Source organism: Tursiops truncatus, chromosome 14 (assembly GCF_011762595.2).
Source record: "Tursiops truncatus isolate mTurTru1 chromosome 14, mTurTru1.mat.Y, whole genome shotgun sequence".
NCBI classification, from domain to species: domain Eukaryota; kingdom Metazoa; phylum Chordata; class Mammalia; order Artiodactyla; family Delphinidae; genus Tursiops; species Tursiops truncatus.
This window is the reverse complement of record NC_047047.1, coordinates 58,917,671-58,989,759: the sequence shown is the minus strand read 5'-3', so window position 1 is coordinate 58,989,759 and position 72,089 is coordinate 58,917,671. Positions and strand designations below refer to the sequence as shown.

The window sequence follows — 72,089 nt, the reverse complement described above, 5'->3', positions numbered from 1 at the left end:
CTATTTTAAACCACATGAATAGAATGGAGGAAGGGATTATCTCCCAAAGATAAGAAATGCTATTCGTAAAAGAAGTGCAGAAATGAGCTGTGTAGATTCCAAATAAATGATACTATAAATGGTTATGGGAATCACACATAAATGATGGTAAAGCAGGTTATTTATGCATTACATGTATTCTTGAAATATAGTTTTCCAAAAAATTTTGATTTGTAGCATCTAAAATTCCCACTGTTTTATATTACTGAAATAGAAATATGAATGAACAGAAAATTTTTATTTTAAATACATAATAAAGCTACACTTAAAGAATTTTGATTCACACATTTTAAAGACTGACAGTTTTCAGATGGCAAATAACTCTATAAAAGAACTTTTGAAAAATGATAGTAATGAGGAAGAACTCAAGTAATGAAATATTTATTCACCTATCATTTTTCCTTAAGTATATACAGTGTAACTGTAAAATAAGGAAACAAACAAAAAGTGACAGGCACACTAGAACCTTAAGCCAATAGGTTTAAAATGTAGTCATTTTGTTGGTATAATAACAACTAATATTTACTGAATGTTTATTAAGTGTTGGTAACTATTAAAAAACTTTTATTGGCATTATCTGAATTAATGCTCAAAACAAGTAGTTGCTACACTAATGCCTGTGGCCAAATCCAACCTACCATCTGTTTTTGTAGAGAGTTTTATTGGAACACAGCAGCACCCATTCATTTATGCATTGTCTATGGCTACTTTCACACTATAGAACTGAGTAGTTGCAGCAGACTGTATGGGCTGCCTGAAGAATCTATCAACTGATCTTTTATAGAAAAAGTTGGTGGATTCTTGAAAAACAATCCTAAAAAGTATTCAATACTATTATCCCCACTTGATGCCAAGGTCACATACTGGTATTGTCAGAGTGGTGACTCAGCCTCAGTTCTGTCTGAATATAAAGTCTATAATCTTTTTAGATATTTTCACAGCAGAGAACACAGGTCCTAGAGTCAGACTGTTCGGGTTCAAATCATACTCCACCACTTAGTAGCTGCATGTTGGACATTTTGCTTAATGTCCCTGTGTCTCAGATTTCTCCACAGCTCTTCCAGCTGGTAACAGATGTTGCTGGTCATCCTTGACATCAGCAGAGCCCTTGGACCCCAGTGTCTCTCTGCTTTGAAATAATCTCCTCAACATTTTCAAAGTTCCCCTCAGATACCCGGGAACAACTTGTGTAGCAGTGTTATCTGGGCAGGGTGCTGGGACCAATATCCTTCTGGACCCTGGTCCCTATTTCTCCTCTTTGGGGTGTTTCTTGATCTCTCCACCCACCATGTTGTGTCGACCAGATGCCCCAAAGAACTCCAGGCCTCATATCTATGGGATCATTTTTGGGCCCCTGTCCTGGCCCTGATTTTAGGAGGGTGACCTGAAAAGCAATTGCTCCTCAGGATAGCTCTGTCTTCTCTAGTAAGATTTTGTGGGACTGAGACACCATACAAGTGCAGACACACTGATTTTTTTTTTTAAAGATTTATTTATTATTTATTTTATTTATTTTTGGCTGCATCGGGTCTTAGTTGGCTCACCCAGGATCTTTGTTGAGGCACGCGGGATCTTTCGTTGTAGTGCCCGGGCTCTTTGTTGTGGTGTGGGGACTTCTCTCTAGTTGTGGCATGCAGGTTTTTTCTCTTCTCTAGTTGTGGTGCGTGGGCTCTTTAGTTGTGGCGCACAGTTCCAGAGTGCATGGGCTCTGTAGTTTGTGGCATGTAGCCTCTCTAGTTGAGGCACGTGGGATCTTAGTTCCCTGATCGAACTGATGTACCCTGCATTGTAAAGCAGATTCTTTACCACTGGACCACCAGGAAGTCCTGACACACTGATTTTGATGACTCCCACGTAGGAGACACAAGTTCATGGCTCTGGGGTATCCATGGCCCACTGCCAACCCTTGGGCTGCCACGTGTTGGGTTCATTTGTCAGCTCTCACCCCTCCATGTTCCGATATATGGCAATCTCTGGTCTGTGTCCCCCCCGCCGCCTCCCCCACCATCCCCCCAGGGCAGCAATGGTGGAATCATACTTCCTTTACTTTCTGCACCTCCAATCACTGGCACCAGGATGGCCAAACCCCCTCCCTGCCCAGTCCTCCAGAGGTCTTTGACATTCTCTTCAGAGAGCTTTCGAGCTGTTGGCCTGCAATTCCTGTAGACCCTTCTGCCTGATGCCCTCATTAGGCTTCAAGTATTTGTTAACATTTGAACTCCATGTTTAAGCCGTGTTGATGAAAGATGGACATTCCTTGCACAAATAGGAACACTCATCTTTGTCTGCTCCCAGCGTCTTCCCCTCTCTTCCCACTGATGGTGGTCTGTGGAAGGCAGAGGTGCTATCAACATTGGAAGAAATCACATTCTAGGAATTCAGTGATTCCCCAAAGGAGTTCAAGAGAAGATATGGTCCAAAAATGTGCTCTTCTACGTTTATTCTAGAAAATTTCAAACAGTGAATTTAACATGATCAGAAAGCAAATTAACATTCACATTTTCCTTTATATTCTGGGTAAGGCTTGCCTTTGTGGTCACCATCCACAAAGCCAGTAACAGCCCTTGAGAGAGTCATTGGAAGTTGGGATACATGGGTGGCAGGATAGGTGACATAATCAGCATTAAATACGTAAATAGTATCAGGGAAATGCAGAGGCAAGCAGATCTATGTTGTCTCAGTCCAAACATGTTCTGAAGAGCCATGCTGTTGTGAGTAATAACAGCATTGTTAGCCTCTTCTCCCCGGGGAAAGGTGAAATTAGCACATCTAACAATAAAGAACACAAAAAGATAGTTCTGGCACTTGTACAGGAAGCGATGGTGCCTAGACACCATGAATAATCTTCACTCACACTACTTGGACAGTAAGCAAATGTGAAAATACCTCTTCTCTACCCAATGTTCTGTATTTCCATAAATAAATCATTATGCTCATGCAGGACCATGAATTTTGTAAAACATTTAAAAAATCAAATTGCAGGGACCCTGCAAAAAATACTTGCTAGGACACACACCCTAGGGACAGTCTGCCTGGGGGTCACCTTATTTTCATTCCTATTGAGGCACTCTTGCTTTTATTTGTAATTTCTCCTGTCTTTTTTTTTAAAAACATCTTTATTGGAGTATAATTGTTTTACAATGGTGTGTTAGTTTCTGCTGTATAACAAAGTGAGTCAGCTATACATATACATACATCCCCATATCTCCCCCTCTTGCGTCTCCCTCCCACCCTCCCTATCCCACCCGTCTAGGTGAACACAAAGCACCGAGCTGATCTCCCTGTGCTATGCGGCTGCTTCCGACTACTTATCTGTTTTACATTTGGTAGTGTATATATGTCCATGCCACTCTCTCACTTCATCCCAGCTTACCCTTCCCCCTCCCAATGTCCTCAAGTCCATTCTCTATGTCCCATGTCCTCAAGTCCATTCTCTATGTCTTTGTCTTTATTTCTGTTCTGCCCCTAGGTTCTTCAGAACTTTTTCCTTTTTTAGGTTGCATATATATATTAGCATATGGTATTTGTTTTTCTCTTTCTGACTTACTTCACTCTGTATGATAGTCTCTAGGTCCATCCACCTTGCTACAAATAACTCAATTTCATTTCTTTTTATGGCTGAATAATATTCCATTGTATATATGTGCCACATTTTCTTTATCCATTCATCTGTCCACGGAACCTAAGTTGCTTCCATGTCCTGGCTATTGTAAGTAGAGCTGCAATGAATATCGTGTTACATGACTCTTTCTGAATTATGGTTTTCTCAGGATGTATACCCAGTAGTGGGATTGCTGGGTCATATGGTAGTTCTATTTTTAGTTTTCTAAGGAACCTCCTTAGTGGCGGTATCAATGTACATTCCCACCAACAGTGCAAGAGTGTTCCCTTTTCTCCACACCCTCTCCAGCATTTATTGTTCGTAGATTTTTTTTTGAGTTGTAATTTTTTTTAACATCTTTATTGGAGTATAATTGCTTTACAATGGTGTGTTAGCTTCTGCTTTATTATTGTTTGTAGATTTTTTGATGATGGCCATTCTGACTGGTGTGAGATGATATCTCATTGTAGTTTTGATTTGCATTTCTCTAATGATCAATGATGTTGAGTATTCTTTCATGTGTTTGTTGGCAGTCTGTATATCTTCTTTGGAGAAATGTCTATTTAGGTCTTCTGCCCATTTTTGGATTGGGTTGTTTGTTTTTTTGTTATTGAGCTGCATGAGCTGCTTCTAAATTTTGGAGATTAATCCTTTGTCAGTTGCTTCATTTGCAAATATTTTCTCCCGTTCTGAGGGTTGTCTTTTGGTCTTGTTTATGGTTTCCTTTGCTATGCAAAAGCTTTGAAGTTTCATTAGGTCCCATTTGTTTATTTTTGTTTTTATTTCCATTTCTCTAGGAGGTGGGTCAGAAAGGATCTTGCTGTGATGTATGTCATAGAGTGTTCTGCCTATGTTTTCCTCTAAGAGTCTGATAGTTTAGGTCTTTAATCCATTTTGAGCTTATTTTTGTGTATGGTGTTAGGGAGTGATCTAATCTCATACTTTTACATGTAGCTGTCCAGTTTTCCCAGCACCACTTATTGAAGAGGCTGTCCTTTCTCCACTGTACATTGCTGCCTCCTTTATCAAAGATAAGGTGTCCATATGTGTGTGGGTTTATCTCTGGGCTTTGTATCCTGTTCCATTGATCTTTCTGTTTTGGTGCCAGTACCATACTGTCTTGATTACTGTAGCTTTGTAGTATAGTCTGAAGTCAGGGAGCCTGATTGCTCCAGCTCCGTTTTTCGTTCTCAAGATTGATTTGGCTATTCGGGGTCTTTTGTGTTTCCATACAAAATGTGAAATTTTTTGTTCTAGTTCTGTGAAAAATTCCAGTTGTTTGATAGGGATTGCGTTGAATCTGTAGATTGCTTTGGGTAGTAGAGTCATTTTCACAATGTTGATTCTTCCAATCCAAGAACATGGTATACCTCTCCATCTATTTGTATCATCTTTAATTTCTTTCATCAGTGTCTTATAAATTTCTGCCTACAGGTCTTTTGTTTCCTTAGGTAGGTTTATTCCTAGATATTTTATTCTTTTTGCTGCAATGGTAAATGGGAGTGTTTTCTTGATTTCACTTTCAGATTTTTCATCATTAGTGTATAAGAATGTCAGATATTTCTGTGCATTAATTTTGTATCCTGGTACTTTACCAAATTCATTGATTAGCTCTAGTAGTTTTCTGGTAGCATCTTTAGGATTCTCTATGTATAGTATCATGTCATCTGCAAACAGTGACAGCTTTACTACTTCTTTTCTGATTTGGATTCCTTTTATTTCCTTTTCTTCTCTGATTGCTGTGGCTAAAACTTCCAAAACTATGTTGAATAAGAGTGGTGAGAGAGGGCAACCTTGTCTTGTGCCTGATCTTAGTGGAAATGCTTTCAGTTTTTCACCATTGAGGATGATGTTGGCTGTGGGCTTGTCATATATGGCCTTTATTATGTTGAGGAAAGTTCCCTCTATGCCTACTTTCTGCAGGGTTTTTATCATAAATGGGTGTTGAATTTTGTCAAAAGCTTTCTCTGCATCTATTGAGATGATCATATGGTTTTTCTCCTTCAATTTGTTAATATGGTTTATCACATTGATAGATTTGCGTATATTGAAGAATCCTTGCATTCCTGGAATAAACCCCACTTGATCATGGTGTATGATTCTTTTAATGTGCTGTTGGATTCTGTTTGCTAGTATTTTGTTGAAGATTTTTGCATCTATGTTCATCAGTGATATTGGCCTGTAGTTTTCTTTCTTTGTGACATCCTTGTCTGGTTTTGGTATCAAGGTGATGGTGACCTCGTAGAAGGAATTTGGGAGTGTTCCTCCCTCTGCTATATTTTGGAAGAGTTTGAGAAGGATAGGTGTTAGCTCTTCTCTAAATGTTTGATAGAATTTGCCTGTGAAGCCATCTGGTCCTGGGCTTTTGTTTGTTGGAAGATTTTTAATCAGAGTTTCAATTTCAGTGCTTGTGATTGGTCTGTTCATATTTTCTATTTCTTCCTGATTCAGTCTTGGCAGTTTGTGCATTTCTAAGAATTTGTCCATTTCTTCCAGGTTGTCATTTTATTGGCATAGAGTTGCTTGTAGTAATCTCTCATGATCTTTTGTATTTCTGCAGTGTCAGTTGTTACTTCTCCTTTTTCATTTCTAATTCTATTGATTTGAGTCTTCTCCCTTTTTTTTCTTGATGAGTCTGGCTAATGGTTTATCTATTTTGTTTATCTTCTCAAAGAACCAGCTTTTAGTTTTATTGATCTTTGCTATTGTTTCCCTCATTTATTTTTCATTTATTTCTGATCTGATCTTTATGACTTCTTTTCTTCTGCTAACTTTGGGGTTTTTTTGTTCTTTCTCTAATTGCTTTAGGTGTAAGGTTAGGTTGTTTATTTGAGGTTTTTCTTGTTTCTTGAGGTGGGATTGTATTGCTATATACATCCCTCTTAGAACTGCTTTTGCTGCATCCCATAGGTTTGGGTCATCGTGTCTTCATTGTCGTTTGTTTCTAGGTACTTTTTGGTTTCCTCCTTGATTTCTTTTTTTTTTTTTTTTTCCAGTACGTGGGCCTCTCACTGCTGTGGCCTTTCCCGTTGCGGAGTACAGGCTCCGGACGCGCAGACTCAGTAGTCATGGCTCACGGGCCCAGCTGCTCCACGGCACGTGGGATCTTTCTGGACCAGTTCACAAACCCGTGTCCCCTGCATCGGCAGGCGGACTCTCAACCACTGTGCCACCAGGGAAGCCCTCCTCCTTGATTTCTTCAGTGATCTCTTGGTTATTTAGTAGTGTATTGTTTAGCCTCCATGAGTTTGTATTTTTTTACAGGTTTTTCCCTGTAATTGATATCTAGTCTCATAGCATTGTGGTTGGAAAAGATTCTTGATACAACTTCAATTTTCTTAAATTTACCAAGGCTTGATTTGTGACACAAGATATCATCTATCCTGGAGAATATTCCATGAGCCCTTGAGAAGAAAGTGTGTTCTGTTGTGTTTGGATGCAATGTCCTATAAATATCAGTTAAGTCCATCTTGTTTAATGTATCATTTCTGTGGTAGTTATTTCCACTATTTTATCTTCCAGGTCACTTATCTGTTCTTCTGCCTTAGTTATTCTGCTATTGATTCCATCTAGAGAATTTTTATTTTTATTTATTGTTTTGTTCATCATTGCTTTTTGCTCTTTAATTCTTCTAGCTCCTCTTAAAGCGTTTCTCCATTCTATTTCCAAGATTTTGAATCATCTTTATTATCATTTCTCTGAATTCTTTTTCAGGTAGACTGCCTATTTCCTCTTCATTTGTTTGGTCTGGTGGGTTTTCACCTTGCTTTGTCATCTTCCATGTATTTCTCTGTCTTCTCATTTTGGTTGACTTACTGTGTTTGGGGTCTCTGTTTCACAGGCTGCAAGTTCATAGTTCCCGTTCTTTTTGGTCTCTGTCCCCAGTGGCTAAGGTTGTTTCAGTGGGTTGTGTAGGCTTCTTGGTGAAGGGGACTTGTGGGTGTGTTCTGGTGGCTGGGGCTGGATCTTGTCTCTCTGGTGGGCAGGACCATGTCTGGTGGTGTGTTTTTGGGTGTCTGTGAACTTTTTATGACTTTAGGCAGCCTCTCTGCTAATGGGTGCGTTTGTGTTCCTCTCTTGCTAGTTGTTTGGCATAGGGTGTCCAGCACTGTAGCTTGCTGGTGGTTGAGTGGAGCTGTGTCTTAGTGTTGAGATGGAGATCTCTGGGAGAGCTTTCACTGTTTTATATTACGTGGGGCCGGGAGCTCTCTGGTGGACCAATGTCCTGAACTCTGGTTTCCCACCTCAGAGGCTCAGGCCTGATACCCGGCCAGAGCACCAAGATCCTGTCAGCCACACGGCTCTGAAGAAAAGGGAGAGAAAGAAAGAGAGAGAGAGAGAGAGAGAGGGAGAGAGGGAGGGAGGGAGGGAGGAAGAAAGAAAGAAAGAAAGAAAGGAAAAACAGAGAGAGGGAGAGAGAGAGAGGAATGAAGGAAGGAAGGATAAAATAAAGTTATTAAAATAGAAAAATATTATTAAAAATAAAAAAATAATAAAAAAAGAAAGAGAGAAAGAAAGAAGAGAGCAACCAAACCAAGAAACAAATTCTCCAGTGATAACAAATGCTAAAAACTGTACTAAAAGAACCCCCAAAACAAAAACGGACAGTCAGAACCCTAGGACAAATGGCAAAAGCAAAGTTATACAGGCAAACTCACACAAAGAAGCATACATGTACACACTCACAAAAAGAGAAAAAGGGAAAAGATATATATATAAAAATTAAAAAAGGAAGAGAGCAACCAAATCAATGAACAAATCTACCAATGGTAATAAGATTTAAATACTAAACTAAGGTAAACATAAAACCAGAAACAAATTAGATGCAGAAAGCAGACCCCAAGTCTACAGTTGCAACCAAAGTCCACTGCCTCAATTTTGGGATGATTCGTTGTCTATTCAGGTCTTCCACCGTTGCAGGGTACATCAAGTTGACTGTGGCAATCTAATCCGCTGCTCCTGAGGCTGCAGAGTTATTTCCCTTTCTCTTCTTTGTTCGCACAGCTCCTGGGCTTCAGCTTTGGATTTGGCCCCGCCTCTGCCTGTAGGTCACCTGAGGGCATCTGTTCCACACCCAGACAAGGCGGGTTGAAAGGAGTGGCTGATTAGGGGGCTCTGGCTCACTCAGGCCAGGGGGAGGGATGGGTATGGAATGCGGGGCAAGCCTGTGGCGGCAGAGTCCAGCGTGACGTTGCAACAGCCTGAGGTGCGCCGTGTGTTCTCCTGGGGAAGTTGTCCCTGGATCACAGGACCTTGGCAGTGGCGGGCTGCACAGGCTCCCGGGGGGGAGGTGTGGATAGTGACCTGTGCTTGCACACAGGCTTCTTGGTGGCAGCAGCAGCAGCCTTAGTGTTTCATGCGCGTGTCTGGGGTCCGTGTTGATAGCCGTGGCTCACGCCTGTCTCTGGAGCTCATTTAGGTGGTGCTCTGAATCCCCTCTCCTCACGCACCCTGAAACAATGGCCTTTTGCTTCTTAGGCAGGTCCGGAGTTTTTCCCGGACTCCCTCCCGGCTAGCTGTGGCTCACTAGCCCCCGTCAGGCTGTGTTCGCACAGCCAACCCCAGTCCTCTCTCTGGTATCTGACCTCTGAAGCCAGAGCCTCAGCTCCCAGCCCCCTCCCGCCCTGGCAGGTGAACACACAAGCCTCTCGAGCTGGTGAGTGCTGGTCGGCACCGATCCTCTGTGCGGGAATCTCTCCGCTTTGCACTCTACGCCCCTATTGCTGCGCTCTCCTCCGTGGCTCCAAAGCTTTCCTGCCACCACCCCTGTCTCCGCCAGTGAAGGGGCTTCCTAGTGTGTGGAAACTTTTCCTCCTTCACAGCTCCTTCCCAGTGGTGCAGGTCCCATCCCTATTCTTTTGTCTCTGTTTTTCCTTTTTTCTTTTGTCCTACCCAGGTACGTGGGGAGTTTCTTGCCTTTTGGGAAGTCTGAGGTCTTCTGCCAGCATTCAGTAGGTGTTCTGTAGGAGTTGTTCCACATGTAGATGAAGTTTTGATGTATTTGTGGGGAGGAAGGGGATCTCCACATCTCACTCCTCTGCCATCTTGAAGGCACCCCTCTCCTATCTCTTTTAAGGGTTGTGCTTTCCTGTATGTTTTCTTCTTATTTAGGTTGCTCTTTCTTGTCTCCTTTTCAAAAATCAACTTACGCTTCATAGTACTGTGTACCCCCCAACTTCTTTTCAAGCAGATAAATATTGCCACCCTTTCTCTTTGTCTCTTTGATCATCTGCCTGTCTTAGTCTGTCATTCTCTTTCTTTCTGTGTCACACACACACACACACACACACACACTCTCTCTTTCTCTTTTTCTCCACATATATACCACACGACAAATACGCACATACAACTGATGAACATATTGTTTTAATGTATAGGCAGTATGTTTACATAGAATTTGTCCCTTGCTTTAGGAACTTCGAAACTCACGAAACAAAGAGCCCCATATTTGATACAGGAAAGAGAGTCCAGGATTACTTACCCTCATTCTCAGATCTGGCATCCGGACAATCAGGTCATCGTATGCTGAGAATGCCAAGATGCCCAGGACAGCACAAGTGGGAATTCTTTTAGATGCCCTGTTGTGTACTCCTGTCTGTGGTTAGAACTTAGCTCTTTCAATCATTACTTGCCTGTGGATCAAGTGTCCTGTGACTTGTGACAGCTGTGGTGTTGGATGAGATGAGGCATTATGTGTAATAATTCAATGGCTGTGTGTCTACATTTTCAATATAGAAAGCTACTAAACTAAAGTCACCTTTTCTATCATTTAAAAATATTTGGATAGCCTAAGATTCACATTTTGCTTTCTACCAGGAGACAATACAGTCAATTTTTACATGTTGTTCTTCTTGGTTATTATGAATAATTTATGTCTTTATTCCTGACACTATTTGGCTGTTCTAGAAATAACCAGTGCCACCAGTTAGGACACAAAATCAGTCACTGCTGACTTCCTGTCCTTTCTGTGTTCCTGTCCTGCATGTGTTCATGCAGCAGCAGGGTAGGGCATTTGAAATGCATTTGCTTGAGCACATTTAGATAATGTATGGTAAAGGTGACAGGATTCTTTTTGTGTGTGTGCCAATTTATACATTAGCGTCTCTTAAGTGTCAGCTTAAAAATTTCATAAAGCAGTAACACTGATTCAAAATGTTTGTTTAGGGGCTTCGCAGTGGTTGAGAGTCCACCTGCTGATGCAGGGAACACGGGTTTGTGCCCCGGTCCGGGAAGATCCCACATGCTGCAGAGCGGGTAGGCCCGTGAACCATGGCCGCTGAGCCTGTGCGTCCGGAGCCTGTGCTCCGCAACGGGAGAGGCCACAACAGTGAGAGGCCTGCGTACCACAAAAAAAAAAAAAAAAAAGTTTGTTTAGGCTTGTTCAGGACTCTGAGTGCTTACAGCCCCAAATCACATTCTTGTCCTTCTTTAAACCGACAACATTTAAAAGTTTGCTGTAATAGCTCTATCTTATTGTAGTAAACAATAATAAATTTCTTTAGGGCTATATTCTTCTATAAGGCAAATAATGAAAATGTGTAAATATGTAAAAGAATCCAGATCCATGGAAACATTTGCAAGTATACATATTTTAAAAATGTTTCAATCGTATTAGTTTCTACATCCTTTGAACATGTTGGAGACATGCATTGTACCTTGTTTTCTTTTCCTCCAAAATGCTTTTTCAGAATTTATGGCATTTTTCTCATCCAGCTGAGGCTCCTGAGAAGTCTTAATTTCTTGTGGAATTTATATCTTACGGACTAATAAAAAGAATTCTTCTGGTGAGCTTTAATTTTACTGTCTACTCTTAATGCATTTATTCATTCTTTCATCTAATAGGATTGAAGCCTTTTAAAAAATCCACCACCAACAAAATGAAACAAAATACATTGGCAGTGGTCATACTGAAGACAGGGAAATCGTTAGGAATCTGTTTCTGTAATAGAAGCGAGGAATGACGAGGATCTGAAAGTTAGCGGCAGTAGGAATGGAGAAAAGAGGTTGGATATGAGGAATATTAAGGGGGTAGAAGCAAAGGTTTGTGGGGTCGGGGAGCAGAGTCAATTCCCAGGTTTTCATCTGAGGCAGCTGGCTGTGGTGTCATTCACTAGGAGAGGAGAAGGGGGATGGAAGCGTATTTATTGGTGATGGTGAGCTCTGTTTGGAATATGGCGAATTGGAGGTTCCTGCAGGACAAACAAGTAGAGAGGTGCAGTCCTTGGTTACACATTCAGGTATGACGCCCAGGAGTTGAGTTTGGGCAGGAAACACAGATCTGGGAGTCATCAGTAAGTAGCTGGTAGTTAAAGCTATGCAACCAAACTCAGGGACAAAGAGAAGGACAGGAATGACCCCACGTGCTCAGTAGTGATGGGGCACATAGAAGAAGAGAAACCAGGAGGGATCCAGAGTGGGGTGGTCAGAGGGGGAGGAGGGTGTGAGAGAACAAGCAGTGTCCAGTGGAGTCAAAGCCTGCAGAAAAGGAAGGGAGGTGGCATAGGAGATGTCTGTGACTTTAGGAACAGAGTTTATTGGTGACTCTGTTGAGGGCAGATGGTGGAAGCCAGCGGCTCAGTGAATGTGAGGTGGGGGTCTGGGGACCCGGCTTCCAACTAACCTCTGAAGGTCATGAGATGGGTCAACAGGTTTGAGATGGGCTGTTTAGTTTCCAGTGGGAGAGACTTGAGTACATTCTCTGCCCCATGTTCTCCAGGAGTCTATGATGCTGACAGACCGTTTTGGCCACGGTTGCTCAGAAGCAGTCTCAGTTCTGCTCCTCTTGTCGGGTGGAAGGCTTTGCTGTTTAGGTCTCTTTCCCAACTCACCAGATGGCTCCCGGCCCTCCCAGCCTCCCTGTCTTGGATGTGCTTCCTGTCCACTGTCACAGGCAAGGGGCTCACTGTGCCCCTGCTGCTGCTGCCCCTGCCACCTGGCAGTCAGGCCTCACCTGTGCCACATTCAGTATCCCCTCTAGAACCATATTTTCTCCTCACCCACTTGTGCCCACGTGGGTCTCAGGACTCTGAGTCCCAGGAAGAGCCCAGCATGGTCCCATAAGTAGCCAGGTGGCCAGTATGACGACAGGTACTATGGGGTGGGACTTCCCACAACCCAACTGCTGGGCGTCAGGTGCATTACAAGGGCGCTGAGGCATTGACTATGTAGCAGCTGGGGCAGGTGTGGGGAGGTGCTGCCTCAGCCTAGCAGCCCTCTCATTTCCCCAGGGTGTCCCTCAAACCTCTCCATTTCCTTTGTGAGCTGGGCTGTGGGAAGCACTGCCCTGCAGGGCTCCACCTTCAGCACACTGGTTGTCTTTTTGCCAGTCGGCTTCCTGAAGGGTATTTACAACACCTGTCACGACACTCGGGTCTCAGTGATGCCTCTGGCTTCTTTGATTTGCCCTGGCATACTGGGAAGGCCTATTTAACCTTGCCTGGCTTTTGTGTGGGAAGGAACCCTTCTGAGGAAACAGCTACTGAAGAATATCTTCCTAGCCATAACTCAGAGCCCCTCTGCTGTCTTCTCTGCTTCCCTTTTGTTGTTATCTGGATGACAGGGATAATCTGGCCCCTGCCCACATCAAATGCTATCTGGGGCTGGGAACAAGCCTCAAAACATGTTTTAAATCCTTTCTTTCCCTTCATCTCCCCCAAGTCTGCCCACTGTGCACACACTTGACTTGTTTTACACCAGCAGCAATCAATTGTGAGTGACAGTGACCCTCCTGAAGGTAGCTGACTCTGCCCCCACGGGCCAAGACATCACACCTGTGTCTGATTAGACTTCGCATTACCCCGTGTAAACATGCGGTGCGTGAAAGCAGCCTTCTCTTGTGCACTTGCAGGGGAAGCTTTCCAGAACTCTTAATGCGGGGCTCGACTTTGCTCCTGCTGATCTCCTGCCTGGGATGTTTCCCCCTTCCTTGCCACCACTGACTCAGTATAAATCTTGTCTTACAGGGGAGACAGACATCCAGGGAGGGGAGGTCATCCTGGCTTTATTTCCTTGAAGAACCTAACTGTTAAAGGGAGTCTTCTTTGTTAACTGCTTGAGCTGCCATTACAAAGTACCACACACTGTATGGCTTAAACCACAGAGATTTATTTTCTCACAGTTGTGAGGGTGCCAGTGAGGCTGGTTTTTCCTGAGGCCTCTCTCCTTGGCTTGCAGATGCCACCTTCTTGCTGTGTCCCCACATGGCCTTTTCTGTGCGTGGAGTGACACAGGTATGGGGAGGGAGGGAGAGAGTTTTCTTTCCCCTCTTATAAGTCCACAAATCCTACTGGATTAAGGTCTACTTTACGACCTCCTTTAACCTTAATTACCTCTTTAAATGTTGCCATCTCCAAATACAGTCACATTGGGGATTAGGGCTTCAGCATACGAATCTTAGGGGAACACAATTCAGTTCATAACATTCTATCTTTAACACACTCTGTTTTTCTGCATTCTCTCTAGTACTTGGGTATTGCATTAATTTCCTATGACTGCTTTAACAAATTACTACAAACCTGGTGGCTTAAAACAACAGTAATTTATTCTCTCACAGATCAAGAGGCCAGAAGTCCAGAATCAGTATCATTGGGTTGAAATCAAGCTGTCAGCGGGACCTCACACCCTCTGAAAGCTCTCAACTCTAAGGCAGAATCTGTTCCTTGTCTCTTCCAGCTTTTGGTGCCTAATAGCATTCCTTGACTTGTGCCCGCATCACACCAGTCTCTGCCCCTGTAGTCGCTTTGTTTCCTCCTCTTCTGTGTATCAGATTTTCCTTTTCCTTTCTCTTATGAGGACAACTGAGATTGCATTTAGGGACAACCTGGATAATCAAGGATAACACCCCATCTCAAGATCATTAATTTACTCATATCTGTAAAGATCCTTATTCCAAATAAGGTAACATTTTCAGGTTCCAGGGACTAGGACCTGATATCTTTGGGGGCCGTTATTCAGCCTACCACAGGTATATTGTTCATATACTATCATTTCATATTTTGGTAGTGGAGTCAACCTGTGTAGGGAAGTCTTGTTGGAAGGGCAGGAGACTTAGGGATGTCTTTCTTGGGCATGTCCAAGCAGTCTCAACCCCCAAACCATCCTCCAGGCAGCTGGTTCTGTCCTTTCCCATGGCCTTCTCCTAGGACCTGAAGGGTGGTCTGGAGGCTGGGAAGCTGAGGAGTCTCCCTGGAGAGAAAATGCTTGGATGATTAGGGGTGGGAAGAAAGAAGAGCATCTTCTATGCATTCCTACTTCATGGCTGGTTAGAGGGGTGGGCACCTCACTCCTGGAAGCCATTTCATTTGCAATACTTTTACTTCTAGTTAGAGCAATCTCCAGGCTGGGGTCTTGGGTAGTAAGCCCCTGCTTCCCCTCCTCTTACACAACAGGGTCTGCCCCTCTTCTGTGTTCCCCTGTCATGACATATTTTTTTCCTCTGGATTACTTAAAGCACCTGATCAATTTTCAATGTGCTTATGAAGTCCAGAGAGGCAACTGTTTTGAAAATTAGCAATTTTAATCAACAGTGAAAGCACAACTTTGCTTTTTTTTAAAAAAAAAAGGAGGAGGGTTACTGCAGAGTGAATTTTCAAAAACAGTGCTTTATTTGGTCACAGGACCCATGGTCCACTACGAGGATGGGAGAACTTTATTGGATGCTAATCTAACATCTAAGATAGTATTCATCTGCTCTTGTTTCTTGCCATTTATGGTGAAAAATCTGAAGCCAGAGCAGCACAAATGTTTTGTCTCTAGTCCCATCCCAATTTCATTTTCTTGCAATGAGAGGAGGGATTAGAAGATAATTAGCAATGTTCTTCCCTGATATGTCCGAACGTTACTGCTTACTCTGAAAAATTCAATATGTAATGTGAATGTTGTTTCAGGCTTTTCAAAGTTTCATGTGTTTCTGGGGGCATTGCTAATGGTTTACCTTAGAATGCAGGAAAACTGTTATAAAGGAGACTTCAGAATAAAAGCATAATACCCTCTAGGAAACCACGTCACTAAAATGCCATTGCTAAGGGGTGGCAAGGGAGAGGCAGAGGGAAGCTTAGACAGTGATTTAGAAATATCAACATTTGGCGTTAAGGCATTAATGCCTCTATGCCTGGTGGCCTGTAGGGCGAATGGAACCATGTCAATCACTGAGAGCTTTATATTAATGTTCTCTTGCACTATCTAATTTACGTTGATTCAAAATTAGATTTAATTACAATGTTTGCATTTACTCCTCCGGCACCAAGGACATCAGCCAACTATAACCTATATTATCACCTCCAGTGAAGGCCGCATTGGTGACAGGTAAATCTTTTAGAAAAACCTGTTTCCTCACCCCCTCTTTTTTGGGGTCCTGGGCAAAATAATGCATTACATGACCTCACTCTTCATGCTTTTCCTGGTCTTGCTTAATTCTCCTTTGTCTCCCTTGCCCCAGTCCAGTTGCTAGAGGCTTGTGCTCCTAGAATAGACATCTGATAAGTGAGTTCATATCCTGTTGTTGATGGCTTTAGGATGCCGATAGCCCTGGGAGTGTTTTAAGGGGACTCCATGCCTAGCATAATGCTTTATCCAAAGGAACCAATCTCCAATGGTAGATATTCTGGCTCTGGGGCAGCTACATAGAGGAGAAATTTTTTTGAGCAGTTTTGTCTTTCCAGGGTCACTCAGATTCTGCCCATTTCGCTTACAAACAAGGCTGCTCATGGGTATGGGGACAACATCCTTTGGAGATTTTAATACACATTTCTGGTGACTCCTATTAAAGATGGAATTTTCCATGGAAGCAGTACCTCAAGGGTCTCTGTTCAAGACCCAAATGTAATGGAAGGATCTTTCCACTTCTCACTGTGGGCATTTGTGGTGTAAATGCTGGGGACTTCCCGCTGTGCTGAGATGACCATTTTTCTGATGTATCTCGTAGGGTTAAGGGCTTGTGCTAGGAGAGAATTTGGTCTTTCCTGAGGGGTACATGGCCCAGAAGTCACCCCTGGGAAGATGCACGTTCTGAGACAGGAAACCAGGGTTTGGAAGTCCGGACTTCCGTCTCTCTGGGCTTCAGTTTTGTGAATTTGGACTTCAAGGAGCTGGAGAGCACTTCAGGGGCTGTTTGCTTCTACTCCATTTAGTTGGTTTTTCTACTCAGCCCAACTCTTCAGTGACATTTGGACTTTTCCTTGCTGTTTTCCAAGGCACTTTCTCCCCTAATCTTGGGGCTGCTCAGTCAGAAATTACAACCCAGCCTGCAAAAAGATGAGTTGAGAGGGAGAGTGAGGAAACTCCCCAGAGGAACTGCTGGTGGGATAGCTGCCCAAGTGTGTTCAGTCCAGGGGCCGGAATATGAACTTGTTTCACCTGGTGCTGTTTCAGGAGAAACTTTGCCCCCTTACTTTTTTTTTTTTTTGTCTACGGCATGGGGGATCCTAGTTCCCCGACCAGGGATCAAACCTGTGCCCCCTGCAGTGAAAGCGTGGAGTCTTAACCACTGGACTGCCAGGGAAGTCCTACCCCTCTCACTTCTTTCATCATAAATGACTTTCCCTGACATCCAACAGCCTCAGTGTCTGCCTTCAGGTTATAGTGCAGGCACTGACTGGCGTGAGCTTTCACAAGTTGGTGGCTTACTGGATACAAATTTCTAACCCTGGGAACCACCTGTTCAGCAGTCTTAGATTCCAGTCTTTTCTTAGTCCATGGGGAGAGACTTCTCAGGCATGGACCCAATCCTTTCAAGCACGGAACTGAGCATTTTCTGTTTCAGTCCCTGTTTCTGAACCATTTTGAGTAGAAACCCTGCTAGGATGTAGTGTAGTCTTTTGTTTGCTCAAAACCTTCTTCATCTTGAGTGTGCCCCTCCCCCTAAAAAAGAAAAAAATCTCACCAGTCCCTCGAGGCCCCATTTGGGTCCTGCTCTTCCATGGAGCCATCCCAGGTCCTTCCTCCCCAGAACTCAAAGTTCTGTTTTCCCAGTGATTTGGCAACAAATCACACACATGCCTGATGACTTACTCCAATAATCATTTAATGGTGAGCATGATACCCACTTCACGTATTCAGCCTCATTAATTTTGATGTCTGGCAGACATCTCTGTCTTCACGATGAGTCTCTGAAAATATTAACTCTATTCTGCTTAGTGGCTTTGATTTGGGCAGGTTTCTAAAATCTATCACCTGTGGCAATCTGCTTCCCATGAAGGAAATTTGGCTGACCTTCAAAGGATGAAGATTATTGACCTCCCTTAGAAGCCAATGGAAGTGGATTCACTGTCAGAGTTTTTAAAGTAAAAATGGAAGATAATTAAATGCAGCACAGTAGTTGTAAAACAGATCTCATTGTGTTGTATATCACTTCATAAAATAAGCATATTTCCCATTCTTCAACATGACTTTCTTTGCACCATTTACCACAGAATAATGATTCCCTGACAACTCAAGTAAGAAATTTTTAGGCCTACTTTTTAATAAGCACTTGCTCTAAGGTGAAAATTAAACATTCTCAGACAGAAGCCTGGCTGGATGAAATGGTGTGCCATCAGAATAAAGCATGTGACGTTCCAGGTATCGTCAGGTGAAACAAACGTGTCTTAAAAATCTACAAGGGAGACCATCTTCTTTAGAAAATAAATGTATTGCTTAGCCAGAACCAACACATTGAATATGTGTGAGTATAGTTTTGAGTATTTGTGACGTTCTTGAGTCCCATACAGTCAAACAAACCAGAAGCCTACCCGTCTGGGTCAATGGTAGCTTATCACTTGGCATCTGTAAACTTCTTTTATTTTGCTGGATCTGACCCAAAAGTATGGGTGGAGACACAGGGCAGCACCCAATAACCCTATTTATATGGCTTACTGACTTGTGTAAGAAAGAGTTCATTCATTCATATTGTCTGGTGGACTCATTCTAAAGTCTGAGAATTCTCTTTATTAGACCTGCTAAATTTGGGAGTAGGTTGGGAACATAATTTCCAAAGGAGAAACTCTTATTGGAGAGAAACCATCATGTTGACTTGTTCTATTGTGTTGACATATTTCACAGTAAAATTGAGTCTCATCAGGCTCCACATTAAGAGGATCAGAACCATCGCCTAATGTATAACTTTCTTTCCTCTGTTTTACAATATTTATCAAGTTAATTCATGGACTCATGAACTTCCTCCATGCCATGACTTCAAGTGTTTTTGTGAGGACACTTGAGAAAAAATGGTAACTTTCAGTGACATAAAAAAGGAATAGACCGTGACTCTGGAAACCTGAGTTCTCTTATGTTCAGCCAGTTTAGTCATTTGTTTGTGACTCTGAGTCACTGAAATGTGATAACTAATGGCGTTACACTTATGAAGAGCTGAGTACCTTGATATTTTGATCTTTTTCAGTAGGTGATTTTAGGTAGAAATTATCTATCTTATCCTTTGTTAGGACTCACTGCAAAGGGAAAAGACTACCCACAAGAACCTTGACTGCTACACCAAGGGTCTCTACTTATATAAATTGCATGGTCTCTTTTCTGGTTGTTGGGTCACAGGTGGCTCGCATTCTGAATTTGCAAGTAAAGTGCCATCTCGGTAAATTAGGTTAAAAGTGGCAGAACGGTCACAGGCTGAGAACATCAATTCAGCTCTCAGCAGGTGCAAGCTGGAAGAGCCTTTTTGCAGGAGAAAGCTTCCACCAGCTCTGCACCTGCTCCCTAGAGAAGGAACCAAGTATTAGAAGGGCTGCCACAGGAGAAATGACTCAACAATATCGTTCATAAGCCGGATGTGGCTGTGTCCTTTCTAACAGGGGCATGTTTGTTGCCATCTCAATGATATCTAACCTAATGGGAGGGACTGTTTGTGAAAGGGCTCAGAGGAAGTCTAATGGGTAATACCTAAAAGGATGCATTATTGCTTAGATTCTATCAAACAAACCTGATACTGGCAGAGCTGTTCTCCCTATTCACAGAGGGAGCAGAGGAAATGCACAGATGTTCCTCATCATTTCACCTAACAGTTTAATCTTTTCCTTGAGGTCATGCTGCAGATGAAGAGTAAAATGATAATATGATCAACAAAAGTTAAGATGGGGAATGTGTTGAAAGAGTCTGATTTAAAATGATGAGATACATCAGACTCTTCTTCATTCTCAAGATTTAGAAGAGGCTATTTGGAACTGTGAACTGTAAGTGGGTGTCTCGCAGAAAAAGAACACTGGAAAATTGTGGGACAGAAATACAACCGGGGAATTAAGGCAGGAACTCAGTGCTCTAAGGGAGCTTGTTGCCTCTTTCTACTTCAAGTCATCCTAACTGCGTTTCATCCACAGCTCAGATTATTTCAGCTAACCAGATGATGGAATTGCAGCATCTCCAGACATGGTGAGAATATCACTGAAACGTTTGGATGAGGCAGTCATTTCAGGGATACATTCTTTTTTTTAATATAAATTAATACATTTATTTTTGGCTGCGTTGGGTCTTCATTGCTGCGCACGGGCTTTCTCTAGTTGCGGCAAGCGGGGGCTACTCTTCGTTGTGGTGCATGGGCTTCTCATTGCGGTGGCTTCTCGTTGCAGAGCACGGGCTCTAGGCACATGGGCTTCAGTAGTTGTGGCAGGCGGGCTCAGTAGTTGTGGCTCACGGGCTCTAGAGCGCAGGCTCAGTAGTTGTGGCGCACAGGCTTAGTTGCTCCGCAGCATGTGGGATGTTCCTGGACCAGGACTCGAACCCGTGTCCCCTGCATTGGCAGGTGGATTCTTAACCACTGCACCACCAGGGAAGTCCCAGGGATATATTTCAAGGAGAAATGAAAGTTTTTGCGTGCAAGTGTTTGTCTTTGAGGGGGAAGGGGTGTTGACAACAGGATCAGAATCGGTGTGTTCATTTCCTGTTCCTGTTTCCTTAACCAACATCCTCAGGGCATCTCTGTCTTCTTGGGGGCAAGGTGCTCTGCTGCCCTCCTTTTTGGCCTCCTTAATCTTGTCTGTATGGCACCTGCTGCATGGAAGCATCTATCCTGTAGGGACAGGGCTGGGGTTGCACGAGTTTGCCGTGTTAAAGTAAGGGAGGAGATTCACAGAAATGAGTTTTTGAGAAGTTGGCATCAGTGCTGACTTAAAAAAGAAAAATTCTCATCTCACATGTTCATTTTTACTAAAATTGAGGGGCCTTATTTTTAGAATCTCAAACCTTTGGGCAATAATCAAAATTACTGAGTGGGTGGAAATCACCTCTTACCTTATTTTAAAGGCTCATGTACACTTTACAGAAGCAATTTTTCTAGCCCTGGACTTGAAGAAAATATAATTACTGTCTTATGTTTTTGTTTATTACTATAACCAAGCAAGTTGATTTTAACATTTACTCTTTATTGTGTTGTATGAAGTACCTATGTAATGCAAGTATGTACTGTACTAAAATACCCATATTTCCAAATAACATTATGTGGTGTAGCCCACAGTCTCTGCAGAAGCATTGTGAGTAACCTGTGCCTTTACACTTTACAATCCATTGTTGGCTGATGTGAAAAGTATGATAACAGATGAAGAAAAAAAAAATAAAGCTAAGTATGAATACATTTTTCCAAACATACACATACACAGCTTAGAATGGAATCCCAATGGAAAGTCAAATGACCATATTTGATGTAGTACCTATAAGATGTAGACTCTGCAATAAAGAGCCAAAGGCACATAAAAATATATTTTAACTTTAAAAATAACTTAGTTACAGTAATACTTTGCTTGTGTCTTACCAACATGTAGCTGACAGTCAAAATTTCGCAATATAGATATAATATATAGAGATATATAAGAGCTACAAGCAAATCCCCAAAACCCATAAAGTTGTTCAAATGTGAAAACAGAGAAAAGTTTTAACACTGAAGAATTTGCTATGGTGAGCCCAAACGATATAATATAGAAAAGAGTCTAGAAAAAAGGCGTGGGTGTTAAATAAATTTTGACTTCCTCTCGCTCAGAAAATGCCAGAGTACTGTAAAGGTCCTTAATGTGACTGGCACGGCCCTTCATAAGTAGTGCCAGCCCTGGCCAAGCCAGATTTCTTATGTGTCTGAAAACAAAAAATGTGAGCTGTACATCAGCAATGCCCGCCGAAAATGGGTTCTGACTCACTTCCTCTCTTTGCCAGGATAGGTTTGTTTTTTTTCCACTGTTTTTGCAAACAGGGTATACCAGGTAAAAAAATATTTTGTAGGAAAGTTATTTTAGAAAACCCATCACATGACAGCAAGTATAGCCAGCGAAGCTCTTCTCTTTGTGGTTAGTTTTGTTTTGTTCTGTTTTTTGATACCTTTTACCCCAAATGAAAAGAGCCGGCGGTGTCCTGTTACTTATTTTTATCCATGACATTCAGCACCTCATCTAGAAATGAGGGCCCAAGATCGAGCTGCAGGGAGAGGAGGGAACCCGTGAGATCAGAGAGGGACTCCTCTGATTTAGTCTTTTCCTTGACGAGCTCGCACGGGGCGGAATGGTCAAACATGTCCTCGGCCGCCCAGTCGGGATACTGTTCGGAGAGGCTGGAGGAGTGGCTGCCCCTGCCCTGGCTGGACTGGGATGCGGACCCGCTGGACCCCCACGAGACGTCCCCCTGGTGGACCGTCCCGTTCTCCAACAGGCTGCTTTCCTCCGGAGCCTTCTCCTCCATGACCGGCTCACAGCTAAGCCGGGGCAGCTTTCCCGGCCCTAAGGACTCCTGTTTGGAACTGAATGTCACCGGTGACAACAAGGGCAACATGAGTGCCTGGGACCCTCCGATGGTTGGGAGGGAGATGGCATTTTTGAGCACCGGAGAGGGCGTTTCTGTGAACATGGAGTCGGAGGTGCTGTTGGCCCGGAAGAACTCGTTATGCCCAGGGAACTGGCCCATGCGCGCTTTCTCCTGGTTTCCAGGTAGAAGCTCATAGTTGCCTTGAAGAAAGGAAATGTCTCCAAAGACATCGTGCTGGCCCTCTTTGCCAATGTGAATGGTGTGGCGGAAGTCTCCAAGGGGAGGGCTGATCATATCTGGAGACAAGATGTCCCTCAGTTTAAATTTCTTTCCTTTCTTGTTATTGGCAGCTTTCAGGTAAATTGGGGTCTTGGCTGGCATTTTGGAGTTTGAGGATGTCGATTTTGCAAAAGGGGAAAAGGGCGACTTTCTTCACAGATGTTATATGTTTCCCAATATCCTTTTTGATAGGAACTGTCACATCATTTTTCTCAAGTAGCTCAGAAGTGGCTCTGAAATGAGATGGAGGTCTAAGAGGCCTTCCTGGACTTACAGCCAAGCAGGGCTTTCTGGAGAGCCGGTTACATCCGCCAGTCCCTTCCACAGCATGGAGAAACCTGGAAGAGAAACCAAAGCAGGTTATAATTAGCTGACCCTTCAGGGATCACTTGGGCTTGACTTTTTCACTTTTTCAAGAGCCTGTAAATAATGGCAGGACCAGTTCCCATCTGAAGCCAAACTTTATTTTGTTTCTCTCCATTAAGCAGGATAAAAACTTTGATCTTAACAAGGGTCCACTAATCTTAGTCTTACTTCAGGGGAAAAAAGAAAAAAGGGAGATAAAGAGAGATTAAAAAACCCAAACATATGACATCAGCACTTTTTAAACATGGTCATGGACACAATTTTCTGGATACGTCTGAGATTTTAGTCCTTTTCCTCTGTTATAAGAACTGCTCTCAGCACATGAGCAGAGTGATTTCAGCTCCTTAGACACAACTGAATTTGTTTTAAAATATATATTCTCTCTTGCATTGGCGTTCACACTAGCAAGACGAAGAATATTTTGTTGTTGATTGACTTCTTTATATAAATAAAAATGCAATACAATGAAGTCCTATAAGGAAAGGAACTGGAAATATCATTTACTAAGTGACAGTGAAGCTAGTATCCAACAAAATCTCAGTGAAAATGCATTCTTACAGTTGAGACAACTGAGATTCGGAAGTCAAAAAAAAGGAACACTCTTTCTCAGTAACATAAAGCCATTATGGAAGTTGGAGCTGGAATCAAGTTGTGGCAGAGAGAACGGGGCTGTCAAAAATTTCAGGATTTTAACCTAAATGGGAAAAGAATTTGAAGAAGAATAGATACATATATATGTATAACTGAATCACTTTGCTGTACACCTGAAACTAACACAACATTGTTTATCAACTATACTCCAATATAAAATAAAATAAAAAGATTGTGAAAAGCAAAAAATAAATTCAGGATTTGGCGACATTCTGAAATGGAAGGAAAAGAACAAAACTGCTTCTTTTTCAAAGAGAAAAGTGTGATCATACATAATAGGTTGGGTCTTCACTTGAGAATACTTTAGAAACATTTGCTGATAAGCTTGTATCCTTTCCCTGTGGTAGGCAGGGTTCCAAGTAAGTGGCCGCCTGGTGTTAATGCCTTTGTGGGTAGAACCTGCGAGTTGCTTCTAAACAAGGTGATGAGATGTCACAGCCCTGATTAGGTTACATTATAAAAGATTCCATCTTAGCAGACTGGAGGGAGGCTCCCTTTACTGGTTTTGAAAAAGTAAGCCATTGAGAGAGGGCATATGGAAATGAATTCTGCCAGCAACCTGGGGGAACCTGGAAGTGGATCTTTTCCCAGTTGAGCCTCCGATGAGACCATAACTCCGACCCCTAGTTTACAGCCTGATGAGACTATGCATCTAAGCCCTGCCTGGACCTCTGACCTGCAGACACTGTGAGACAGAACACAGGTAGGGCTGTAAGCCACTATGTTTGTAATTTGTTACCCACGTAGAAAGTTAACACACTCTCCCTGCACATGCTATATGACACAATTAGAAGTGATGGGCTACAAGAAGGTTTGGGGCTCTCGTTTTACAGATGAGAACCTCTTCATCTCTTGAAAATAATCCTCCAACTCTTCAGTCACATCAGCTGACATGGAGAAGCTAAACCCTTCGCCACTGTGGGAATTCCTAAAATGGCTCTGCTGTGACCTCTCCCATTGGGCTGTCCTCCCCCTGGCCGCAGAGCAAATAAATAAGTAAATACTCCGAGGGCTGGGTTAGATGGTGGCTTGAGAGCCACATTTGCTTTGTAGCAGCTGGAGGCCGTCTATATCTGCCCCATATTTTTTTCCTTTCAGCAACAGTTTTAAATTCATTTGCCTGTGGCAGATGGTGAGGACTCTGCTCCAGCCAGGTAACAAGTAGCTCTGTTTGGGAAGTGGCAGGCACCCAGGCCTAAGGAGGCAGAGAAGGATGAGCTGGAGAGACCACCCCTACCCTGGCTCTGGGAATGGGGAGGAGGCCAAGGTGGCATGAGGGTTTGCACCCAGTGCAGGCTACCCTGGAAGTTGCCAGATACGACCACACACTCCCCGGAGGTGCCTGGTGGGTTGGCCTTCCCACTTCAGATTAGGAAGGCACAGAGATACCATGTTACTAAAAGAGATGCTTGATACCAAGTGAGTAGATGGGGAACCCTAGCATGGGAAGACATGCTTGTGAGTCTGACATTCTCATAGTTTTAACTCTAATTTGGGTCTTGTAATAGTAACAGAAGTGGAAGCCCTGGGTCTTCGTGCTAAAACATCAATGTCCTTCCCCTCTAAGTGCACAACAGCCCAGGGCCCCTGCCACCCAGGGTGCCTGGTGTCGCCTCCCTGCCCCTCTAGGCACAGTATGATGACCACCTGCAGAAGCAGCTAGGGCGCTGGGCCTGCAGAAGGTGGGGGGCAGCCCCGAAGAACAGCTGCCCACTGGAGCTGTGTCCTCAGTGCACAAGGCCAGGAGGGCAGCTGCCATGGAAAGATACAGTGTGTCCACTGCAACTCCAAGGCATGTGAGGGCTGCATGTGGTCAGCTGGTGGAGCCAGGGTTATGCAAGGCCAGAACCAAGGCATGGCATTCATTTCAGATTCTTTAGAAAAACAAAAATAGCACGAAGATGCAGCTAGAGTGCTTCTCTGCTCCTCTGACTGGATCACTCACATTCACCCTTTACCTGTACAGCAACTGGGGATATTGGGGAGCAGAAGTGAGGAGAAAAGGTAGAGGGTATGCCTGCTACACTTGGAAGGCCCAGTCCTCAGTCCCTGCCTGGCCACAGCCATGGCCATGGGCCCTGCAGGCCCCTCAGCAGAGGCTTGCTCGACCTGGTAGAAGCTGGGTTTTATGTCAGTGGAGTGGATGCAAAGGTGGAAGACAAGCAACAAAAAAACAAAGAAAAAAGTAAGAAAAGGGTTGGTGAGCAGAGGCTAGATAAGCTGCAGGCAGTAGATTATCAGGAGTGGGAAAAGAAAGGAGATACCTTAAAAGGCATTTTTCTTTCTTTCTACAAATATTTACATAGTATTTACTGCATGACAGGGATGGAGGCTTCTAGGACTTTGGAAACAGTAATTTGTATTGAATTTCTATTGTGTGCCAGGGCTAGGAGCCCTCCAATTCATTGGAAGTTAAGGGAATTTGGTGCAAAAATGTCAGTTTTACAACTTTAGACAAGTTGATGTTTGTGACATGGTGCTGGGAAAATATCTGAGAGCTCTGACCCATCCATCTATCTTATCTGTTATCTTTCCTCCTCCAGCTCAGGGGCAACCATGCTTGATCCTGGGAGAGACAATCCAATACCCTGACTGCTTCCTCCCCTCCTTTCTGCTTTCTGAATGTTCTGGGCTCCTTGGCTTATCAGTCAGTGGACAGCCATGCCCCAGGCTGACTGCTCAACAACTTCTATGCTGTTGCTAAAGCAGGAAACTGCAGGGTGGTTTCTTCACTGGGAACAAAGTGCCTGGTCCTGGAGAGGGTATGTGTGCATCTCATGGGAACCACCAACGTGTCATATGACAAGAAATGTTTATTGAGAACGCCTCTATGTGCTAGGCACTGTTCCAACCTTTGGTGTGTTCTAGCTCACTCACAAGAACACATGTTAACACCCCCATTTTACTGACGAAGCATCAAGGCACAGGCTTTGCCAAGGCCGCACAGCTACTGGGCACTAAGCCAAGTGGCTGGGCATGGGCTCCAGACATGAGGGTCTTGCCATTTAAGGAGCACACTCCCTGGGAAGTCAGTCAGCTCCCAAATGATGAAGGGGGTTCCTTCCAAAGCCTCTTTAAGATACAAATATGTGATAACACGATGGGCTGATAAGAGTAGGGAAGCATGCACAGGTCTAACCTCAGTGGAATGCAGTATCTATGAAAACTACAAATCACATTCCTTAGGCCCTGGAATTCCACTTACAGAGATTTATCCAATTTACGTATACGGGAAATAAGGAAATAATACATATACAGTGTTGTCGGTCCAGCATAGTTTATAACAGCCAAGAGTTGGAAACAACTGAGAATTCCCTGGTAGTCCAGTGGTTAGGACATGGAGCTTTCACTGCTAGGGGCCCGGGTTCAATCCCTGGTCGGGGAACTAAGATTCCACAAGCTATGCGGTGCGGCCAAAAAAAAAAAAAAAAAAAAAAAAAAATTGGAAACAACCTAATTGTCCACCTTTAGTGGACTGTTTATACAAATTAAGGTGCATCTGTACAAATGAATATTACACAGGCCTAGAAAAGGATGAAGCAGCTCTTTATATGCTGATATAGAAAGAACTTCAAAGACCTATATCTTCAAAGGAAAAAAAAGAGAGGTGCAAAAGTGTGTTGATAACATCTGTACTGGCTTGTATGTAGATAAGCTTTCTCTGGAAGCATACACAGGAAATAATGGTGAGGTGCCCACGGGGAGAGGAAGTAGATGGAAGGGGCTAAGGGTGGAAGAGAAACTTTTCACAGTACATCCTTTCATGATTTTGGATTTCTGAACTACGTGCATGAATTAGCTATTTAAAAAAAATAAGTACGAGGGTTGTTTCGGGCTCAGATTGCACTTTCCTGCAGAGACAATTTTATACGTAGGTCCTAAAAAGTCTACCGAACCCATAAGTCACTGATAATAATGCAAAAAATATTATGGGAAAGTGGGTTCAAAAGCCAAAATCTTAAGGCAGAAGGCCTCACGAGAGGGCTGAGCCTCATCTCACCTGAGCTTGTCAAAGGGACAGATCATTCCTTTCTGTGGTGATCAGGCCTTCACCAAAGAGGCTCCACTAGTCTGTATTTGTAGGATGGAAAAGGTCTCAGAAGAGGTTTTTCGTCAGAAGGAAATGAGAAGAGGGAAGAGCCCCAGGATGCTGGGGAAGGTGTGGGTGGCAGGGTACCCATGTGGAGGGAAGCACAGGCAGGTGGAGGTACTGGGGCTCAGGAGTATAGCTCCTTCTCTGAGAGGTGGTGGTGATGCAGATGAGCAGCATTTTATGATGGAATGGTCCTAAAGGCCACAACACGAAATCCCGTCCCTCCTCACCATTTTCTGAAAAGGAGTCCTAAAGGCCACAACACGAAATCCCGTCCCTCCTCACCATTTTCTGAAAAGGAGACTTGGGCTCCTGGAGGCTGCTGGTGGCTGACCCACGTAGTAGCAGACAGAGCAAGGGATGAATCAGAGGGAGAGCCTGAGTCAGGTGGACACCCAGGAGGAGGAAGCGGGAGAAGAAGACAGGAAGAGCTAAACCAAAAGGGCTTACAGGCCTGACTAGAACTGGAGAGCCAGCCCTCCTGGGTGTTCCAAGATCCAAATGAAGAGCATTTCCAGCCTTTGCGTATCGGTCAGGACTCTACCACCATCAACAACTCTCCACACTTGGGACTCTCCTGCTCTCCAGCTTTCCTACATTGCCATCATTCCTCCACTCCCACCGTCTTGGAAAGAGGAAGGAAGAAAGGGAGGAAGGGATGAAGGACTGGAGGGAGAAAGGAAAGAAAGAAAGAAAAAGAGAGAGAAAAAGAAACCATCCTATGTGTAGACCTTTCTCAAAACGCTGCCCTTGACCCTGAAATCTGAACTCTCCAAGATTGCTGATTCCGTTCTCCGGAAGTTCTTAGATCACTGTTTGCTCCTCTTCCCCCGCTTAGATGACATTTGAGGTAATATTCATCTTGGAAATTATAGATTCCTCTGAAAACAAAGGTTCCAGCTCCTGGGCACTGGAGAGGAGAGACTGGCCAACAAAAGGGTTCAACTCCCCAGTCAGTCGCCTGTCACCGTCTATCAAGGTTAGAGAGGATGTCCGGCAGATGTGTGGGCGAGAAGTCCAGCTGCAAAGGCACAGACCCCCACTCACAGGAACTTGTGAGAAGCTCAAGGGTTCCAAGACACAAAAGGATTCAGGAGGAAGTTGAAGGCATGGTTTTGATAAGAAAGGCAGTGTCAGGTGGTCATTCCTGTACCAGGCCAGACAATTCCAGTTTCTTACATGTGACTGATTTAAGCATAAGTGACAGTGCTAACAAGAGAAATCAACACAGAAATAATAATTCAATGAAGAAAAAAACTGAAGTGGCCACCCTTCCCTTCATTTCCTTATCATCCTTTTGGTAAAGAGAATGATGCTGAAAAGACCAAAACAGGGCAGCAGCCAGGAGGTGGGGGAGAAAAAAAAAGGGTTATGAAAAAGTCACACACTCAAAAATCAGTCCCTGGATGACCAGAGTTGACAGTACTGGCAACTCACAGGGCTCTGAAAAGAACAAAGGGGTTGAGATTTTTAAAAATTCCATTTATTTTAAGAAAGGAATGTTTGGTTTGTCTACTAATTGTTTTTAGATTAATTCTTAGGGGACAGAGAGGATAAAAAGGTTCTTGCATCCTGCACAATAGGTTGCAATGTTAATCTAAAACACGCATGCATAAAAACAGGGCAGGTGGGGGGGAGGCATGTGTGTGTGTGGCTGTCCTGGGGGACCTGTGGGCCTTTTCCTTTCTTCAGCTTGCAGGAAGTGAGTCTGCACTCGACTTCCCCTTTCTTGCTTAGTTGTCACGTCCTTCCAAGACCCCCTAACTTCCTATCACTTTTCGCTTTGTCTCAGTGTTGAATCAGCATGCCCTTCTTCCTAGCACCCAGATGCAGCACCGCTGCACCATCTGGGCCCCAAGCAAAAATACTTGGTTATTCCTCCTTTGTGCCTGAGGCAACAGTCCCAGGGAAGGATGGTGGCATGGCCAAGAACCCGCCACCCCTTACACCCACAACCATCTCTGGGGTATTGCTCTCCGTTGCCAACATAGGGAAGTCAATTCCACTGCGATGAGCCCTGGAAAAGTCTATTTCACCCTGGGCTTCACACTTTAAAGGGATAAAGGTGACCTGGAACATGTTCCTACAGGTTCCCAGGAGTCCAATAGGGAGACAAAGGGACTCCGTCAGGACACGTGAGAAGGTGAGGCGGAGCAGCTTAAAGAAAACTCAGATACTGAGGGAAATGAATCTTCAGGGATCTGAAGGATTCACTGAACTGTAGTGGAAAAGGGATTAACTTGTTCAGTATGAGAGGCCCTAGGGCTACAAAAGCAGAAGCTACAGGGAAACAGCTTTTGGATCCTCTAAGGGAGAACCCAGGGTTCTGGCAAGATGGAATGGGTTGCTGTGGGAACGGGGCAGTGTACCGGGCATGCATGGAGGATGTCACCGGGCAGCAGCCTTGCCCCTGAGCATCTGAGATGTGCACAGTGGGTGGGGTCTCGTCCCTATTCATTTTGAGTGTCCCACAGGGGAAAACTATCACTGCTCATTTCCTTATGGCTCCACATCACACTCACCCATAAAAAACACAGACTTTTCCTAGAAGACTTTCCATTTGAAGACAGCAGTTATTACTAATATAGGGATGACCAGACAACCTTCTGTATCAGAAATACTAAAATATTATGACGATGAGGGCACTCATGCCAATCCTTTTGCAAACCTCTGTAGGAGTGTGTCTCTGGATCAAAGTATTTTAAAATTCAAGGAGAAAAAAAAATCATACTACTAGAGATCCAACATTGAACTTACATGAAAATCTAAGACAGAAATAAATGTAACCAGAGAATACCCTGGTAAATGGCATCCTGAAGGGATGCTTTTCATATTTTTAGTCTGTTTTACTCCACCCACGAGAAGATAAAAAGATGCCTTTTCTATTTTTAGATTCTTATCCTCTCCCCATATTATCTGAACTGAGGACATAGCTATATGCTGCAAGGCTATAAAACGCCATTAGCTTAGTTCCCAGCCGCCTGGCTGTCATGCAAATGAACTTATAGCCAGACTGAGCGGACTATTTTATAGACCCACTCAAAGTCTATGCTACATCTCAACCCGCAATTATTTATAAAGGGACTTCTCGTTTATGATTCAGCTACAGCTTGTATTTATTTTTCTTTTACAACCCTGATTATATAGAGACCCACAAATACCATATGGGAGACTCACTGCTAATGTGCATACACTTCTCACATTTATAGGATCTAATTGTACTGTTTGAAAGGGTTTTTAGAAGCAAAATTGGAAGACAGAGCATCCACCTCAAAGTACCAACCCTGCACTTTTGAAGAGAGGCCATTTCAACCTTTCTCCCTATTAAAATGAGTTATTGAGGAGGACTCAAGACGGATGTGGAGCCCTGGCAGTTATAACGAGGCAGGAGAAGGGCCTGGCTCATTTACCATGACGAGTTTTACAAGGGACTCAGCCTCAGGGCTGGGCAGAAGGACCAAGGCAGAGGCGCTAGCTGGTGGATATGAATCAAATAAGACCATTCCTGTGAACTGCTCCCATGCTTCTAGAACTAATGGATCTGACCTGGTTTGTGAAGCTGCAAGGAGAATATCAACACAGGATGAGAATCTCACCCTGAAGTTGTCAGCAACATTCAGCCGGGAATAGGCTCAAATCTGAAAACTCAGCTCAAATCAAATAACTTGTAAAGTTGCTTAGCTGCTCACCAAAAAAAGAAAAAGAAAAAAAACCCTAATATTTAAGTCAGTAACTATTCTATGAAAACTCCAACTATGGCAATAGGAATATCAAGTGATCCAAACAGGTTTGACAGGTGTCCAGAAATTCAGACTATGGTCACTTGACTCATACTACATATGGTATGGTGTTCTTCGTCCTTTGTCTTCAGAGCACATGTAATTTAGGTCTCTTGACTATACTCTTCCTTCCCTAACAGGATGAAGGGACAGATAGGGATTTCCATGCCGTCCTCCCATCCTGCTAGGGCCCTTGACAATCGTCCACACTCGTTGCAGGGGCTCCTCTGCATCACACCAACACTGGGTATGTTTGGAACCTGGCAGTGGCCAGTGCATTCTCTACCTACTTCCACGGCAAACCCCACTGTGTTATAAACATGGAGGAGCCAGGATTTCAGCTATGGCTGGACTCCACAGTCTGTGCTTTTAACCACTGCTGATTTGATAACTAACGTGACTGCCGTGGAAGTGGGTTGAGAATGGGAGTGTCTATTCCAGGCTATCTGTCCTGAAGTCTGACAGCACCAAGAGGAAATGATATACTATGATCTCAACATCAGTGAGAGGCAGAGATGATAACCTGACCTTGTCATTAACTAAGAATGAATAAAATGGTCCCAGATACCAGCCTTTCCAACTCACTAGGAATTTTCAGTATTTTTGCCCTTGTCAAAGAATCTCAAAAGGGATTTGACTTCATGTGAAATAAAAGCCATGAGATTAAAATTTTGAGGTAATAAAAGCCCCTGAGTCTCAAGGAGAAAAAAAAAATATCCTGTTCTTAGAAAAAAGCGTTAAATGCTGGTAATTATTTTCCCAGAGGAAACACGTGCATCGTGGCCATGCATCGGGGCGCCTTGTACACCCACAAGGCTTTCGCCGGGACAATGGCTCCGTTCCCTTGCTATTGACACGTGACTTCCCTCCTGACTTTCTGAAACTAAGAAACCTGTGTTCCTTACGTGAATTGTCCTCCCACCTCTTTACCATCAACCATTATTCATAACATCCTCCAAGACCTGCTTCAGTCACTTCCTTCCTGGAGAAATTCTTAAACTCACCTCACGCAATCCAGGCTCATTACTGCCTTGCTTGGAGGTTTTCTTAGGGCTCCTAAAGAGCTTATATTTGTTTTCTTTCCTGTTCTCTTGTGATTTTGGGTCTGATATCTTCTGGTAGGTAGTAAGCTCAATAAGAATAAGGTAGGCAAAGGTGCTATAAAAAAGGAGCCGCTGTTGTTAACAGTCTCTTCTTTATGCTGGATCACTTACAGAGCCTCCTCTTGGGCTGCAAACACAAGAGGCCCTTAAATTTTATTGAATAAGCCCTTTTAGTTTTCCCTATGCCCATCCCTTAGATCAAGGGTCTGCAAATTATGGTAGGTGGGTCAAATCCAACCCTGTGTCTGTTTTTGTAAATAAAGTTTTATTGGAACACACCAGTGCTCATTTTTTAATGTACTACCTTCAGCTCAGTAGTTCTCAACTGAGGGTGATTCTGTCCCATCCCCCCCACCCCCACCCCCGCAGGTGACATTTGGCAATGTCTAGACATATTTTTGATTCTCATGACTGGGGGTGGTGGCATCTACTGGCATCTAGTAGACAGAGGTCAGAGGCACGGCTAAATGAACATTCTGTGACGCACAGGACACTGCCCCCACAACAAAGAATTTTCCGGCCCCCGTTCCCTGTAGTGCTGAGGGCTGGAAACTGGTAGAGCTGCTTTCAAATGACAAGGTCAGAGTTGAGTCGCTGTGATAGGCTGTATGTGGCCATCGAAACCTAAAACACTAAACTGACGCTTTATGGGAAAAGTTTGAACCTCTGCCTTAGACATTGGCATTTTCACGGGGTTGGATGGTGGTTGTCCATGGCCCAGCCCTTAACAATCTTCCAGCAATCACACCCCTGTCCTTGGCCTCAACTACCTCTAATGCTAACTTCCAAATCTGTGTCTTCAGCCTATACATACCTTAGTCTAGACCAGTGCTACTCAAAGTGGATCTATGGACTAGGCCAGTCCATGATGAGATAAGGAAAGAAATTGAAAGTAAGCTTCTAGAAACTTTATGACATAATCAAGCATGCGGATCTGTGGATTTTTCTTATTGGTCAGACTCTTGGCAAGTTTGGGAGCTGTGTATGATCAGGTCTGAGTGGAAACTGGGTGTGGTCCAAGCAGCTACTCATTGTGTTGTGCCAGGTATCCTATACAATCCACTGGAAATTGAAACAAAGAAACAGAACACTAAAAAACACTGGTCCTTCACAGAAAGAAGCACTGGACTTTTCTCCCCTAGTCTTTCATACCTTTCTCTGTTGCCTCCTTCAGGTACTTCCCGTTCAGCTTACCCCTGATGGAATTTGCCATCTTTCCTCCTCTTGCCAGCCCTCAGCATAGGCCTCCTGTACTTTTCCCTCTCAGTAAATGGCAGGAAGTCACCCAAATCCAAAACCCAGCTGTCACCCCCGACTCCTCGCCCTGCCTCATTCTCCACATCAAGTCCTATTACTTGTCTCCTCTTGTCCATCCTACTGCCTCATGCCTCAGCCTCACTTGTAGCTTTCACGATCTCTTGCACAAGGGCATTTGCCTTCCCACCTGTCTCCTTGCCTTCAACCTCATCTTCCACTTTATGTTTCAGTCTCTATCAGAATGCACCATCTAGAATGCTCCCTTAACCTTGAGTGGCAGGCCCACCCTTACAGCCTGGAGATAAGATAGCCTGTGAGGCCCACTTTAGCAATCAGGGTCTCGCCCAACCCTGCAGCTACATGTCCAGCCAGTCCTCAAGGCCTATACTACCCTTTTATACCTCAAACCCACCAACTCTCACAGTATACTGCAATTACTAATGTCTACTCCACTAGGCTGCCTTCTCTTGGGAACAGACTGTATTTAATTCATGGCTGGTACTGAACAAATGTTTGTTAAATGAACAAATGAGAAAGTTTGAGATTGCCTTGACATCTTTCCTCTTCAACCCTGCCTGCCCTGCTGAAGATGCAATCTGAGTCTTTCTGTGACTCCTACAGGAAAATAAATTTAAAACATCATCTAGCAAGGAGCTGTCATCTATTTTCTTGTGGCAAAGGGTTTCTTTCTTTTCCTTTCTCTATCCGTGCAGGGTTAGAATTTAACAGCTTATCAATGTGAGCCACAGTAATTCTACAGACTCATACAGATCGTTGAGATTAAGGCAAAAAATATTTGTTGACATGCTATTTCAAAGGGAAAAGACTTCCATCCATGACTGCCATGTGCAAATAGAGTCTTAGAGAGACAGGCAAGACTCTAGAAAGATCTGACAATACATTTCCCGGAATGCAGACTTACAAGTTACATTTAAGCCAATCTTAAAGAATGAGGCCCAGGAGAAACAATGAGCTTGCTCGCCTGACCTCTCCTTTCAAAAGGAAATGGATTAAGGGGAAACTTGGATTATTTAGCCCAAGATATACAAGGGAACCTGCAAGAAACTGTATAATGAACATTCTACAGAAAAAGATTGTTTTAATATCAGTGTATAACTAGCACAGATCAAGTACTTAAAAAAAAAAACCCACCTATTAAATGAATGAACACATGGGCAAGCAAAACAGTAGACAGAGCTCTCACTGCTATTCTAGGCCTTAGGGGAGGAAAGAACTGGGTGAAACGTTGAGCCAGCCCTATAGGATTCTTTTACAACTCCAGACCATATGGGGGCCAGTTACCTCCTGTGTAAATGGGATAATCACCCCAAACCCGTCTATCTCTCAGGTGATTATAAGAGCTGAGTGTGAAAATCTTCATAGAGTGCTATGCAAGCACAAAGCATCTTTATCCCAAATGAAAAAGCAGAACATCTACTGAAATACAGTGCTAAGGAGGGGAACCATTCTAATTACCAAAATAACCATATCCATTTTCTCCTTAAAATGTCTCTGGCAGTCACCAATATATGATTGCAGATGGGGCTAAAATGATTTGTGTCTGCCCTGTGAACAACTGGAATTCTTACCTCCAGCTTAATTAGAGAATAATTCTGTCAGCAGGACACGGAGCTAACTTCTTTACAGGTACATGTATCCTTTATCTCCAAGGGTAATTCCTCCAGCCTTGAGAACAAATGGGACTCCTTTGAGTCAGGAAAATTACAGCCAATGATTGGTCAGATGAAGAAAAATTTAAAGGCATACAGTTATTTTCTTTAAATATTTGGTGAGCTGTCAGGTGAGAGGGAATCAGTACCATTTGAAGAAAAGAATTAGGTGTGTGATTAAGGTTCAAGGAGAGGCCAGGTGGGGCTGGATGGGAAGAAGTCTAACCAACTTGAGTTAATCAGCTTAAAGAATGGGAAAGGCCCATCAAAGGAAGTTTTCCAGCTGAGCCTGAGACTGTGGTAGGAATTCCAGAGGGGAGGGAGAGCATTCCTGCACTGGGAGAGGAGTTTGGGGAGATACCCGCTAGTCTGTGTTCCTCATTTCAAGTAGCAGCCCCCCGTATGTGCACATAAGCTTCATGTGCACACAGACAGGTAATAGAATCATAGATTTGTGTTTGAGATTTATTTATACTTAATAAAGAAAACGGATGTTAGAGTTCTAGCTTCTAGGGAATTTTAAGAAAAAAAACAATGCTTTTTAGTGAAGTTAAGACTATCCTTAGAATAAAAATACTTTTTACTAGTTTATAAAATTTTCATTATCTTTTCTCATTTTCCTGATATTAAGGGTACAAAGCAATGCCAATGACTTTCTCTGAGAGCCTCAGCTTGCTCATCTGTAGAGTGGAGATAGTAACGGTGTCTTCTTAGCAGGAGACGACACATACAAAGTAGAAATAGTTGCTAGTGTACAGCAAATTCAGGTTTGCTTTTGGAACTTTTATTTCCCCCCAATGTTTCTGATCTGCTGTTGGCTGAGTCTGCAGATGCAGAACCCACGGATACAGACAGCCAACTGTATAATTCCTCATTCTACGAAAAAAATGGAATTGGGAAAAAGTCACTGTTTTACTCCCCATACTGCCCCTGAGATATGTCCGGCAGTGGCACTACCTGCCCTGTCAGGTGAGCCCACAGCTTAAGGGCTTAAGAGGAATACAGAACAAAATCCACCCACGAGCGTAAACTTCTACTAAAACTTATGTAAGGCCAAAAATCAACATTAGTTTGGAAAACATTTCACTCTGAAGTCATCTGAGAGCAGGAAACGAGTTTCCAGTTCGGTGCAATGCCGTGCACAGTGGGACATGTGGCTTGAGCTGATTCATTCAGCGAGCAGCAGGCTTTGGAGAGAGCCTTCCATATGACTTCATCCAGTCCCTGGCTAGTCATTCACCTTCCACAATGTCCATTCAACAACGAACATCTAATAAGGACCTACTGAGTGCCAGGCACTATTCTAGGAACCGAGGCTACAGCAATGATGTGCTCACAGAGCCTACGTCCCAGCATGGAGACAGATGATCAGTGAGCACACCAATGATGAGTGGCTCATGCAGGCATGGCTGAGAGGTCTAGGTGAGCATTAGGAAACAACAACGCTCATCCTTCCAGCACCTGGACTGCCCAGTCTGTGCTGTAAGCGGACACACGGTACCGAGCCACCACAGTCACACCTGGGCAGGAGAAAGCTTCAATGGAGGTTGGAACAGCCCAGCCGAGAAGACTTTGAGGAAGTTCTGGTGGTGGCCTGATTTTCAGAGTACCTTGGATGATCATTATCACCAAAACCAAAGGATTGGAGGAACCTCCTTTTGAATTTGAACATTTGGTAGCCTGGGAAGGAATAATTTTACTATGGTCAGACTTAAGCTTGGGTAACTGAAAAGGATTTCTGGCTTAACAATGCTAAGAGAAGATAACACAGGTAGGACTAGATTGTCCATTTTTTCATTAAGTCCTATTGTAAAAAAGATGAATGCCAAGCTAAACTAGGTTCAGTCCCTACTCTCAAAAGAGCCAGTAGTCTAGGCAGCCACAAGGGTCAACAAATGATCATTTAAACACAATCAGTGTTAAAATAGGAGAAGGTACAAGACACTATGGAAAATGCCTCAGATACAAGGAAAAACCAAACACAAAAAAACAGAATCACAGCTGTTTAGAGCCAGGAGAGAGCTTGGAGAACTTCTACCAGCTTCCTCTGCACCCCCATCCTTCCCCTTGCACATCTTCCCAGACAGAACTTACCCAGAGATGGGCAAGGATTCACCTTGTGACATAGCTGGCCAGTCAAGGGCTTACCCCCGTCTCCTGCTGTGTTAAAAATCAATGTTACGTGTCTGAACTGCTCCTTGGCCAAAAAAAAAAAGTTAAAAAAATAAATAAAAAGGGAAAGAATTCACATATATTCTGAAATGGCAAAGCCACATTTTACCTAAAAATGACTTTGCTTGTTTAAAAAGTTGTGTGTAGCCTAAATGATTATAATGGATTTGAACAGAACGGGTCTTTTTCAACTAAACACACAGTCATCTATCATTGGCATGATGCGTCTACAAATATGACCTTCAGGTTGTCACCAGAACATGACGGATTCCCAAATGTGTAAGCTGTCTAAATAGAGGCCTGACTTTGAAGTTCTCTGCCCTCCACGTTGGCTTGGGCTGCCCCGCATGGATTTGCACTAGGTGTGTTTTTTAACACAGGGTTTTACATATTAGTATAGTAGTAAGACTGCTATGCTAATAGGTGTCACTGATCCTGGCTCACTGGATTCTAGAGCTAGAGATGATCGGAAATCATCTAGAACCAAAACCTTCATCTTAGAGATGAGAATAAGACCCCAAGAGGTCACAACCTGGGTCAGAGCTAAGACCAGAACCTATGTTTTCTGATCTCCAGTCCCTCTGTGATTGTCTCCACTTAATTCTGCATGAGTTTTATCAAATAGAATGGCGGGGTGTTTGCTAGCATCTTCTAGTGCGTTCCTGTGTCTCTGGCCCTGTACACCCTGCAGTTCTCTAAAAGGTTCTTGAGTTCCTTCAGCTCTGTAGGGCAGGCTACAGCGGGTGGTGTCTGCCTCTGGCTTGATGGTTCCCAAAGTGTTTCTTGCTAGACTAGTCCTGGCAGCTGCTCTGTGGGCAAAATGATTTGATAGACACTATCTCCGTGTGGAGATTCACTGTACCAGCGACATTCAATGCTCTGAAAAGTCCTGCAGGGAGGGACCTTCATCAGACTGGTTTCCCAAAGAATCCTCTTCTGATGCTATTCCTGTCTCAGAGTTCACATGAGGTGGTGCTGTATTAGCTAACTGCAGGTGTGTGATCTCTGTAACACTCTAACAAAGAATCAAAGGCTAGAAGATTAATGATGACTTTCTCAAATATGCAAATAAAACCCAAACCACTGAAAATCCAGGTTTTAAAAAATTTAAAATTTGAGGTTCAAGCATTCTACTATTAATTCATGACTTGATCAAGAAAATACTAATTTGAACTCATCAGCCCTTAAACTCATCAGTTTTCTTGGCTATTCAGACATAGCAAACTTTCTAATATCAATATGATTTGTATTATAAAAGTGTATGCTTTAATTTAAAAGACTGCTCTTCCACCAGAGGTACTGTCAAACTCAGTCATCACTATGAGACTGGGTGAACCCGGGCACTCAAGAAGTACAATAAGGCCAAGGAAGGCATCTTTTTCTAAAGGAAAGAACATACCTGACTTGCTGTAGAACTATTTGGCTACTGATATTATTTATTCTGGTTTGTGGGATGCTGTTTTGGTTTGTAACCTTGAAAGGATGGGGGCAGGAAAAGGGGAGATTCCAAATGGAGGTGAAGAGTCCTAACGCTGTTGCCTTCGGTTTTGAGACAACTTGGGTTATTTCAAGCCAAGACATCCTTTCCAGAACCCCTGCTTCAATCTGAGCAGCCTCCCACAGCTCATCACAAACCCACAGTATCAAAGGCAGTGGAGGCCAGGCAGGCCCCTTGGGTTATCCAGGGCACCCCTCTAGGTTTCAAAGGCCTCCTTGCTCTTTCACACCAGAAGGTTATCTGGCAGGGTCTGGGGCATGTACAGAACTTAGAACTGTAATGAGGCCTGACTTCTGCCAAGGACAGAACCTTCCTGCACACCTTGCTCGTGGTTCCTGCATCTTGCTTTAGCTCCTCTTGGGGCAACATCACGAGTGCCAGGGACTGCAGGGCCAGGCACCATGGATGTGGTCACCAGTCTCAAGGAGGTGACTATCCAGATCGGTTACTGGACCCTGCAACCCCCTGACCTCTAGAACTTCAAAGTAAGGATGTGTTCCACACACTAAACTCCACTTCATGTTTGGGTCCTGATATTCCTAGTAAATCTGTTTGTTTATGGTATAAATTAAACTGCTCGGGTTACCGCTAGCAGTTTGATGCTGGATCCACTGCAGATGACTACTGGCCATACTTGTGAGTTGAACTATCTTCAATAAATAAAATAATTCACATGGTATTCCCAAAGGCTGGCAATTACTGTCATCTTCCTTTGGGCGGTGGTACTGTGAGATACAGTGTACTGCGAAATGAGTTCTCTGTCAGAGGCCAAAAACCCTTAAAAGAGTCTGATTTAATAGCTTCCCTGGCCTTCCTCCCTGTTGGTGAGGGTGGGGTATTTATTTAGCATAAGGTCAAACAGACCTGAGTTCAAACCTGATTCTGCTACTTACTTAGCTGTGTGACCATGGCCAAGTTACTAAACCTTTCTGAGCCTGTGTTCTCATCTGGAAAATAAGAACAATACTATCTACTTCAGAGAGCAGTTGTGAATATTAAATGAGACAACAAGTATTAAGCACCTAAGGAAACAACAAAAGCAATAATGAAAGCATCAACTTTTTATTGGGTCTACTCTGGACCTGGCCTGTTCTGAGTGTGTTCTTTTTTAACTCATTTAATCCTCAGAGTAATATTATCCTCATTTTGTAACTGATAAACTGAGGTACACAGGCTAAGTAATTTGCACCAAGTCACACAAGTATTGAGTGCCAGGGCCAAGATATGAACCCAGACAGCCTGCCTCAGAGGCTCTTAACTTCAGGGTTTTTCCCCATCTCCTTAAGCAGAAGATGCTGATCTTTGTGGAAAATTAGCCAATCATTCATGCACATACTGGGTTGCTAAATTGCATATGCATGTTTAGGTATGTTCCTTACTGTGTAATTTGGGGCAAATTATGTAAGAGGTCTTTCCACACCTGTAAAATGGGGATATTAACAGTGCCTTCTTCATAGAGTGATTATTAGAAATAAATGAGTTATTCAAGGTAAAGGGCTAAGAACAGGGCTTGGCACTTAGGGCAGGCTCCATGTAGGAAGTACCTTTGACATACAAATTCACGGAACAGTGGGATATATTAGGAGAGTTCTTTGGCTTCGGTGCTTGGTAAAGATTTTGTGGCTGGCTTAATCTAGTAGTTTCAAATGACTATACTGTCCTTGCTCTCTGGCAAACATAACTGCATTTAAAAAACAGATTTAGGGGCTTCCCTGGTGGCGCAGTGGTTGAGAGTCCACCTGCCGATGCAGGGGACACGGGTTTGTGCCCCGGTCCGGAAGATCCCACATGCCACGGAGCGGCTGGGCCCGTGGGCCACGGCTGCTGAGCCTGCGCGTCCGGAGCCTGTGCTCCGCAACGGGAGAGGCCACAATAGTGAAAGGCCCGCGTACCGCAAAAAAAAAAAAAAAAAAAAAATAGATTTAACTTTTTATTCCATCAGTGAATAAACAGGTACACAGGATTCTAGTTAGAAAGAAATTAGGCCCAGCTTAAATAAAATCAGACTGAAAGCAAGAATTTTCATAATTAAAAAAAAAATCAGAGCAGTCTTCCTAGAGGTTTTTCAGGTTATGAATTGGAAGTCCACTCTCTGGATAAATGTTATGGCTACTGGGCAAAGAGCTTATGAAAAATTTATGGCCTGGTAAAAGTCTTTTGGTGATGTAGGTTAAAACAACTTTATCCCCAATGCTGTTGAACACCACGAATTTTAGAAGGGAAAAAGGGCAGCTTTTGTGAACATGTTGGACATAAAACACCACTTTAAAGGAAAAGTTGGACAGCAGGTAGGACAAACCAGCTCATGTGAACAGTTCTGCAATGATTTTTATGGCATTGTATTTATTCATATTGCACCACGTTTAAATTTACAATAAAAAGCAAAAAAATGTGCAACACTTATTACTCTGGCTGTCTTTACATGTTCCATTGAGATACAAAACAGAATTTCACTGCTCAGATCTTAAGGGAAGGGGGAGCTCATCTTATTTCATGTCTGTAGCTGCTGCCACAGTCATAGCACCATGTTCCAATCATGGAATTCATAATGTAAATCTCTTGCAGATGATAACCACTGGAAAACAGGAACTGCCATGGATCCAGAAAGGCTTCCAAATTTCTCCTCTAATGTTCTTATCTGTGAGCCCAGAGGCTGGTACTGAGTGTTTTATTCAATGAGTGATGCCTGTTGGGAAACCTACATTCTTTAAGAGACTTAATGAAGAACTCTCAACCATTCCTTGGTTCTTTGACTATTAGTCTTTATCATTAATTTCACATGTGACAATGCCAAACATTTCACAACTGCCCTAACTTATCTCTGAGTGTTTCAACCTAATCTGAAAACATACCTGTGTAGCTTATTCTTAACTGTCAGAAGAGCTCATAACAGATCTTAGCTGGTATCAAAAAGAGAATCTCTGGAACTGTCCAGAAAAGAAGCTGCATTTCCCTGGTCGTTAGATGAAAGATCTTTTCGAAGTTAGGTTATAGGAGTCTTTTAAATTGCCTTAGGGATACCCCTGGGGCATCATCAGGGCTTCTAGGTGAGCCTTTTGTCTCCCCGTGCTTCCCTGGGAAGTCCCCAAGAAAGGCTTTCCTATTCAAATCTGCTGCTCTCCTGATTTGTGTTCTTTATTAAAGGCAGCGCCCCCAAGAAACTCTAGGATACTACTGTGAAGCCTAAGAGCTGGGGGGTGGGGAGGAAACCTTTGTCTCCCTAAGACACTCATAAATTCCCTCCCCTTACCCAGCACCTCCCACCCCACCACCTAGCACGCATCAGCGGCGACTCCCCCAAATACACCAGGTCTGGAAAGATTCATGTTGCAATACCCTTCTGACATTCCTATTCCCGCCCTCATTTTAATTCACTCACTTTTTTTTTTTTTAAACAAAATGTAATTACTTGACTGTCAGCTTGGGCTGCACTCTGGGGCTTTTACTCCTTTCAACACAGCTGCGCTCCCAGCTTTGATGCTGCTGTCCACGCAGCTTGTCCCAGCCACAGCCTGGCTCTCGGTAATGTAACATTCAAGTGCATATTTATTTTTAAACTGACCTCTCAGACTGTACAGTATAAAGGAGGTCCTGCCAAAAAATATGCTACTTTCTATTTATAAGATGAAACACATGCCTCCCGAAGTCGAGAGGGGGATGGAGTATAATAATCCATAACGAAAAAATGGCCAGATCCATTCGTCCTTACATGTCCGATACTTGTCAAGATACTTAGTTTCAAGGAGAAAGGGGAAAAAAATATTGAAAACACTTCAGTTGTTCAGAAACCACCGTACCAAAAAAAAAAAAAAAAAAAAAAAAATCGACTGCCAGATCTGCAGGTTGGAGCCCCAGGCACAATGCCCCTCGTCAAGTGAGGAGAGGGCACCCAGCGGGTATTGCCACCTCAGATCTGCACCGTGCACCCTGTGCAGCCCTGATGCCAGTCCTCGGTGGGAGGGGAGCGGTAGCAATGTGCGGCTTGTTCTCAGATGGAAAAATGCAGTACGCGCCCAGAATGGCTGTCAATAGCTCGGAGGGTGCAGTGTAGCCGCGCAGCCTCACCCTGAAAAGTGGTGGGCACAAACGGTGGAGCTCTGCGATCTGGTCGTGCCGCTCGCACCCCTCCCAGTTTGCTTTATGTCCCCTTTGATCCGTTGGACACCAGCTGGAAGGGGATGCCCTAGGTATCCCTGCTCCCTGTGCATTTCCAAGCCTAGCCCCCCGCGCACGCCGGAAGCGGCCACGGCCGCCGGTTTGGACATACTCACACGCGCAGAGAAGAAGCCGTGGGCAGGCAGCAACTCACCAGCGGCGCCAAGGATCCCAGCCGCTGACCCCGGGGCCGGGCGCCGCAGTTCCCGAAGGCGCACGCAGTCCCTGCCCGCCACGCGCAGATCCAGCCGGGTCGGCCGGAGCAGCGCCTGCTCACAGCATTATGTGCTCGGAGACGGCGTGAAGGCGCCCAAGGCCGGAGTCTCCGAACTCTCCCCCAGCTCGGGCCCCACCGCTGCCCTCCCCGCCCTCTCGGACCGCGGCCGGGAGAGAAGGTGCAAACTAGACTGAGCGCTCCGCAGCCGTACTCCCGTACTGAACCTGCGAAGGGCGGGGCGGGGCGGCGCGGGGCGGGGCCGGCGGCTCGCGGGGCGGGTCAGGGCGGGGCGGAGGGCGGGGGCCGCAGGCAGACCCTTCCAGCCGCTGTACCTGAGCCCCGGCCCGGAGCGGGCGGACCGGGTTCACCCGCGGCCCGGCCTGCGGGCCCCCAAAGGACAATGGATTTTCATCGTTACCGCCCCAGCGCCACCCCCAGGGATGCGGCTTCCCTGCGAGAAGCTGCGTTCGGCTCCCTCGGCACAAAGAAAGGTCTCGGGACGCTCGGTTCGAAGAGGGACCCAGGGTGCTAGCTCCAGGGTGCCCGAGGACAAAGGGACTCCGCCCGCACCCCGGACACCTGTACAAAACCTTGTGCGCCCACCTCTCTTCGTCCCTACGATCCGATCTAGCCCGGCAAGGCTCCGGCGCGGCGGCCGGGGGACCCTCGGGCAAGAGAAGCCACCTGACCGCGCCGCCCCGGCCCGGCCTCGGGCCCCCGGGCCACTCGAAGCCCCAGTTTGGGGGGGAGGGTCGTGTTCTGACAGTTTCCAGCTTGATCCCCTTGGAGCTGCCGCCAAAACCCGGAGAGTGGATTTGGCGCACTGGAGACGCCAGGGGCTGCTGGCTGAGCAGGGGCAAGCGAACAGCCGACGCTGCAGGTTTTTCCAGTCCAGGGGGAGGCGTTTCCTCTCCCGCGGGGTCCCTAAAAGAGATCTGCCTAAAGCTGGGGCAAGCGGGTGGCGGCCGCCCCCGGACGAGCGACGGGGCGCAAGTGGCGCAGTGGCTGGCCCTGGACCGTAAAATTCAGCCCTGGGCGGCACCTGCGCCCGCTGCGCGCCCAGCCCCTTCGCCCGGAGGCCGAACATGGAGCCGGTTAATTAATTTTCTTAATCCGTCTCCGTCTCTTCCTCCTCGAGTCTTCGGCCTGGGGAATGAGTAGGCGACAGGAAACGGCGGTGTTTTCCGGTCGTTAAGGTCCCAGCCCGCACGTTCGGCCTGGGGAGGGGACTGGAACCCTGGAGAGTCGGGCTCTCAGGGCCCGACCCCAGCCCCGGGACTCTCAGGTTGAACGGAAATCCTGGCACAAAGAGCGATCCTCCAGGGGACCTTGACTTTCCAGAGCGGTATCAGCTTCAGGTCATCACAGCGACGCCCCTGGGTCTGTCTGCAACCTTGAAGGATGCATATTAAGCCTATGTTGTAAACCTTGTCTGATGTTAAGGTGAAGTGAAAAGGAAACGGACACAACTGTTCTGGAAAGCAAAATACTTGGGTGGAGTGTTAAAAGCCTCAAAGAAAATAATAGTTGGCAGGTCAAATGGCCATGAAGTTGGAAGTCAAATACAAAATTCAGCTGAAGTGATGTTAGAAATATGACAAGCAAAACAGTCCATGAAGATAAGAGACCCAGCATCGTTTCTTTTCTTCAAATGACAGCTACTCCGAAGTTTCCTTTGGCAGATACCTGAATTTTACTCCAGATTCCTAAGAGTTTTACTAGGGGTTCATATTTCAAAATATATGTTCCATTTGGCACTAATGTATATATTTTATGTATGAATTTATTGAAAAATATTAAATGTTACTGGCCTACTTAGATAAAGTTATTTTATAAATATTTATGCATAGCTTTCATTGCACATAGTATTTTTATAAGTACAAATAATATGTATATATATTTATTAAATACCACATGAAAAATTCCTTTCGCACACACATTCTTTTTTTTTTTTTTTCCCGGTACGCGGGCCTCTCACTGTTGTGGCCTCTCCCGTTGCGGAGCACAGGCTCCAGACACGCAGGATCAGCGGCCATGGCTCACAGGCCCGGTCGCTTCGTGGCATGTGGGATCTTCCCGGACTGGGACACGAACCCGTGCCCCCTGCATCGGCAGGCGGACTCTCAACCACTGCGCCACCAGGCAAGCCCCGCACACACATTCTTTACACGTGTGTCTTGCATGTAAAAAATTTTTTTTCATTTGCTGTGTCATTAGATGCTGTTAAAAACACTTTATTTCCACATGACTAAGTAACTTGTTTTACAGCTTATGCAAATATAGAGTGGAAAGTTTTTTGAGGTAGCAATTTTATTCCCAAACCCCATTTTCACTTTTCTACACCGTTCCTTAACTTCTAGAGACCTTCCCTCTCTGCCCTTTCTTTATGAGACTTCACTTCTGGGCTCTAAACAGTTTATCTGGAACCTACCCCTTCAAGGGCCTAGTGGTGGTGATTTGATTTATCCTGGCTTCTTTGATGTTCCACATTATTTATTTGCACTGGACATCTTGGTACTGAACATTTCCAGTGAGGGAGAATGCCCTTATATAGTGGATTATCCTTCCAAACGAGGCATTTCCTGTACCATGATGTCTTTTGGGTTTGGTGGATTTTTATTTCAATATGGAAGAGAGAGAAAAACTTTGCTTTAGGAAGATTTTAGGAGTTCTGAGATTCTGCTCCGGGTTACAGAAAAGTTCAGCACCTTGAAAAACAGGTGGTTACCTTAGAAAACTAAGTGAGACTAAGAAAGTGAACACAGAGAAGCTATTTTAATTAGTTTCAATTAGTGTACTTATATCTGTAGAGCAAGCATCTGTCAGGTCCAACGATGGGCTATTTTTCTAGTCCCTGCGGTGGGAGAAGAGCCAAGAAGTATTAGCAGAAACCTGCAATCTACTTAGGAGGTAGGGAGCAACAAGCCAGTGTATGCAGACAAGTGCAGAATAAAATATTCTAGCCTTTTGCCATTAAGTATGGTCCTGGGACCAGCAGCACCAAACCTCACTCCAGAGCTACTGAACTGGAATCTTCATTTTAATGAAATGTAGATGGTTCATGTGCACATTTGATGTGTGAGAAGCACTGGTCAAAAGGAGTGGATCTCAATCTTTTAAGTCACAGACTCATTTTAAAATCTCATGGGACTTATGAACACGCTTGTGAAAACACGCATGGAGGATTACACAAACTCTTTCGCATTCAATTTCAGGGTTCCCCTGAACACCAATCTATTGATGGCGAGGAAGTCCTAAGTAAAACCTCCGGTCACAGTGTCAGAAGAGCTGCTGAGTGTCACCCAGAAGAGTTAGGGAAGGATTCTTACAGGAGGCAGAGCTTAAATTAAGTTTTGAAATATGGGAGAGACTGAACAGGGAGAGGAGTCAAGAAGGGTGTTTCAAGGGGGAGAAATGCATGGGTAAATTGGTCCAGAAGAGAAAACAACAGATACCAATTTTTATACGGAGTAAGATGAAGCTTAATGAGGAGATTGTAGATTGATAGCACAGTCTCCTTGCAATTCATTATCACTGTTTGGACCTCCAAAAAATGAAACTGGACTGTGGGTTCAGTGGTTCTTCCACTTTGGGGGCAACCAGGAACCCTCTGACATATGGTTCTATGAAAGACCTCATTTCCAATGACCAGCTCTCCCTCTCACTCACTCTGCCCTGGCCACATGGCCTCCAGGCTTTTCCAGGAACTCCAGGAGTGCCTGGGGCACTCCGTATGCCTGGGTACTTCTTCCCCCAAAACCAAAAGGATCCCTTAAGGTCTTTATTCAAATGAGACTTCAGAGGAGAGGCTATTCCTCTGGAATAGCAGCACCACCCACATTCCCTTTCCCTGCTTAAAGCAGGAAGAATTTCTTCATTACCTGACATTATGTTATATTTACTTATAGATTCATTTATGGTCTGCTTCCTCTAATTTGTGGACTTTCTTTGCTGTTGTATCTTGCATACCCAAAGTGGGGGCTGGCACATAGTAGGTACTCAATAAATACATATTGAATAAGTGACCCTTGACTACAACCAGTGATGAATGTAAAAGCCATGTTCACAAACTCCATAGCTCCAGAAATAGTAACATATTAAACATTCCTGAAATATACATATGCTGAGACTGAATTTTCAACCACTTTTCTTTAGTCTAGCTGAACAAGAAATACTAAACACATGGAACATTTTAAGTCCTGAAATTCAAACATTTAAAAGTAAGGTTTACAAAAAATGTCTTATAGTCCATGTACAATGCATAACTATTTCTCTTGTAGCAAAGCTGAAACACACTGGTGTGTACTCAGCTGGGGTTTTCCTCCAAAATGCCACATTCAGACTGAATTCTTGTGTGTATGTTCTCGATTATCCCTCCCCCCCTGCCCCGCCAAGTTAGATTTAAGGAAAAATGTAAGAGAAACTGGAAGTTTAGAACATTTTGAACAAGAATGTCCTTATAGCTGGAGGATTCCCCTCCTTGCTACCCAAATAGAATTGCACCAGTCCTGGGAATAAAGTTAACCTGTGCTAATGAATTTGGCTGAACAGTTGCCAAAAGCTGAGGAATTTTCTAACCAGTGATTTCCCTGTAAATAAAGAACGTCAGGTCACATCTCGGTTAGGAGATTTCACTTTCGCCTAATCAAATGCAGCAGGAAATAGTATATATGAGATGGTGTGAGCATGCAGACTACAGGCCTAGCATACAGTTCTGAGCAGGTTAGACAGTGAACTACCAAATCCTAGGAGGACTCTTGGCATTTGAATTGGCTTTTGAACTCAGGCAGCACCAATTTTACTTGGGGGTAAGGCCTTCAAATATAGCTGCATACTTGGACTTGATTTTTGACTGGAAACCAGTGACTAATAAAAAACATTACCTAATATCAATATTTAAATAGCCTTCCAGGCTTAAAAACCCTTTGACATTCATCTCATTCTTCCTCATCTTAGGTTGTTTGTCCATGTTGGGTAGGTGAGGCCCTTAGGATTGATTTACAGTTTGTCTCTTTCCAGAAGGGATTTAAGGCAACTTAAAAGCCTTTTGTGTATAGTGAGGAGTCATTCCTATTATATTCTTTGTGATGTGCTCTTTCTCCAGAGAGCTGTATGTCTCCCTCCTTAGATTCTTTCAAGTCTTTGCTTAAATGTTAGCTCCCCAGAGGCTTTGAACACGTCCTATACGTCAGCCTTTCACCTCCACACATTCTGCATCTGCAGATTCAACTAACTATGGATTGAAAATATTCCCCCCCCAAAAAAATTCCAGAAAGTTCCAAAAACCAAAACTTGAATTTGCCACACACTGGCAACTATTTACATAGCATTTATATTGTATTAGGTATAACAAGTAATCCAGAGATGATTTAAAGTATACAGGAGGATGTATGTAGGTTATATGCAAATACTATGCTATTTTATATAAGGAACTTGAGCGTCCTGGGATTTTGTTATCTTTAGGTCATCCTGGAACCAATACCTAGGACTGACTGTGTAAAATTTCACTCATGGTCCTTCTTATCTCTTTACCCCCCTTTATTCATAGCACTTATCATTCAACAGATTGTATATTTATTTGTTTATTTTCTCCTCTACCCCACATCACTAGAATGTAAGCTCTATGAGGGCAAAAACTTTGTTTTATTCACAGCTGCATCCCAACAACTTGATCAGTGCTTGGCACATAGTAGGGACTTAATGAATATTTGTCAAGTGAGTAAATGAACATGTTCTCAGAGCTTAGTACAGATACCTGGCACATGATAAATATTTTTGAATCAAAGAATGCTTTATTGAATGAACTAGAGCAAGGTGTGTGATTCATTCAAGGTCATGCAGACAGTGAAAACTTGGTTTGTATAGATTTCAATCCCTGCTAATTCTTTCTCTGATGCGTCTTCATTTGTATACCTGGTATCAAATCCAGACTGTTGCATTGTCAAAGTTTCTTTATTCATCCAATTTGGTACCTGCCAAAAAGAACATTATAGAACTATGACAGGGATTATAAGATGAGCAGGAAGTAAAATTTTGTCTGTTAATGTTCTGGGCTAGTGAGAAACAAACTGAAAAAAGAGAGGGGAAGAGAGAGGTCTGCAATGACACCCCCATTTCTCCTGCTCTCCTACATGCATTTATGCACTTACATGGAAGGACAGGTACCCATATACCTCCCCCCAACACAGGCACCAAACATACTCCTACCCTGCAGGTACATAATGCCTTCAGCATCTCTGCCTTTCTTGTGTCACCTTTCTTGTTTTACCCAGTGTCAGAAGTTCCTGTGCACAAAGGACAGACCATCTTCTGATGGGCTTATTGCAGGTCGCTTAATTTGGACTGGCACACAGAAAACCAGGAAATGTGCAGTGGGGGACATCCAGGACAGTCTTTACATTTACTTCACAGAGAACATTTTATAGGGATGTTTGAAAACCACATCTGACAATAATCTCCTGCTAGGGTCCCAAGGTCAGTTAGGCTCAGGCTCAGGCCCCTTTGCTGCAGCTCACTCTGCTGATGGACCAGAGTCATCAGCACGCCTCTCCCACCTGGCATTGTGGATGCTCTGAAGCCCACTTGCTAGCCTTTGTCCTCAGCGCTGTAGAAGCAATGGTTGTGGTAGTTTCCTCAAGGAGGATAATAGATAGCTAGACGTGTGCCCGTGAGAGTGCTTTGAGCTGCCTGACTGCTGACTGAACTGGAGAAGGAGGGGAGGGGAGCCATTTCACACATTCAACGTGAATTTATTGGGGGCCCACACGGTGCCAAGGAATTGGGCCAGTAATGCTGGCACTGCTCTTGCGCTGACCTATGTTTCTGTCATCTTTCCAAACCTACTTGACTCAATATGAAAGCTGTGTTCCAGAGGCCTTCATCTTAACCTTCCAGGGACATCTAGATGCTCCTGGCTGTGGTCCAGTCACTTGTCTGAGCAGAAGGACATGTTATGCAAATTAGGCACCCACACAAGAATCAGCACATGGTAACCCTATGTTTTGTACCTAAGCCCAGAAATGCTGTGAGATTTATCAAGTGAACACTGAATGCTGAGCTTTTTCAAAGGTAGCTGTCTCCTTTGTGGCCCTATATTAAAATCTCTGTTCCTAGAGTGGTCTAAGACTCCTTTTTGGTTTGTAAAGTCCTATCTTTAAATTGTTTCTAATTGTGGATCTGTCTAGAAAGCAAAGATAAGAATTGTGCGCATTCATTCCATTATGCTGTAACTCTCAGGACCTGCTGCATAAATCTGCTTGATAGTGAATGCGACCTAACATTCTTATTGTTATGCAACATATACATGTTGAACACCGGAGTATAAGGCGCTGTGACAGGTACTCTAAAGGATGCAAAGAAGAATTATGCTGCCTACACTTGGGCAGTTTATAATTTGTTGAGGTGATAAAACAAGCATACAAGTAACTATAATCCAAGACACTATGTGATAAATGTCATCAGCTCCATGATATTTTACAAATGCCAAATAGGGACACATGTTCTGACATGTTATCTGACAATGGGACAACATGTATCTAAATTGAGACCATCTGGATTATCTAGGATGGATACTGCTATTTCACTGTACATTAGTGGTTTTAAAGGTTTTTCCTTTTTAAATGGAATTGTAAGAAGGACCTTGGTATATGTTATAGGCAAAAGTGCAGCTGTTCTGGTTGACCTGTAGTGGGGAGCCCTTCCCCTCCTAGCCCTCTACCCTTTCACTAAGGAGTTTCCTGAAACTTCCTTCTGACTCTCATGGGCTCCAAGAAACACAGTTGAAACTATGGCAAGATGATGAGTAAGTGGAGAGATTGCTTCCAGTTGGAGTGATCAGGGTGGCCTGATGGAGGAGGTGGCATTTGAAGTTAGTCTTAGTATAGGGTGATCGTTGGACTTTGCATTGTACAGGGCTGAAGCATGTGGTCTAAGTGTACCTACACTAGGCACAGATCTTCACAACCTGGTAAATGGCCTCCATAGAGGGTGTCAGGGAGGATCCAGCACTTGGTGCCCTCCCAGTCACGTGGACTTCTCCCCCCACATTGCTGAATTTCGTGGTGGTGAAGGATCTGAGGTTCATCTCCGGCCTCCTCTGACCTTCTCTCCCTTGCCCCTCCTCCTCCTCCTCTCTGTCCCACTATAAGGAACTTTCTGCTGTCCCTGTGTCTGCTCAAAGGCCCAGCTTCTCTGGATATTTGTCCTTTGCCAGCAGCTACACTTACAGTGGATTCTAACATTTATTTCTTTAGCATTAGACCCCAGAAGCAGACACCCAGGTCACGGCAACAATGAGTGAACACTACTATCCTCAGAGAATGCTGTGCTTTCTTCCAAGGAGGCCAGGCTTGGGAGGGAGGACCCACTCAGGAGCCATAGAACCAGTGAACTAGAACTCTGGTCCTTTAGCATAGCTAATTCTGGCTAATCAAGGTTTTACAGCACCTTGGAGTATAGTTAACATTGATTGGGAAGTGGGCTGCCTACTCTGAGGTTCATGCTGTCTTGCAATACCCAAATGTTAGGATTTTATTTTATTTATTTATTTTTTGCGGTACTTGGGCCTCTCACTGTTGTGGCCTCTCCCATTGCGGAGCACAGGCTCCGGACCTGCAGGCTCAGCGGCCATGGCTCACGCACCCAGCCTCTCCGCGAAATGTGGGATATTCCCGAACCGGGGCACGAACCCATGTCCCCTGCATCGGCAGGCGGACTCTCAACCACTGCGCCACCAGGGAAGTCCAAATATTAGGATTTTAGATGGAGGAATGAGCAAATCTCAGACACTATTCTCTTCCTTAATTGCTTTGTTATCCCTTGTCAGGCTAAAGACCTAGTTAGCTATAAAAGAAAACAGGGTTTCCACAGAAAGATGAAAGTCATACCCAGACTTACAGATGTGTGAGGGCTGTGCAGAAAATTCAATTTGATTAAAAAATATATTTGTTGAGGTTTTTTCTTTATTGTTTAAAGCAGTCTTAGGTTCACAGCAAAATCACGTAGAAAGTGCATAGAGCTTCCATATACCTTCTGCTCCCACACTCATACAGCCTCCCCCCGTATCAACATCCTGCAGCAGAGTAGTACATTTATTACAGTCAATGAACCTGAATTGACACATCTTTATCAGCAGTCCACAGTTTGTGTTAGAGTTCACTCTTGGTGTTGTACATTCTGTGGGTATGGACAAATATACAATGACCTGAATCCACTATTATAGTATCATACAGAATAGTTTTACTGCCTTAAAAATCAGCTGTACTTCACCTATTCATCCATCCCTTCCCCCTTATTCCTGGCAACAACTGATCTTTTTACTCTCTCCATAGTTTTGCCTTTTCCAGAATATTATATAGTTGGAATTGTACAGTATGTAGCCTTTTCAGATTAGCTTCTTTCACTTAGTAATATACATTTCAGTTTTCTCCATGTCTTTTCATGGCTTGATAGCTCATGTCCTTTTAGCACTAAATAACATTCCATTGTCTGGATGTACCACAGTTTATCAGTTCTCCTACTGAATATTTGTTGAGTTTTTACTCTGAATACAGCATTAAACTATATGCAATTGGGGGATATAATAACATAAGACATAGTTTATAAAACAAGACATCGTTCTGTTGTTCAAGGAGCTTACACTCCACTAGGGACTTTTGTTAAGGGGTGGACTGGAGCAAAGTTGTTACAAGGAAGGAGAGGTTCCAACTGGTTAAATTCCAGGCTTCGTGAAAACACATGAGGAGGGATGAGAAGAATGGGTAGGATTCCAGCGTTGTTATGGGCTGAGTCGTGTCACCTCGAAATCCATACCTTGAAGTCCTAATCCCCAACACCTCAGAATGTGTCAGTACTTGGAGCTGGGCTCTTTAAAGAGGTAATTAAGGCTAAATGAGGTCTTATGTGTGGACCCTAAGCCAATATGACTGGTGTACTTATCAGAAAAGGAAAAGACATCAGGGATCACGCACAGAGTAAAGGCCCTCTGATGACACAGCAGGAAAGCGGCCATCTGCAAAACAAGGAGAGAGGCCTTAGAAGAAAGCAGCCCCGCCTGCATCTTGATCTTGGACTTCCAGCCTCTAAAATGGGAGAAAACAGGTGCATGTTGTTTAAGCCACCCAGATTTTTTTATAGCAGCCCTAACAAGCTAATACATACGTGAAGATGGGAAGGTGGGTAATTCGACAGTGAGAATGGCATGAGGAACGTGCAGAGGCTGGGAAACACGGCTGAACTCAAGAACACGACAGAGCCGAGGTTGGCTGGTTGTTGGGGCCGTGTTACCAGGCTGTGGTTGGCCTTGGGGTAGCCAGCAGAGGGGAGTTCACGAAGGTGCCGTGGTGGGATGGGTCCCGGGATTTCCCTTGTGAGTTCAGCCACTGTGGCAGCAGTGCCTTGGTCTTAGTTGGTGTTTGTATTCTACAAATGTCTTTAAAATGCATTGGCTCGCTTCTATGTTACCCTTGGTGCCAGCACACAATGGTTTTAATAGGCTGAATCTGCAACACTAAAAAACATGTTTTGACAGAGAAACACTAGCTAAGAAGATGCTGTGGTGTTTCTTGTCACCGGGCGAGCACCAAGCCTTTCCTGGCTTTCCTTCTCCATCTCAAAGCAAACAGTTCTCCAAAATAGTGCTGCAGACATGTCTGATTGATTAAAAGAACATTGGAGCTTAATGGGACCTTAGAAGTCACTAATTCTGCCCCTGCCCTGTTTTACAGCAGAGGAAATGGAAGCCTAGAAAAAGTTAGCGACGTTCTCAAGATCATCCAGTTAATTAGTGGCAAAGGCTTCTAAGTCTAGAAAGTTGTTGTTATTGTTACTTTTTGCTAAATAATTTTGATTTTATTTGGAAAAAGAGGCTCATCCCTGCAAGGATTAGGATGGGAAAGTGCTATGAATAATGTCTCTGGAGGGACCAATGGCATCAAGGTGAAAATTGTGTACTCTGGAGTCAGACACCAGGGTTCAAACCCCAGCTCTCCATGGGCTAGTTGTGTGACCTTGGGGTTCCTGCTTAAGCTCTCGAAGACTTAGTGCTCTATCTGTAAGAATGGTGTTGTTTATCTGTAAGAATGGTATCATAGAACTCATCTTGAGAGAGGGTATCAAGATTAAGTGAAATAGGGACTTCCCTGGCAGTCCGGTGGTTAAAACTCCGAGCTCCCAATGCAGGGGGCATGGGTTTGATCCCTGGTCAGGGAACTAAGATCCCACATGCCACATGGTGCGGCCGCCCATAAAGAAAAACAAGCAAAAAAAACACAATAGGAAGATTAAGTGAAACAGTTCTTATGAATGTGACTGGCACATTATCAAACCTCAAAAAAAAGTATAAACCTCAAAAAGAAAAAAACCTCAAAGTGTTTTTCCTACCCCACAAGGATAGTCTTGTTTGTCTCTGTGTCCCTAGGACCTGGAACAAGCCCTGTCACAGAGCCCATGTGCAACAAATGTGTGTTGAATGGATAAAGCATCAGAAGTGGCCCAGGAGGAACAGTAGCACATACAGCTGGGAAAAGAAAAAGGAAAACAGATGATAAAAAATGGATAAGGGAGATCTGCAAATACTGAGATTCTTAGGCAAGTGGAAAGACTTGAGAAATATTCAATGGGAGTAAATGGGAAAGAAGAATCTCTCACCTCCAGGGGGTTGCATGGGACCATACAACAGGTGCACTTGACATGCCTTGCAAAGCATGAAGTACAAAACAGGTGTGCAGGAGCCATCCGTACCAGAAGCAGCCTCATCTTACTAGGATTTGAAGGAGAGGTTACCCCAAGCATCTTGAGAGGCATACACTGTTTAGACCTCAGGAAGCAGGGAGGTCAAGGGGGAAGAGACTGAGGACAGTCTCAGGTGGCACCAGTAAAAATAGACCCAACAATAAAGACTTTGCAAGGTGGAGTGTATTAAGCATACCTTTTTATTCTGATGCTTTGACATCTTGCGGCCATGCAGATACTGGAAGGGACTGCCCCTCTCAGGGTTAGCTAATTCCCAGAGACAGCAAACAGCTTGCATGGGAACATATCTTTTTTCTTTTCTTTTTTTTTTGGATCTTAGTTCCCCGGGGATCGAACCCGTGTCCCCTGCAGTGGAAGCGCAGAGTCCTAACCACTGGACCGCCAGGGAAGTCCTGGGAAAACGTCTTTTATATGCACACCAACCAATCCAAAGGACATACCCCAGCCACCCCCTTTAGATCAGGCTCCCAAAGGGCTCTCAATGGGAGCCCACCATCCCCCTGCCCCAAGAAGCTGAAGACCAGATACCAGAAAACGAGACCTCCCACCCCCAACCCAGAGCCCACTGAAATGACTCAAACTAGCCCATCCTAAACCTGCGTACCCTGCCTTGCCTTGCCTTTCCTGTGGAAGTCATGATACAGTCTTTCACTCATGTTCTTCCCCCTTGTTCCTCTTCCTTCTGTTAGGCCCTGGTGCTTCCCCATGTTGTCTGCATGGTGTGCCATGGCTCCTGTGTCTAGGGATCTATGACTATAAAAACCTTCAGGACAGTTTTTTTCATGTCTGCGTGTCTTACCACACCTGACTAAAACACACCCCAGGTACCTTTACAAAAAGGAGCCATCCGTGTTTCTAGGATTGTCCTCTCTACCCAGATGACAGCCCTCTCTTCCCTTACTGAGCGTGTTTTGGCTTTTTTTTTGCGGTACGCGGGCCTCTCACTACTGTGGCCTCTCCCGTTGCAGAGCACGGGCTCCGGACGCGCAGGCTCAGCGGCCATGGCTCACGGGCCCAGCCGCTCCGCGGCATGTGGGATCCTCCCGGACCGGGGCATGAACCCGTGTCCTCTGCATCGGCAGGCGGACTCTCAACCACCACTACCAGGGAAGCCCCTGAGCATATTTTTCACTTTGGTTTGGAGTTGATATTCTCCTGTGTTCTGAGAAGTTACTTTCTGCATCTCTCTCTCTCACTGTCTCTGTTTCTGTCTCTGTCAGTCTGTCTCTCTCATTTACTTATTAGCCCACACATCTTTTTTGCTCTCTTGTTTGAGGTTGGAGGACAGAGGAGCTAAAGCTGAATGGAGGAAACAAGTTGATGGTTTCTACACCCATTTCTTTTTTTTTAAATTATTTCTACTGGATTTATTATTTTTTCTTTTAAATATTTATGTATTTATTTGGTTGCACCGGGTCTTAGTTGCAGCTTGTGGGTTCCTTAGTTGTGGCATGCGAACTCTTAGTTGCAGCCTGCAGGTGGGCTCTAGTTCCCTGACCAGGGGTCAAACCTGGGCACCCTTCATTGGGAGCATGGAGTCTTATCCACTGTGCCACCAAGGAAGTCCCCTCTACAGCCATTTCTAACATGACCCCAAAGAAGTACACCTCTTCTCCTGTAGCCTGAGCTATTTCAAAACTGCTCTCAATGCTAATGACTCAGATTTCTTGTTTAGTTTTTAACTTTTATTCCCCACTCCTGACAAGCTTTTAATATTTTTAAAAAGTAGCCAATCACTTATTAGAATGGCTAAAGTTTAGAAAACTGACAGTACCATTTGCTGGCAAGGATGTGGAGCAACAGGAACTCTCATTCATTGCTGGTGTGAATTAAAAATGGTAACAGCCACTTTGGAAAACAGTTTGGCAGTTTCTCACAAAGTTAAACATAGTCTTTCCATAGGACCTAGCAATCACACTCCTACATATTTACCCAACTGAGTTGAAAACTTATGTCCACACAAAAACCAGCATGGGAGTATTTATAGCAGCTTTATCCATAAATGCCTAAAACTAGGAGCAACCTTCAGTAGATGAATGGCTAAACGAATGATGGTATAGTCATACAACTGAAAGAGCAATCAAACCACACAAAGATACGGATGAATCTTAAATGCATGTTGCTAAGTGAAAGAGGCTAGTCTTCAAAGGCTACACACTATATAATTCCACTTATATGACATCTTGGAACAGGTAAAACTCTTATAGAGATGGTGGATAGATTAGTGGTTGCCAGGCACTTGGAGTGAGAGAAGAGTTGAATAGGTAAACCACTGGGGATTTTTTTAGCATGGTGAAACTATTTTTATGATGCTGTAAAAATGGTAGGTGCATGAAACTATGCACTTGTCAAAACCCATAGAACTTTACAGCACAAAGGGTGAACCTTAATTGTGCAAATTAAAAACACCATTTAGGAGGTTGTAGGATCCCAGGATGGAATACAAAATATGAGAAAAGAATCTAACTGTATTATAAATGCATGAACAATTTCACTGAAGGGGGTGGGGGAAAAATGCTGACCTAAGTACATTTTGAAATAAGTGGAGTCTGTAAAGTTAAAGGCAAAAGGAATTATACAGAAGCACTCTAGTTTATAAAGTCATTTTCTACAAGGTTACAGGCTAGCAATTATGTAAGTACTCTACAGTGCACTGGAATTGAGCAATTAAGTAATGGATGGCTGAGGGTGGGAGCCAGGTTTCTCACTATAGGGGAGAGGATCTAGACAAGCAAGGGGAGAAAGCTAGGGTGATCCATGTGGTACTGGGTTACAGTTGGAGACATCAGTATGAACCTATATTTAGCTTAATATAGATATAGATAGATAAAAAATTTATAGATATATGTATATATACATGTTAACATAAATACATATACATTCTTTCTGTGTTAGCTGAGAGGACCTACAAGTGACAACACCCCAGTAGCTCCCAGCACACCCAGACTATGGTCCCTAATACCATTCTCCCATAAAAGAACTAGGGCTCCATGGAGAAATCTCTGACTCTAGAACTAGGGCAGGAAATATACAAGATGAGCCTGGAGCATCTTGTAGTCCCAGAAAGTAAGGAAGTGCTCAAGAGAACCCCACAATGACTGGAGTATTTTAAGGGACATAGGAGCCAACTGAAAGAGCTCTGGATGGCCCAAGTGGGAACGATTTGAGCAACAAAATAAAGTAATGTTGGGTTATAACTCAAAGCATAAATATCCATGAATCCATGCTGATATAAATAAATGATTGAATAAATAAATAAATAGGAGACAATAGATACATCTCCCCTGCAGATGAATTCCAAATAATTTATGTAAATATTTCTCTGTCAAAGAGTAGAGTATAACTCCCCACTCCTTAATTGTGGGCTGCATATAGTGACTTCCTTTCAAAGAATACAATATGAAAAGATAGGGGAAAAGTAACTTGACAGTGGAGAAACCCAACAAACACAATCTCAGCCAGATGATCAAGGTCAACGTCAACTGTCATACATCATACTGATAATATCAATATGTAGCCTTCACATGATTTGATGAGAATGGCACTTTATCTCTGTGGTCTTCCTCTCAGAAACTCATAGCCACAGTCTAATCATGAGAAAACATCAGACAATTCCTAACTGAGGGACATTCTACAAAATACTTGACCAATTCTCCTTTAAACTGTCAAAGTTATCAAAAACAAGGAAAGCCTTTGAAACTGTCACAGCAAAGAAAAGCCTAAGGAGATATGACAATTACCTGTAATGTGTTGTGCTGAATGGGATCCTGGAACAGAAAAAGAATATTAGGTAAAAACTGAAGAAATCTGAATAAAGTGTTTTATTCAGACTTTAGTTAAAAATAATGTATCAATATTAGTTCATGAACTGTTACAAATGTACCATATTAATGTAAGATGTTAATAACAGGAAAACAGTGTATGGTAACTATTATCGTTGCAATTTTTCTGTAAGTCTAGAACTATTTTAAAATAAAAAAAGTTTATTTTTTAAAAAGTGATGGGAAGAGGATCTGGGCTTAATTATTTTGTTTACAGCTGGCTTCTGTCTTTAACTCTTTCCTCTATAATTTAGAGCTTAGAAATTTAACTTTTTAAATAATAAAATGAGTAAATTTTTTATTTTGGCTGCATTGGGTCTTCATTGCAGTGCACAGGCTTCACATTGTGGGGACTTCTCTTGTTGCAGAGCACGGGCTCTAGGCACGCAGGCTTCAGTAGTTGCAGCACGTGGGCTCAGTAGTTGCAGCATGTAGTCCCTAGAACGCACGGTCTTCAGTAGTTGTGGTGCATGGGCTCAGTAGTTGTGGCTCACGAGCTCTAGAGCACAGGCTTAGTAGTTGTGGTGCACGGGCTTTGTTGCTCTGTGGCATGTGGGATCTTCCCAGACCAGGGATCAAACCTGTGTCCCCTGCATTGGCAGGTGGATTCTTAACCACTGCACCACGAGGGAAGTTGATAAAATGAATAAATTTTAACTCATCATAAATAAAGAGCTTTCTCTCAGAAAATTGGAAGTAAACAATTAAACCAGCCAAAAAACGGGGTTGATATGTGTACAAAATATAGGACTCTATGTTGTTTTCCATACTAATAATAAGGGTTTATGATTGCACTATTGATGTGCATTACTGAAAGGCAACTATGAAAGTTCCATGACAAACATAAATTTTAAATTTAGTTATAGTCTATATTGATACATACCTTCAGTATACAAAATACTGCTGGCTCTGGATGTGGTTTGAAAATGGATGACTTGAGAAAATCCTGGTGAACTTGAACCCTTAAGTATCAATAAATAGGTAAGTGGATATTTTGAAATTTTGACAAGAAACTCCTGCTCACATTTGCCCAGCACTGGCAAGTGTATGTCTGGCAGTCTTTGGAATCCTCTAGAAATTGTGTAGACTCTAGTGGCCGTCATCCCTAAGAAGATGGGCAGCTCTGAAGTCTTCTCTGAAGGTCTCTGGTGGCCACAATTGTCTTGAGAAAGTGCAGGAAGACAGAGAATGTAACCTCTCCACAAAGCAAGTAGTTAAAGGACTTTCTCTTGGTGTAAATACTGACCCTGGCACCACCTCTGCTCTCTCCCCAGATCCAATTTGTCACCGAGTCAGATAGATTGGACTACCTCATGTGGCTTCTCATAGCCAACAGGGTAAAATACAAAGTACATAGCTGGCTAAAAATAACTTCTGTTGTGCCCTGGCTCTTGCCTACTTCTCCAAACTCATCTTCCAAACCCTCCTCAGTTTCTAAACACACTGAGTTACTTGTGGGATTCAAAACTGCCACATTCTTTCACTGCTCTGTGTGTGTAGTGCTGCCTCTTCTTCCTAGAATACCCCTCCCCCACCCTCCATCTGACTGCCACTTCCCTGTCCTTTAGGGCTCCCTGTCTCTGTCAAGTGCTCTGGGGTCCTGTCGGCTGGGCTACTTACTGTCCCTCCTCTGTGTTATTATCGCTCCTTGCCCATGGCTCTGTCCCATGTCTTATCTCCTGGAATGTACCTCATGCCTCCTTCATATTCTCTTACTCATCCTTCAAGACTCCCCTTGGGTAGCCCTTCTCCCATTCATTAGTCGGAGTTAATCTTCCCCTGCTCGGTGAGTCATTAAGATTTTGTCCCTTGGTCTTGTTTATGGTTTCCTTTGCTGTGCAAAAGCTTTGAAGTTTCATTAGGTCCCATTTGTTTATTTTTGTTTTTATTTCCATTTCTCTAGCAGGTGGGTCAAAAAGGATCTTGCTGTGATTTATGTCATAGAGTATTCTGCCTATGTTTTCCTCTAAGAGTTTGATAGTTTCTGGCCTTACATTTAGGTCTTTAATCCATTTTGAGCTTATTTTTGTGTATGGTGTTAGGGAGTGATCTAATCTCATACTTTTACATGTAGCTGTCCAGTTTTCCCAGCACCACTTATTGAAGAGGCTGTCCTTTCTCCACTGTACCTTCCTGCCTCCTTTATCAAAGATAAGGTGACCATATGTGTGTGGGTTTACCTCTAGGCTTTCTATCCTGTTCCATTGATCTGGGAGAAAATATTTGCAAATGAAGCAACTGACAAAGGATTAATCTCCAAAATTTAGAAGCAGCTCATGCAGCTCAATAACAAAAAAACAAACAACCCAATCCAAAAATGGGCAGAAGACCTAAATAGACATTTCTCCAAAGAAGATATACAGACTGCCAACAAACACATGAAAGAATGCTCAACATCATTAATCATTAGAGAAATGCAAATCAAAACTACAATGAGATATCATCTCACACCAGTCAGAATGGCCATCATCAAAAAATCTAGAAACAATAAATGCTGGAGACAGTGTGGAGAAAAGGGAACACTCTTGCACTGCTGGTGGGAATGTGAATTGGTACAGCCACTATGGAGAACAGTATGGAGGTTCCTTAAAAAAACTACAAATAGAACTACCATATGACCCAGCAATCCCACTACTGGGCATATACCCTGAGAAAACCATAATTCAAAAAGAGTCATGTACCAAAATGTTCATTGCAGCTCTATTTACAGTAGCCCGGAGATGGAAACAACCTAAGTGCCCATCATTGGATGAATGGATAAAGAAGAAGTGGCACATATATACAATGGAATATTACTCAGCCATAAAAAGAAATGAAATTGAGCTATTTGTAATGAGGTGGATAGACCTAGAGTCTGTCATACAGAGTGAAGTAAGTCAGAAAGAGAAAGACAAATACCATATGCTAACACATATGTATAGAATTTAAGAGAAAAAAATGTCATGAAGAACCTAGGGGCAAGACAGGAATAAAGACACAGACCTACTAGAGAATGGACTTGAGGATATGGGGAGGGGGAAGGGTAAGCTGTGACAAAGCGAGAGAGGCATGGACATATATACACTACCAAACTTGAGGTAGATAGCTAGTGGGAAGCAGCCGCATAGCACAGGGAGATCAGCTTTGTGACCGCCTGGAGGGGTGGGATAGGGAGGGTGGGAGGGAGGGAGAAGGAAGAGGGAAGAGATATGGGAACATATGTATATGTGTAACTGATTCACTTTGTTATAAAGCAGAAACTAACACACCATTGTAAAGCAATTAGACTCTAATAAAGATGTGAAAAAAAAAAAGATTTTGTCCCTCTCTCATAGTCCTGAGTTGCATCTGACTTGTGTTAGTTGTTGGCATACATATTTTTCTGGATTTTTCACCTCATTGCTAACCATTTCAGAACAGGCAGCTTATCTGCACCTTTTATTTTAGCACAATGCCTGGCCCAACTGCTGATTAAGGTAATTGCCGTTTCTGTGGTTACAGTGGCCTCTAGGCAACTAAACATCTCAAGGCAGAGGCCTGAGGCTGCCCCAGTTGACCCCATTTCTGGACAGGCTATGCCAGTCTTTATATGACTCAATGAGCTTCAAACAACAAGGAAATGGAACTTACAGCATGTTTATTTCTCCTCTCTAGATACCTGTTCTGCAATCATGACCAAACAGAAGGATTAAACCCAGACCAGAATCTGAAACATAAAAAGCCTTGTCAATTACACCATTGTTTCCTGCTGGAGCAAGCAGAGAGGCCTCTGCTGCACATTCCTGGGACATGAATAATATCAGTTGTGATTACACTTCAGTATCTCATCCATCACCAGCCTGTGAACATTGACTATAACCTAATTAGGAAATGTGAAGGTCCCTTTGCTGGGGATGAGTGCCGGGGAAACACAGGTCCACTTGCCTCTCCCCGTGGTAGGAACCCTTGAGGCTCACACACAAGTTTGCAGGGTTCTAGGACAGACCTCACCCGTCTAGTTGCATTCCTCACATAACCACCAGTAAGCTGAGATCACAACACCTTGGATTCCATCCTATATTACACTCCTCTTCAAATGCATTGCAAGGGAGATATATCAGGACTGACACAACAGTCACTTTCAAATGGATGTTAAAGTATTAACTAAGTGATTAACTCGCTTTGCCTAATACATTTTTTGTTTACTGCTTTTGACTGGCTTCAATCAGGAATGCTGAATTTGTCGACAATTGGCTTCTCATCTTTTATTGAATTCTTCTAAACCTGTCTTTTCTTACACAGCTCTTAAAACGCATTCAGAGGGCTGCATTCTATCTTCCAAAGTGCAGAGACCAGAGGACTAAGGATGTCTGCAGGCTTAATTACAGGTGATGAGACACCTTCCTTAAAATTCCTTTGCAGGAGAAAAAAAGTACAGGCTCTTCTCTGTACAAAATGCTCACTGAATCCTCACTTCTCATTCATGGACTTCAACTTGTGGCATTCATTATTTAGTCCTCTGTCCACGCACTTTTCCCACACTCGTTGAGCATCAGCTGTGGTGCAAATCCGCTTCACGTCCACCGTGCCCCGGCATCCAGCATTTACAGAGTAATTGGCAGGAGCAAAGAAGAGGTCTATGGCCACAGGCAGTGAGAGGAACTCACCTGTTCCAGCGTCCAGCCAAGCACGCAAAGCCCCAAGCCACTGAGCAGACTGATAAGTTAACTTTAATTCTACTGGAAGATGTTTTTTGTCAAACCACCCTCTGCCTACTTAGTGTACATTCCTATAAACTATACCTTGCCCTGATAATGTGTGAGCTTCAGTGTCATGATCCAAGGTTCTTTTGCTGTTGGGCATGGCGTCTCAGGGATGATCCCTAGAATCTTTTGTCTTGAATCCTGGTTAAGCCACTCTACAGTGTCACGATAGTTTGCCACCTGTCTTGGTCACCAGATTTTAACTACAAGTGAGGACATCCTGCTACTTCTGCCTTCTAACTTGGTGTTTGCCTGTGTTATGTCTGGACACTGCTTCATTCCCTTCATTGCTATGCCCTGTTTGTTTGAATTTCTGTGGTCACGCTAACCCCTACCTGTCCCAGCAGCTCCACCCCGTTCACAACTTGTTCTGATGCCATGCCTTGCTGAAAAATCATGATATTTGTTTAAAATTTTTATCTATTTATTTTTTGGCTGCGTTGGGTCTTTGTTGCTGTGCGTGGGCTTTCTCTAGTTGCGGTGAGAGGGGGCTACTCTTCGTTGCAGTGCATGGGCTTCTCATTGTGGTGGCTTCTCTTGTTGCGGAGCATGGGCTGTAGGTGCGGTGGCTTCACTAGTTGTGGCTCACGGGCTCAGTAGTTGTGGTGCACAGGCTTAGTTGCTCCACAGCATGTGGGATCTTCCCGGACCAGGGCTTGAACCCGTGTCCCCTGCATTGTCAAGTGGATTCTTAACCACTGCGTCATCAGGGAAGTCCCAGAATCAGGGTATTTGATAGGGAGAATATTGTTGTTACCACTGTTGCTTTACTGTTAAGGGAACTGAGGCTCAGAAGGATTAAGTGACTTGGCCAACTGGATGTCTAATACCCAGTAGAGTCAGGCCTTAACCTAGGTCCCCATCTCCAAACAGTTTGCTCTTTGCTCAAATCTGTGCTCTTTGCTCTAAAAATCTTAAGGATGGTTTTAAAAATTAGATGTGATTAAAAGGTAAAAATATACAGAAATAAATGTTTTACTGTTATTGTCATCAGCAGGTGGGATTCCTCCAATCTGCAGCAATGCATTTCTTCTGGGTCTATCCAGGTCTTTGAAACAGAAAATCTGCTGCTTCCTGCATCAGATGAAGCTTGCACATGGATGGCAAATTACAACAATGTCTATAGATGCCAGGTGTGAACCAGTTATGTTTCAAAAATTCATTTGTGGTTATTTAAAATGGAGGCCTTGGGACTTCCCTGATGGCACAGTGGTTAAGAATCGCCTGCCAATGCAGGGAACACGGGTTCAACCCCTGGTCCGGGAAGATCCTACATGCCGCCGAGCAACTAAGCCTGCGGACCACAACTACTGAGCCTGCGCTCTAGAGCCCGTGCGCCACAACAAGAGAAGCCATTGCACTGAGAAGCCCGTATACTGCAACGAAGAGTAGCCCCGTTTGCCGCAACTAGAGAAAGCCCGTGCTCAGCAATGAAGACCCAACACAGCCAAAAATAAATTAAATAAATAATTTTTAAAAAATATAAAATAAAATAAAATGGAGGCCTCATTTTCCCAAACAGATCATGTTATAAATGGTGATTAGATTCTTGGGTTATCCCACAAGGCTGTTTAATTAATAATGTTGCTGGAGTACATTTCTAGTTCATAAGGTGGCTGAAGTAATTCATATATTATGCCATTGCAACATAATCATCAAGGCCCTGGTCAATTAAGGAATGCTTATTTTGAGCCCTGTAGAACTGTCTTCTGACAGCAGTAGTGAGTCTGTCGCTATAGGTTCTAGAGTACGTAGAGGGGCTGTTGGGAAATTTCCCATATTTTAATAGCTGAGAGAACTGGTTTGTCAGATGAGAAGTGAGAAGGTATTCTCGTGAGGGGTCAGGTGGCTTGAAAAATATGTGCAGATGTGGAGTAGAAAAAGGGCAAGGAAAGAGAAATCCCAGGAACAAAAAAAAGATGTGAGTAGAGGGGTTGGAAGAAATCAGAGTTATCTGAAGATGAGAAGTAAAATCTGACAAGGAAATGGAAACTAATAAAGAGATTTAGAGAATGTGGATTTAGAAGGTTAGGGATTTATAATGTGAGAGACAGAAGATAACTTTGGCAGAAGATGATTTTGAATGGCTTTTGATAGAGCAACTTCAGTTTTAGAGAAATGTACTAAAAAAAAGCTATACTAATAAAGCTTATGTAACTTAACTCTAACTAGGAGTAACCAATGGGCTGACAGATTAGCCACGGATTCTCACTGATGAGGGACAGGGTACAGCCCAGGAAGGACACGAGGTCTGAGGACTAATGGGAAAGAGCCTTGCAGAGAAGCTAAATGTTATCCCATCCCAGTAAAATAAGGAAAAAGCAGCCCTACAGTAGATGGCTTGGGTGGAAAATGCATCTCCATGTTAGTCTTTGCCCTATTTTAATACAGCTGACCCTCCATATCTGTGAGTTCTGCCTCCATGGATTCAACCAATCACAGATCAAAAATATTAGAAAATAAAATTTCACAAAGTTCCAAAATTTGAATTTGCTGCCCTGGCAACTATTTACATAACATTTTTTGGGGGTGGGGTGGGGTGTTGCTGTGTGGCAAGTGGGATCTTAGTTCCCCGACCGGGAATCGAACCTGCACCCCCTGCATTGGAAGCTTGGAGTCTTAACCACTAGACTGCCAGGAAAGTCCCTATGTAACATTTACATTGTATTCGGTATTACAAGTAATCTAGTGATGATTTAAAGTATACGGGAGGATGTGTGTAGCTTATATGCAAATACTACACCATTTTATATGTGGGGCTTGAGCATCTGTGGATTTTGGTCTCTGCAGGGAGGGGGCCTGGAACCAATCCCCTGAGGATACCAAGGAACATGGTACTAGAATGGGAGGAAATCTTGACTAGAATAGGATTTGGTCCAAGGTAAAGAAAGCTACAGAGTAACGATTAAGTGGATGGCACTATTCTCAAAGGTGCTGTCATGGGCTCCTTGGTTGGTTGATGGGTTTACAAAGGGAAAAAGCCTGGACAAGGTCTGGAAACAGGAGACTGAGAAAGGAGGATTGATATCTCTTTGTCAAGAGCATAAGAATGCTATCTCCTTCGTGACCTGGAGCAAGCTCTGCAGATCTTGTTGCCTTGAGGGAAGTGTTTCTCTTCTTTAAAAGGGATTTTGATTATACTCGTTCTGGGAAGGATGAGCATGTGAGTTGTTTGGCTGAAAGTCCAAAGTGTTGTTCCAGATTGAACAATTCGGTCTTTGGGGAGAGATCTTACTTTGAGCTATTATGTCTCATGGGTTGCCCTAATTGGAAGTGGAGGATCATATTTTAGGACGACATTAGCCTCCTTAGGTAGAGGGATAAAGTTTCCTAGAGGAAGAGAGAAATTTGCAACATGATGGATTTAAGAATGTTACAGAGGACGGACAGGGGAGCAAGGCTAGGAACCAGGTGACCCAATGAGAGGATCTATGTGAAGAATTTAACTTCCTCTTTAATTTTTTTCATACACTCTGGGAATGGTGATGTTTAGGGTCATTTAAAAAATTTTTTTCATTGCAGTATAGTTGATTTATAACGTTGTGTTAGTTTCTGTTGTACAGCAAAGTGAATCAGTTATAGGGTCATTTTTAATATTAAAAATTATCATCTTGTCTATCTCCCAACCCTCAATCAAGTCCAACAGCTTTGTGTTGTTGATGGAATGGGGTGAATTAAGGATGTGATAATAGAGGGAAATGTTACCTTCTGCTGAGGTCAGTGTGCCAGCATCCCCTCTAGGAGGGGACAGTGCCCCTGGAGATCAAAGTGGTGAACTAGCAGTGAGTAGCCAGAGGTGGAGCTGGGAGAGGCAAGCCACAGTGCTGGACCACTTCGAAAGCAGATGAGGGAATTCCCTGGCAGTCCAGCGGTTAAGGCTTCGCCTTCCAATTCAGGGGGTATGGGTTCTATCCTTGGTTGGGGAGCTAAGATCCCACATGCCTTGGGGCCAAAAAACCAAAACATAAAGCAATATTGTAACAAATTCAATAAAGACTTTAAAAATGGTCCACATCAAAAAAATCTTAAACAAACAAACAAAAAAAGCAGATGAGAATTGGAATGAATTTTAATGAAGTGTCCACTGGAATTACATAAATCAAAGAATGGAGGCTTTCCATCTGCCCTTTCATTAAGATATTGGAAGAGCAGATTTCTCAGGATCCTAAGTAGCTGAGCACATGTGTGGCTGAGGCTTTCTCGGAAATGCTATATCTGTATTCTAGAAGGGTTGAAGATGAGAGAAGGTGGGAGCCAGGAGGTATCCATCACAGGAAACCTACAGAAGCCAATGGGGAAGCCAAGTCAGGAAATCTTTCCACCTCATCAGTCACTATGATGAGTGGGAAAAACAATGCATCTATAAAGATGTAAGATTTTGTCAGGATTGAGAATTGCCATTTCCATTTGCCATTTATAGATACTAGTTATTGTGTTTTGCTTTCTATTGATTAAGTTATGTTAAAATGATCTTGTGGTGAGAGTGTTGGCAAGAGAAACACCTGTTCTTTGTTTCATTACTAGGCAAGTTGGGGTTGTTGGCAGAATATTCCAGCAGAAGTACAATTCTATGAAACTAATTATCTAGAGAACCTGTGGAAGGATTTGCTGTAGTAGGTGGTGTTACATTTAGATGAGGAATTTTTCAGTAGCTATGGAGGTCTCAAAGGATCTATTTTTGAGATGGGATAGCTGAAGAAGTAAGAGTTAACAGTTTTGGGTGTAGGGAGAGGAAGCAGAGCCTGAGATAGTGTTGTCATTGCAAAATTAGAACAAGGCTTTGGCAGTGCTTCCAACTGTATCGTATAATTAGGCAGGAGACTTGGTGAGGGGAAGGATGGGGAATTTGGCCTCAACTGCATTGCCTTTGAAACCCTGATTTAAGTTTCTGTTGGATTTTGCTCCATCTATTCCTCTAGCCTTTGAAAATGAAGTAACTTATCTTCACATGTGAGTTCAGCTCCATCAAACTCTTCTCTTCTCGTTGGGTAGGGGAACTGAACCCCAATCCAGTCTCATGGACCCCATATCTAGGATGATGGATGATTCATTGCTTTGGGAGCTTTTCCTCACCTCTAGCACCCGCTGATACCACTGTTTAAGTGGCTTTTATCTCATGCTCCCTCTCTAACCCTGCGTCTCTATTTATCTGCAGGACAATGTTATTTGAATGTCTTTACACATTATATTTAATTTAATAAATAAATTCAGATAGTTCTAACAGTCACCTTTCAGAGATTTTTTCATTACTGTCAAGAGAACCACTTAGCTTTTCCTGGTACCCTAAATAAAAACTTAGAGACTTTTTGACATCGAATCCCTTATTAATTTTGCTAGTACTTTTTAACGTAAAGTCCTACATATTTACCCCCATTCAGACCTTCGTTACCCCTAATCAGACTTTAATAAAAACCTTGATCATTTTTATGTTTTCTGTCTCAGCTTTCTGTATTACATATTACAGTCAGCCACTAGAGGAATCTTCTTCAAACATGATTTTCCAATTTCATCCACATACCTCTGGCTTCATTTCATTCGTTTGTTCAGATTTTCCCCCCAAATACTGTTTACTTACTTTATGCCAGCATAGTCACTTGGAAATAAAGAAATACAGTCCCTTGTAACAACACATTTCTGTAATGAAAGTTAGCTTATATATATGAATGGTAAATAGAAGAACGATATCAGAATTAATGCAGAATTCATGTTGGTTTATGTGTTTTCCATATATTAATATTTTGTGCCGCTAAATAATAGTACTGAACACTTGGAACACAAAGGACATCATCACAGCTGAATGTGACAAGCCAGTATAGCGCACAATGCCCAGTTGCTGAGTGTTTGCTCTTCCATATTTGGCTACATGCTCTGACTTGGAAGGGCTTATCTTGGAAGGTAAATATTGGAAGGGTCCTTGATCTTTGTGTATTTGCTTTTTTTTTTTTTTAACATGCAATTTTAGAGATAATACAGAGAGATTCCTTGTGCCATTTACCTAGTTTCCCCCAGTGGTAATACCTTGCAAAAACTATAGTACAATATCTCAGCCGGGATTTTGATGTTAACAGAGTGAAGATCCATTAGCATTTCCATCACCACAAGGATCCCTCATGTGGCCCTTTTATAGTCACACCCACTTCCTTCCCCACTCCCCCCTTAATCCTTGTAAACACTAATCTGTTCTCTATTTCTGTAATTTTGTCATTATAAGAAACTTACACAGGGATTTCCCTGGTGGTGCAGTGGTTAAGAATCCACCTGCCAGTGCAGGGGACACGGGTTCGAGCCCTGGTCCGGGAAGATCCCAAATGCTGGGGAGCAACTGGGCCTGTGTGCCTAGAGCCCATGCTGCATAACAAGAGAAGCCACCACAATGAGAAGCCCGCACACCGCAACGAAGACCCAACGCAGCCAAAAATAAATTAATTAATAATAAATTAATAAATTAATAAATTAATTAATAATAAATTAATTAATTAATAAAAAACAGTGACTATTAAAAAAGAAAAAAAGAACGTTACACAGATGGACACATACAGTATGCAACCTTTGGGGACTGACTTTTTTCATACAGTTTTCTGGATATTCATCCAAGTTGTATGTATGATACGAGTTCACTCCTTTAATTGCTGAATCCATGATATGGATGTACCACAGTTTGTTTAACCAGTCAGCTGTTGAAAGACACCTGGGTTGTTTCCAGTTTTTGACTATTTTGACTGAAGCTGCTATAAACATTTGTGTACAGGCTTTTGTGTGAACATAAGTCTTCAGTTCTCTGGGATGAATGTCCAGGACTGCAATTGCTGGCTTGTATGAGGGTGGCATGTTTGGCTAAAAAAAAAAAAACAAAAAAACTGCCAAATAGTTTCAGAGCGGTTTTACCGTTTCATGTTCCCATCAGTAATCCAGTTTTGCTGCATCCTTGCTGATATTTGGTGTTGTCACCATTTTTTATTTCAGTCATTCTGATAGGTGTCCACTGGTATCTCATTAAGGTTTTAATTTGAATCTCCCTAATGTCTAATGATATTGAACATCTTTTCATCTGCTTATTTGCCATATGTATGTCTTCAGTGAAATTACTCTTCACATCTTTTGCCCATTTTCTAATTGGATTGGTTTTTATTTTTATCCGGAGCTGTAGTTTGTAGTTTTTTCCATCTCTCAACAGTCTTTTGTAGAGAGAACATTTTTAATTTTGATGAATTTCAATTAGTCAGTTTTTTTCTTTTCTGGATTGTGTTTTGGAGTCTTAGAACTCTTTTCCTAGCCCTAGATCCCAGAAATTTTCTATGTTTTTTGAAATAGAAGTTTTATGGTTTTACATTTGACATTTAGGTCTATGATCCATTTTGAGTTAACTTTTGTATAAGGTGTGAGGTTTATGTCAAGTTTCATTTTTTTGCCAGTGGAAGACCAAGTGCTCTAGCACCATTTGTCGAAAAGGCTGTCCTTCCTCCATTGAATTGTTTTTACACTTTCATCAAAAATCAGCTGGGCAGGCTTCCCTGGTGGCACAGTGGTTGAGAGTCCGCCTGCTGATGCAGGGGACACGGGTTCGTGCCCCGGTCTGGGAAGAACCCACATGCCGCGGAGCGGCTAGGCCCGTGAGCCATGGCCGCTGAGCCTGCGCGTCCGGAGCCTGTGCTCCGCAACGGGAGAGGCCACAACAGTGAGAGGCCCGCGTACCGCACACACAAAAAAAGAAAAATCAGCTGGGCATATTTGTGTGAGTCTGTTTCTGGGTTCTCTACTGTGTTCCATTTACCTGTGTGTCTGTCCCTTTACCAATACCACACAGTCTTGGTTACTGTGGCTATGATTACATAGCTTGAAATTAGGTAGACTGATTCCTCCCATTATTTTCTGTTTCAAGACTGTTTTAGCTATTCTAGTTGCTTTATCTTTCTACATAAATTTTAGAGTAATCTTATATATATCTACAAAGAACACTTGCTGGGATAGTGATAGAAATTGTGCTAAACCTGTATATCAACCTGGGAACAACTGACATCTGTGCTGCATGGAAACTTCCAATCCATGAACGGGGTATGTCTTTTCATTTATTTAGATCTTGTTTGATTCATTTCATTTTGTAGTTTTCAGCATACAAGTGCTATACATGTTTTGCTATATTTATACCAAAGTGTTTCACTTTTTTGAACAATCGTAAGTATTGTATTTTAAATTTCTGTCTTCTGAGGCTTT

At 43.4% G+C, this 72,089-nt stretch overlaps 1 protein-coding gene across 3 annotated transcripts; it reads right to left on the bottom strand.

The window, feature by feature from the left end:
* Positions 1 to 18,895: 18,895 nt before the first annotated feature.
* Positions 18,896 to 45,246, bottom strand: CDC42EP3 (CDC42 effector protein 3). 3 transcript variants are annotated; one of them, XM_019943199.3, is made up of 2 exons: positions 43,485 to 45,246; positions 18,896 to 22,962 (listed from the first exon to the last, which is right to left on the bottom strand). In XM_019943199.3, the coding sequence occupies exon 2, from the start codon at positions 22,724 to 22,726 to the stop codon at positions 21,962 to 21,964; it is 765 nt and encodes a 254-aa protein (XP_019798758.1). In that variant the 5' UTR covers positions 22,727 to 22,962; positions 43,485 to 45,246; the 3' UTR covers positions 18,896 to 21,961. The 3 variants fall into 3 exon arrangements, with proteins under 3 accessions (XP_019798758.1, XP_033694603.1, XP_019798760.1); XM_033838712.2 differs by having other exon boundaries at positions 43,523 to 45,246; XM_019943201.3 differs by having other exon boundaries at positions 44,189 to 45,246.
* Between the last annotated feature and the right edge of the window lie 26,843 nt (positions 45,247 to 72,089).

Excerpts from the sequence above, each read along its gene's own strand:
- CDC42EP3 (XM_019943199.3), bottom strand. The coding sequence starts at position 22,726 with ATGCCAGCCAAGACCCCAATTTACCTGAAAGCTGCCAATAACAAGAAA.